This window comes from Pezoporus wallicus, unplaced genomic scaffold (assembly GCF_028554395.1).
Source record: "Pezoporus wallicus isolate ANWC-B61680 ecotype Strahan unplaced genomic scaffold, APGP_CSIRO_Pwel_v1 contig_2132, whole genome shotgun sequence".
NCBI classification, from domain to species: Eukaryota; Metazoa; Chordata; class Aves; order Psittaciformes; family Psittacidae; genus Pezoporus; species Pezoporus wallicus.
The window spans coordinates 164,638-236,726 of NW_026637551.1; positions in this window are offsets into that span (position 1 = coordinate 164,638).

The following is a 72,089-nucleotide window of genomic DNA, read 5'->3' on the forward strand; positions in this document are numbered from 1 at the left end:
ATGAACTGTCTAAGGTAACAATTTAGAAGATCAGTGTGATGATTAATGCTTTCCTAACATGTATTTAACTGGCTAAATGAAAAAGAAAAAAGATCTTAATTTTTCATATTGAGAACTTCCATAGATCTTGACAGCAACAGTCAAGCTATCTGGCACCATTAATTCTATAATGTTCTCTGTGTCACTAGTACTGAATTCAGATATTATCAGTATAGGGAAAAAAAGGCATGGCTAGACTTTGTGTAGCAGATGAGACCATATTTTGACATACCATTGTGAAAGTGCTGGAACAGTTCAGTAACACCCAATGATATGGTCATTCTGAATTGGTGTCCCCTATAGTACACTGACAAATGACATTGGTCCTCACAGTGATGTCTTGTAGTAGTTGCTTATACCTGTTTCTAAAGCTTCATAAAATGAACAAGTATAGATTTTTATCTGAATCTGACAGATGAAGTTCTCTTTAATGTTAACTGTGTACAACCTGCCACCAGGTGATGGATTAGCTGAGGTTCAGAAGCAGTATGCCATATCAAAGTTCCCAGTGCAGTGCAGTGTGAGATGACCTCTTGTAGAATTAAAGTATGTAATAGTGAATGGTAAATTACAGTCTTTCTTTTCTCCTGTCCTTCCTGTTTAAGAAGCCCTGAATAGAAACAGATATTAAAGTATATTTGCAAATCTTATACAATAATTAGAAAAAAAAAATATCACATTGGGTTTGCATTTCTTTTTTATACCCTTCTAAAGCTCTTCAGCATTTCTCAAAAGATTATATGAATCATAGTATAAATAAAAAGCTGACTTTAAGTATTTCAGGTTAACTCTTCTTTCATAAGGAACCCCAAAATTAATGCCAATGTCATAAAATGAGACAAAAAAAGAAGGAAAATAATTGAGAAGCGTGTTTTGAACTGTTGTAAGGCAGATTCCTGCCAAATAACTCACTAGTATAAGGGGGAGGGAGAAAGGAATAGGTTGCTAATGCTGTGCTACTCATCCATTGGCTTTTCTCTGAGATGGTGACTGCAGAGATTCACCTCTGGAAATTAAGAAAAGCTTTACAATCAGAAAAATTCTTTGTGTTATCCTCTTCTTTCTCTGGCCAAAATTGCTGTCAAATTATTAATTTTTCTCTGCCATATTATCTTTTACAATACTCAAATTTCCCTGAGCTCCTCACAGCAAATGAAGGAGTCAAAGCTATGTCATAAATTTCATTTGTAATCTAATTATGGGATTTATTTCTTGGGATTTGACAATCTGAGGACATATTTCGATAGCTTGGTTCAGATTTGAGATGCTCTTTTCAGTGTCTAAAAGTCCCTTAGAGAGACCTGAATTTAACTACTATTTAACTTTGAATAGCCAGGGCCTCAAAAAAGGTATTAGATTGTTTCGTGAAACTGAGTTATCCTGGAATATCTTATTCTAAGATTTGATTATCTTTTTTTCCCTGAGAATCAAAACAAAGCAAAACAGAACAGAATACTATGATATCTTAAATGAAGACCAAAGGAAATCAAACAAGCAGAACCGCCAGCTGTTTGCCTGTGTTGAGTGTGGGAAGTCAGTTCATAGGAAAGAAGAGTATAGCATTTTAGTGAAGTTTGTGTCTCCAAAACTAGCAGTATGGCAAACCACTATTGCACTAGTACAATGTCCTTTTAATTTTCTTCCTGTTAACTGGAGTATGGATTTTGAAAAGAGCAGCCAGAGATGTTCTTTTCTTGCTTTCTGTTTCCAGGAGCTAATAATCCATTCTATGTGGATACCACCAATCCCCTTACTCTCATTTGATGGCACTTTTTGTCTGCTATCTGTATAACATTAGAACTCTTAAGAAATAGTTTATATGAAATAGTTGATATTTTTCTTCCACAACAAAAATATCACTAACCTACGTATCCTTTGTGGTGGCTAAGTACTTTATGTTTCTGTGTGTTTCTCAGCTGTCAGCAAGATTCATAACCTTGGTAAACTTCGTCTAAAATCTTCTTCTAGCTTCCTTCAACATAAAAGCAAAAAGCCTGTAGAAAAGCAGTCATTTGATGAGATGATAGTCAGCTAATCATATAAAAAGATATCAGTTTGGAGGTATTTCTTTGGGTTTAATTTTTTTGGAATGGGGCTCCCATTTTCATGAAGAGGAAAGTATTTATGTCTAAATACATAACTTGAGGTGTGCTGCTCTGAAAATTTGGGGCTCCATGTGTTTAACTTTTCTCATCAATTTAGTGCTGTTGCACATTTCATATAGCACCTCTATACCTGAGAAGAGATCACATGTATAGACACACAAGCATACATGCACAGTCACACAGTGTATTTTGTATAGGTCCCTAGCAACTATTAGAAAACAGAAATTAGCTCAAAGTTTGACTGAAGCAGACTGGAACATGAAGAGTGGGATTATTACCTCCAAGCACTGTAGCAATGTAAATGAATTGGATGCATCTAATTCACAAGAAATGATGTCGCAAAGATCTCAGGCCTTTGGAAATCCAGTAATTAAGCTGGATTGGCTTGATTTAGTTACCCAAAGAGAGACTCCTAGAAAGTCACAATAGATTGTAGTGCATGATTCTTGTTGTGGAATGATTCCCTCTGATTCAGCCATCTTCTGGCACTTGGGTTAATGCACTGTTCATGATAAAATTGTTCACTTTATGCAAAGAAGCCACGAATATTTTCAATAATAAAAGCAGATCTATTTATCAGGTACATTAATCACAAGCACTCGACTAAACGTGACAACTGTACAGAGAGATCTGTACAGGCCGGATGAACAGACTGAGGCCACTTTTATGAGCTTCAACCAGGCTCAGTGCCAGGCCCTGCACTTGGGCCACAATAGCCCCATGCAACACTACAGTCCTGGGGATGAGTGGCTGGAAAGCTGCTTGGCAGAAAAGGACCTGTGGGTGCTGATTGACAGCCACTGACATGATCTGTTTTGTGCCCAGGCAGCCAAGAAGCCAGCAGCATCCTGGCCTGTATCAGCAATAGTGTGACTAGCAGAGTCAGGTCAGTGATTGTCCCCCTGTACTTGGCCCTGGTAAGGCCCTATCTCACCAGACAGTATAACTTGGAAGTCTGAACACCTAATACTACCAAATAAATTTTGAATAAGGCACGGTATTAATTTCTGATAGTCCTAAAGTACTTTAATATGCCTATACATCAGTATGTGAGGAAATAAACTTGATTTATAAATAGGAGTCAAACATTTGAAGCCAAAAAAGGTCTGTAAAATCTTATACATTGCTGAATATCCTAAAGTCAGCTTTACTGAATTTTCTTCATTGTCAAATGGATACATTTTACCTACTACCATTAGGTGTAATCAAACATTCCATTTTATCAAATAAGCAGTTCTTCTCACACTTCTTGCCAGAAATTGCTTTGTTTTAGTAACTGATTAAGTGATCTGTGTACATTTGTAATGGACTTTGGGTGCTTTAAACTGAAGTGTGATTCAAAATATATTATTTATACAATATAAGAAAATGGAGTCCCTTTCACCTTATTCTTGTACCTACTGAAGTGTTTAACACTTTATTTTCAGGCTATTACTCATATATCCTGTACTTCACCATGATTTGTCATGTCTATCTTTTTTTTTTGTTTGTTTGATTCAGAATACCACCATTTGCCATTTGAGAGGATTAAAAATTATTACAGTTTATGTAGAACATAGTCCACTCCATTCTTTTAAAGTCAGGTATTATAAGCACTGTTTTTGTATAAATGCAATACTTGTTTAATAAATGTGATTGCTACATTTGATAATTGGGTACTACCCCTTTCTTCAGTTTATATAATTGGGAAAAAATAATCCATTTCTGGTGTGTTACCTGATTTGTTCCTGCTATTTTTCACTTTATTGGGAAATCAAAAAATCTCTCTGAGGCCAGACAAGTTGTCACTTCCAGTTACTGTGGGTGAGTATGATATGGCATACAAAATTGCACATCATGTTGTTACAGCCAGAAAAATAATGGGTGTCACCACTGTAATTGCTGATTGCCAGAGTCCTTTATACAAAGAAGTTAATATAGCCTACTGATCCACAGTCATTCAACATATATAAAGAAAGATGAATCTTCAATAAAATATATTATACAATCACAGTATGTACTTCTGTGTTTCAATCCATATGATGACTTTTAAGGAGTGAAAATGGTATTTTAAATTCATAGTAAATATTAAAGCTAAAAAGTGCCTTTCTTAAGTATGTAGTGAATACATATTGCAATGATAACTTCAGTCATTACAATAGGAAAATATTGTTGCTTGTAAAAATGGAAATAAGCGGGAAAATGAGTGTGAGAGAGAAAATATTGAAAACCCTGAAGAAAAAAAAATTATTTTTGATTTTAAAAATCCAGAAGGTCATAATCAGAACAAATTCCTGACTGAGAAAGTTGAAGGGAAAATTGAAAAGAAAGGAATAATCTATAGGGGCCATTTAGCTGTGAGAAGAGAAGAAAGATACTAACCTAAGAATGACAGTACATTTAGGGCAGCACAGAGCTCTGTGTGGGAAGCTGAGTGAAATGGCACAAAACTGTTATAGCAGATGAGATCACAAGGATGTTTTTTATTTATGTCTTAGTCTTCTTTTGGGCCAAACCCTGAAAAGCTGGCTCAAGATGGAACCTGTATATGATAGAAATAGTGAAGAAATAATCATATAGTGAACAGCAATCAGCAAGGGCACAGATCTGGTATGACTAAATTGACAAATTTATTTTTATGATTGTGAAAAGGTAGGGTACAAGGAGAAGAAAAGTGGCGTTTATTTGGTCCTTCTGAAGCAAGTGCTGAACTTCTTTTTGAGCCAAAGAGAAAAAAGTAATCAGTCAATCAAAGTGAGTGGCACAGTCTCCATTGTCTAGCAAACTTCTGTACATGGCATGGAGATGGGGAAAAGAAAAGACAGAGATTTCTGAGGTTGCTCCCTGGAAAGTTTGGTCATATCATCCCGTACTGGGGGGGGGGGGGGGGGTGGGTGGAAGTCCCAGTTTTGGGGTCTAGAGCCAGATCCCTAAATTTCCATTATGTAAGCTGAGTGGTCTATTCAAGAGGTTGTAATGACAGTCCTTGACAATTTTCTGCCTTACTCCATGCTCTTGAGGCTGTCTGTCTGACACAGACTGCTTAACCCTGAATTACAATGGAGCATTAAATGGAAAATAAACACCTGCCTCACCGCTGTGGATGCTTCCATATGGAGGCAGTGCTGGAGTTTAGCAGACTTCACCTCACACAAGATTTTTTATGGCTAGCGACTCTCCTGCAAACAAACTTTTTAGCATTTATTGAGATTACCACTCTGATTTACAGAGTCACCTATTGATAAAACATTCTTAGCCACTTCAAAAGCATTTAATTTCTTTCATCCACTATTCTTCAAAATGCTTGTAGTAGACAAAGTCAAGATGTTAGATTAAGCTGACTAAAAGGTTTTAATCTGTGGATTTTATTCACTATCCTTGCTCTAATTCTATTTAGTGTTTTGGGTTTTTTTTTCACCAAAGCCATTGTAAAAGATTTTGAATATGTGCAGACCGAGTTACCAGCTTCTTTTGAAATAAGTGCAATGGCAAATAGGAATGAAAACCAGACAATTCTTCATACATATCTGGTCACAATGTAAATAAACAACAGTATCTGAAAATAAAGCCTAGACACAGAATACACAGAGAAATTAAGAAATGCAAATCACAACTATTGTATGAGAGAACATATTATGACAGAATATTGAAAAGTGCTTCATATTATAACAGAATATTGAAAAATGCTTATTTGAAGTTACAGGCTAAATTTAACTTAAGTGTACCTCACAAATCTTGAATACTTTCTGATCTTTTCATACTTTGGAATTATTAGGTAAATAAAACTAGAATACTTGCAGATGAAGAACCTCTTTAATTCCCTTTTTTTTAACCTGACAAACCATCAGGTAATGTCAGTTTTCCAGTACAGTTTTCTTCTTGACAATCATGCTTTCACTGTATTTGAAGGTAACTAGCAATGTTTCCTTTTGCTTTTCATTTGGAAAAACTTATTTTATGATTACAAAAATTTACAAAATGGAATAACATACAAATGTCTACTTTACATCACGTAAACCAACCAACAAACAAACAAAACCAAGTAAACAAGAAAAAAAATCCAATTTGGAGGTCATTATGTTTCTTTTCTGGCACTGTCATGCTATAGGTGCTAGGGAAAGAAAGACTAATAAATCACTGGTGCCTATATATCTTACACATATAAAGACTTAGCCAGTCATCAGTACAGTAGGGAATCTCAGCTGAATTGACCTATTTCTTGCCTAGTGTAAAATTCCTGTCTCCTTCTGCACTAATTATACCTTTAGAGACTATTCATGTTTGCTAAATATATATATGTCTGTGTGCATTTATTTCATCCACTTTTTTTCTTTTTTTTATAACGTTGTTACCAGCAATGTACTTTTTTATTTTCTATATCTTTCTTTGTTTCTTAAAGAAAGGTCTTTAGGCATCATTCAGAAAATTCAGGATTCTGTAAAAAAGAAAAAAGCGTTTTGTGCCCCAGTAGTTTAATACTTGTTAAATATGACATTTTTATTTCAGTTCATAATAAAAGGATGTGTGGTTTTAGTACAGTTCAGAGCAGGAAGAAGAGCTAATATGGAACTACCAGATTTTGAGATTAGAAATTAGATTCTTTTGCTATAATCTTAGTTTTTTTTCACTGACTTCAGTCTTACAACTGTTCATCCATACTGCTGTAGCTCAGAAGGGTAGAATAAATTCGTTTTTTTTAAAATGCTTTGTGAAGCATTCACAGCCTAGCCCAGAATGAAAAGTCTTTAATGGTTATTTTAGCTTCAGAATAGCTGCATTTGAACACAATGCACCACAGAGGTGAAATGGAGGAGAAAGAGAATGAGCAGGAAATATGGTATGTTCTATAAAAGTATGTGTTCTCAGGTCACAGTATCTCAATTTTTGTACAGAAGCATTCCTTTCTTTTTTTTTCTTGTCCCATTTTAGAGGTAAAATCTGTGTGGGACACAGTGAAGAAAGAAGGGAAGCAATTTTTTTTTTTTTTTTTTTTTGAGAACAGTATTTTCATACCTGGTTCTGTAAAGAGGACGTGGGTGTAGGTTCAAACAGGCCCAAATTCAATTTTAAATAGGATCTAGGGCAATGATATTCTCCACACTCCCCCTGGTCTAAAAGTCATCCTTTTTGTCAGAAGTTGTCTTTCTAAAGAAGACAGATGGCATGAGGTGAACTGCGTGGAAAAAGTGTTTGTGCTTTCTCACCACACCTAGAAGCATTGCACCTAAGTGCAATGCTGCTGTAATTTCTGAGGAGGCAGAGCCTAAAGTAACCTCCTAAAGATGGCCATAATTCTGCTTACGTGGCATGACAAATACCAACTGAAATTTCTACTGCAGCTCTTCTGCTTCTGCATGCTAGTGAAGAAACTTGTATAAGTGATTTTATAACTATCTCTCAACCCCTCTGGTGGTTTTTAAGTTCCTCAGAAGTCTACAAGAAACTCATCTAAGTTCAACTGAAAGGGGACATTCACAGGACTTCCTGTACATAATGACTTCCACCAGACTTAATGGAAAGAACACAGGAACCCAGACCACACACACAAAAAATGTTTTATTGTCTTTAATTCTCCCTCCAGCAGTGCCTTTATTTACTGAACAGGTAGGGAAACTTAGCATCTGCCTAGGTACCAGCACTGGTACCGTGGTTGACACAAAGTGAATTCTTATGATTTCTGTGACAGAAACAGAATATGACATTTGTTTGCATTTTACTGTCTGTAGAGTACATGATGGGTTTGGAAAAATGCTTTTGCCCTAGAACTAGCTGCTGCTTACTGAGTCAGGTGGAAATTTCTACCAGGAAGCAAAGACTCAGTCTTTTCATGTAGAAGAGTGAGGCAGACAGAAAGCGGAGCAAGGGAAAGTGGGAAGGAGCCTTAGGCATGAAGACAGTGAAACCCACTATGCACCCAGGATGACAGAAGAGCATTTTCCTGAGGACTTTGCTTCAGCCCATGAAGTTATTAAAAGCTCTTTGACTGGAAAGCATGACTAAAGGGAAAGACCAACAGCAGACAGATTTGGCAAGGGCAGATTTTTATTATCTCCTTTTATATTTCCATTTATGTCAGCCAGAAAATCTTGTTTTCTTTGCTTGAAATGTTATCCTGTTCTTGGTTTTCCCTAATAATACATATCTAAAAGCTACGTTTGTGTTTTTTTTCATTTCAGGAAAAGGTACAAACAAATGTGCTTCTCTCCCTGTTTAGGGTCCCACCGGCACTTGAAGCTACGCATTGCCCCTCAAAGATTTCTAAGAATATATACTTTTACCTTCTTCTCTAAGCTGAGAACTTTCCTGCATTAGTGACCTACATAAGCAGTATCAATAACACTGTCAAATAAAATTGCAAATTTAACTCCACTGCCAAGCTTGATTATTTTTGTTCACACAGTAAAGCCTTCTGCACCGTATGTTACTTCTGTAAAATTACAGTTGAGAAACAATGATTAGGTACTTCAAGGAGAACAGCAAAATTAATTCTGCTTACAAAAATATGTGATGTTCTCATAGAAAAACATATGCTGAAATAATACAATGAATTCTCTTCTTCCTCATTCCAATTTTACTGGGTATAATTCAACTTAGAGCAAAATTACTTTAAAGCTAGAGGAATTTGGTTAACCTACTTTATTAGATTAATAGCATCTCAGATTTTTCTGCCTCTCCAAAAAGAATTAGAAAGAAGACCAGAAAAAACACCCTCATTGTGGTTACAACAGTGGCAGCAAGATCACAAGGTCTGATGGAAGATTGTGCCTCATGAAAATGCCTACGTGCTTTGGCTCATCATGGATTTTCCGTTAAAATGAGAAAGTATGATTTGAAGTGATTCATATATGAACTTGGGCCCTTAGTTTATTTAATCTGAGTATTTTGACTTGGACCTTTAGCACCAGCACACTGAGACTTCTCCAGGCCTGACTAAGCACTTTGGCCTGTTGTAATAGTAAGTAATTTGCATGCTTAAAATACAGAGAAGGTTGTCTAGAACACAGTGTCTTTTCATCTCTAAAGAAACAGTCTTAATAAGAAGTACATTCCATTTGCCAATATTTTAACGTTTATTTTGCTTAATGCAAAATCCATACTTTAACATAAGCTAATTACTCTCAGCATTAAGTTACCAAATGTACTTCTCTATTGGCCTGGAAACAAAAGAAAACTGAAGACAAAGCAGCTTTTTACTAACATATATTTATCCCATTTCCTCCCCGCTCCAAGTGAAAAAAACCTTTAAAATTGTTTGTATGAGACTCTTTTAGGAAAGAAGAATAATCAAATAGTTCTCATAATAACTGTTAGAACTTGTGTAAAATCTGTCATCTAATATGGTAAAACAAATCCATCTCTCTGGTTCGACTTCACGAATACATGTCATTTTATTTTTGTCCAATGACCATTAGGATATCTCAATCATTCCTATTGTTATAGGTGAGCTTCAAAAAATTCACATTGCTTTAAATCTACAGTCACGTGTTCCTACCTCACCTATGAGATGTATGCACATATTATTTTGCATGCTACTAAAATAAAAAAAAATATAAAGTAGAAACTTTTTCATAATAAATGAAGTAAGATTAATTGCACACAATGCTAAATTTATGTTTAGTTTAAACCATATTAAGAGACTTCATGAGTTTACTTCTGAATATCTAATTTTTGGTTTAATTTAGCATAGACTACCCAGATAAAATTACAAGAGAAACTATGTGCAGGTAATAAAAATATCCCTTTTCTGAACCAGTGGATAGTGAAAAAATATTTTTATTTTAAATACCAAATGGAAAGCTCTTACAAATGAAGACAGAAATATTTTCTGTAGCTGCCTCTATCTTATTTCATTCTGCTAAACAATATTAATAGCATGCCCTTTACTGGTCACTGTTAGAACAATTGCAACAAGGAAGCTAAAGAACACTGCCAAATGAAAAACTTGTCATATTCAGATAATGAGATAGTATTTTATTTTTAATTTGTGCTGCAGCACAGCTTACAATCTCCAACCAAGATGGAAACTGATTGTGCTAGAAATGTACAAACACAAAGAAGATGCAGTCACTGCCTTAGAAAGCCTAGCAGTCTAAGCAGAGAAGTCAAAGACAGAAAATCTACGTACTCAGATGTTTCTTTGTGTGCTCTCATCACTCCCCCCCCTCCTGATTCTTTTTTAAACAGAAACAAGACTGATGCTGACAGTGTGCCTTTCAAATACAGCAGTGTGATGAAACAGTGAGCCACTCATAACAGTGTGAAATGAAAGACAGAATTGCCACTTACCATGGCAATAAGCAGTCAGTGTTACTGCAAAATAATATTTCTTGACTTCCATACAGCATTTTTTATTTGGTTATATGAAAATCAGTATGCACATATGTTCAAAGGCTAATAGCGCAGATTTTAGTTAGTGTAGCAGAAAAGATGATCCTCCTCCCTTAAGAAATTTCTCCCACCTGCAAATACAGTTTCACCTCTGTATATTGCTTTCCTCCCTCATGTTGAAGTCCAAGCACTCCTGAAGAAAACAAACCTGACAGTACTCTCTGATTTTTTTTTTGTTGTTGTTTGTTTGTTCGGTTTGTTGTTTTTCTGCCATATGGATTATTTCAAAGCTGAGACATCCATCTCCCTGGTAGCTTCTGCTTCATTACAGAAATTGTATATGTCTTTCTTATGTGTTTTTTCAGGAAAGACTGAGAATATCGACCCCTCCATTCCACTGGTGAGCTGTTAATCACAGGAATACTCCTGAATGCATGACTGAGTGCCTACTAATGGGAATAAAGGATGCACTACCTGGCTCTGTAAAAGTAGTATTACTATATATTACTAGAATGCATGGGAGCAGAGTTGTTCATAAATCTTTTATGAAATATTTATAACTGAAGAAATTTTCAATTAGTATATTTTGTGTGAGACCCTGGTCAGGAGCTACAGGAGCACAGAGTCAAATCCTTACCTCCTACAGTGGTGCCAATCAAGAGTAAGTGTCACCAGATTCTAGGCAAAATCAACATATCAAAGAGCAAAATGAGGCCACATTATTACTAATGCACCCTATAAAATGATTCTATGAAATGCACATGCAGAGTGTGTATTTGTTGTGAAACAAAAATGCAAGGGATATGTGTGCCTGTTGTGGCTAACATCACAGGGCTGAGCACTGAGAACTATTCTTGTGATTTCGATCACAGTAAATACACTCTCAGAAATATCAAGCTTAAATTATAAAAGGTGCCTAGCTGAACTGATGAAATGTGTTTTATATCCCTACAAAAGCTGGGGAATTTAAATCAATCACTAGGAAAAGCAAATAGATCAAGTGAACACCTTCCCATTAGCTCTGCAATGCTTGACAGAAATAGGACAGCAGAGAACAGTTTTTGCTTGGTATACATGGAGTTCTGTGATGTCATCTGAATTTTATTCTGCACTGCTTATGCACTGTTGCCTGGAGGAGTCCTGAAGTCTTGAGGTAAATAGAGTAACTTAAAGCTTTACCACCAAACATATTCCTGCCAGTCTATTATCAAGATAATGGGCTCTTTTTCAGGCAGTGAAGTTCTATCCTGTTACTACCACAAATTAACTGACTAAATGAAGGATAGGCAATGGAACTGTTGAGTCCACCCAACACAGAATCATAGAATCATAGGACATCTTGGGTTAGAAGGGGCCCATGAGGACAGCCAAATCCAACTCCCTGCTTTTTGCAGGACTACCTAAAGATAATGATATGACTAAGAGCATCATCCAGACCCTCCTTGAAATCTGACAGGCTTGGTGCCTTGACCACTTTGCTGGGTAGCCTATTCCAGTGACCAGCCACCTTCTCAGTGAAGAACCTTTTCCTAATGTCCACTCTGAACTTTCCCTGACACAGCTTCATTCCACTTCCTCCTGTCTTGTCACTGGTCACCAGAGAGAGGATATCAGCACCTCCCTCTCTGCTGCCCCCTGTGAGGCATGTGTAGACTGCCATGAGGACACCCCTAAGCCTTCTCCAAGATGAGGCACTGGAATAGGTTGCCCAGGGAGGCTGTTAAAGCTCCATCCCTGGCAGTGTTCAAGACCAGGTTGGACAAGGCTTTGGCTGATACGGTTTAGTGTGACGTGTCCCTGCCTATGACAGGGGGTTGGAACTAGATGATCTTAAGGTCCTTTCCAACCCTGACTATTCTATGATTCTATGAACAAATCAAACAACCTTGGCAGGTCCTCCTGAGTGTTACTCTTGAGGCCTTCACCATCTCGGTCACCATCCTCTGGACACCCTTCCTGAGAAGCTATCAGATCTCCTCATCTCACATGTCTTTCCTAAATTATGTTGAACACAATACTACCCTTTTATAGTAGTTTATTCTACCTATTGATCTTGTGATGCATTTCTTGCTTTAGTGAACTTTTGTCTCAGTCCCTGATAGCCTTCACTCTCCATGAATCATTCCCTTTGGCCTTGCCTTTGCTGATGACACTAAACTGTGTGGTTCAGTTGATACGCTGAAGGGAAGGAATGCCATCCAGAGGGACCCTGACACACTTGTGAGGGGGCTGATGCCAACCTCATGAAATTTAACCATGACAAGTGCAAGGTCCTACACCTGGGTCAAAGCAATCCCAGGCACAGCTACAGGTTTGGCAGAGAAGAGATTCAGAGCAGCCCTGCGGAGAAGGACTTGGGGGTATTGGTCAATGAGAAAATGAACATGAGCCACCTTCAGTGTGCGCTTGCAGCCCAGAAAGCCAACCGTATCCTGGGCTGCATCAAAAGGAGTGTGACCGGCAGGTCGAAGGAGGTGATCCTGCCCCTCTACTCTGCTCTCACGAGACCTCACTTGGAGAATTGTTCTGGTGTCCTCAACATAAGATGGACATGGAACTATTGGAACAAGTCCAGAGAAGGGCCACGGGGATGATCAGGGGACTGGAGCACCTCCTGTATGAAGACAGGCTGAGAAAGTTGGGGCTGTTCAGCCTGGAGAAGAGAAGGCTGCGTGGAGACCTCATAGCAGCCTTCCAGTGTCTGAAGGGGGCCTATAGGGGTACTGGGGAGGAACTCTTCATTAGGGACTGTAGTGACAGGACAAGGGATAATGGGTTAAAACTTAAACAGGGGAAGTTTAGATTGGATATAAGGAGGAAATTCTTTCCTGTTAGGGTGGTGAGGCACTGGAATGGGTTGCCCAGGGAGGTTGTGAATGCTCCATCCCTGGCAGTGTTCAAGACCAGGTTGGATGAGGCCTTGGGTGATATGGTTTGGTGTGAGGTGTCCCTGCCCAAGACAGGTGGGTTGGAACTAGATGATCTTAAGGTCCTTTCCAACCCTAACTACTCTATGATTCTACGATTTTATTCTATACCTTCCTTACTACTAGCTATCCTCATTTGGAAAGTATACCCTGTAATACCTTTCTGGCTGTGTGTAGGCAACTATGCTACAGAATGTTTAGATTTATTTTTTTTTTAATACCAAATGTTCCTAAGGGATCTAGAATTTGTTCACAGGAACTGATTCTCTAACCACTTTTTTTTTAAAATGTCAGTGTCACTGCCACTTTTTCTGGGTTTCTGTGCCTTATTCAGCTGCCTTGTACCAAGCCCAATTCCCCTTCTCTTTAAATGATTTGAAGAGTATGTGGCTGAAATGAGAATAGTGTAAAAAAACCTGTGTTTTATTTTGCTATATTTGATAAAGTGAGAAGCAGTTTTATTTTTTACCTGTGATATGATTATGAAGAAGAAATAGAAAGCCTTAGCAGCCAAACAGAGAGCACTTGATGAGTTTAGTCTGTAGTTCCTTCAGCATGGTAAAATTCAATTATTCAGTAACCAAATGAATTCATAAAGAACATTTTTAGCCAAAAACTCATGTAAATGTTTCATCAGCCTCTACTTCAAAGTCATGCCTGACACAGTAATAAAGCAGTGCCTCTTTTGAATCTTAGGAATCAGATCTTTCTTCAGAATTATAACCAAATAAAAATTGCCTGTTTGGCCAAAGAAGATGGAAGCTTTCCACTATAATTTATTTATTTCATGAAGAATGATTGGTAAAAAAATAAGGACAGTGTACAAATCTTCAATTGTCTAAATGGTGACAAGCCAAACAATAATTAAGTTACCTTGATTAAAGGTCCACATCTTTCCAAGACTTTTCCAGAAAGCTCCCTGGCTCTGAACTTTCTTCAGAATTGCATTCTCCTGCCTGTTTGGGATGTGCTTTTGTACTTCCTCTGTCTTTCTCTCACACACACACACCCTACTGAGAAAAGAAAAAAAAAAAATACAACTGAACCAAAACAAAGAACAACAAAAATCCAAAAGCCTCGCAAAGTGTTATCACCCACATATAATTCTAGTTTTAACAGAGACCTGTGCCTGTGGTTTCAGTAATGGCTGCTACTTTTTGTAGAGGAATCAGTTAAGTGGCTTGTTACATCTGTTTTCAAGGAAGGGTAACAATCATTCTTCCCTACCACAGTGACATTTTTTCAGTCTCAAATTAGAGGTCTAGCTTTCATGTATGAATGTCTGTAACTTCACATAAATCTAATATTCATCAATATACTGTGCCTTCTCCTATTTGTTTGTTTGTGTGTGTGATTTTCCTTGTTTTCCTGACTAATACTGCCACAGGCATCATTAGAATGGTTTTCTGGAGGTTTTTGAGTTTGGTTGGTTGGTCATTTTTTGTTGTTGTTGTTTTTGGGGGGGGGGGTGTCGTGTTTTTTTATTTTTTGGGGGGAGGGGTTTGTGGTTTGGTGTGTTTATTTTAATATGTATGTATACTTTAACTGTTTCTACTCAAGAAAATTATGATATAACATATTTGCCTTATTAGATTTATACAAGAAATAGAACAGGTAACACCTACAAGCTTTCCAGATAAAATTTGAAAAATTGACACTAGAATGCCCTAGGTAAATATTAGTGACAGGCACATAGAGTTATCTATTAAGTAAAATACACACTAACACAATACAGCTAAGAAAAATGAAGGTGTTGAAAAAAATACAACTTTTTCTATCTGCACATTTACAAACAAAATACAGAGGACACAAATTTTTATATACAAAGCAAACAGCTAGTCAAGTAATATCTCCTTTCACAGATTTACTAAGAAAGAGACTTATGTACTTGGGTTTAAAATATAGGCCCTATTCTTTAAGGATTTTTGTTTTGTTTTGTTTGTTGTTTTTCTTTTCAGGAGCATGCAACTACAATAACTAAGGTTCCCACTGCCATGAATACTAAACATAAGTAAACATTCTCTGCTGTGATACATTTATAGCATCAGGCAAATCTTTCTCTGTCCTGATGAGTTTAGGATGTAAATGAGCAGGGAACTCAAATGTTGTAGGCAACAGAAGCATTATTCAAACTTTATAGTCAGTAAACCAGAGCAGAAAGATTTGCCAACATTTTTCTACTCTGCATTCAGATGATTCTGCCTTTGGCATGGGGATTCAGCATGAAAAATCTCATAATAAAGTAAGAAAGCTTGTTTCCCAGCCTACAGCCAGGGCTTGAAATAGAGCATCCATTTAGTTGACTAGGCTTCTATTGGATGTTAATAACAAGGATTTTGTAACACAGATGCTCTGTGAAACAGAACAAGAACAAAAACTACAGAATTTTCTTCATACACTCTTTCTAACTGCCATCAAAGAGCAGTGATTCAAACCCTGCCAGCCATGACTGCACTTGAACTAATGACTTAGAAGTGAAAAGACTCTACAGTCTATTACTAATCTCCTGAGTCATCTGGGCTTTCAACCCTTTTTTAAAGCTATATTTACTGGGATCAGAACAGTTGCCCTTCTTAGAATAGATTTTATGCTGCAGCCCATAGTCCAGAGTTCAAGAATCTTTCATTTATAAAAGAATAAGTCATAGTGTCCCTGTACAGTCACCTTCTGACAGCAGGGAAAACTTGCCTGTCCAAATAATAAGATATAATTAAAAAATTCATCCTCCTGTGTTAGGTATCTCAGCTTTCTATGAACGCATCCATAAAGACTTCCTTCTCTTTCATCTTTTATCTCTTTTTCTTTTTCTTCTACTGTTTTTTTATCTGTATAAATAGCTTAGCAAAATAATAATTTTAAAAGTCTAATTTTATATATCTGTGTTAGCTACTGAAAAAAAAATTAACTTATGAGAGAAAAATATACAAGACAGGAAAAGACTATTTACATCAATACATTCTGTTCATTAGTTACCACCCATTTTAGAAAGCTAGAGCCAATTTATTTCACAGGGAAAAGGGAATATGATTTTCCACTTTCTGTCGTCTGCAGTTCAGGGCTGCCGTTTATTCTCTCTGAAGTATTTGAAATTGAGAATAACAGTTACAACCAGATTTAAAGGATCTTCTTATATCATGGCTTTTATATCAGTTTTGAAAGGCATGCTGCACTTTTTCAAGTGCACTAATACGTGCTTGTGCAGTGCAAATGCAGGTGAGCAATCACACATCAGCACATTTCTGAATTCTGATGCTGAAATCCAACACTGAACTCAGGGTGGAATGGAAGACAGGTGCAGGAGTCACTTGCATATGTTCATACAGCTTTCCTGTAGCAAAGAAGCAGTGAACAGAAGTAGTTCTGCTGCACTGTGCTTTGCACAGCATATGCCAGATTCAGATTGTAATGCTAATGCAGAGAAAGGAGTGCGTTCCAGTCTCTAATTGTTATAATGGAGAATATGTTGTCATGATGAAAAGCTCTATGAAGAGGAAAAATAACATTGCCTACTTGCAGTGTGAACAGTACACTTGTCATGAGCCTGCCCCTGCTTTTAGAAATACCAAATTCTTACTAGGCAGAGAGTAGACTCTGTAACCTTAGCTAAGGCTACAGAAGTCTTATATCATGCTAACATGCTGTGACGTGATTTGTATGGTCGTTTCCATGGTCATAATTGATATTTATCCTTACATAATTTTGGCAAACACCTAGTAAAAAGCAGTACAGTTGCCAAGTGCTATCATGGCAATTGCTCTCCTCTTCCACTACTTACACTAACATATTGTGCTGGAGCAATGGTCCTTTGAGGGTTGGAGAAAGATGTTAAAATCCAGAAAGTGCAAAGAAGGACAGAGAAAAAAGTTTCTTTGTGTTTGTGTTTCCCAGTGTTCCCAACTTTCATAGTATCACCACACTGGTATTCTGTGTATTTTGGATTGTCACCCAAGTCTGAGAACTCACATTCTTATAATAGTGTGAATATTTTTTGGTGGGGAGAAGGGAGCAGAGGTGGGGAATGAAAGGAGAGAGGCATTATTGAGCTACTGTTTATTTCTGTGTCTGGACGGGTACAGCAGGCATGAGTCTTTTTATTGGGAAGGTCTAGAGTCTTCCCCAGTTTTCTATGAGAGATTTTTGTCTCTTCTTCATGGAGAATAATGTAAGAGGAAATGGAGAAAATTCAGTATGCATGTTACTTTACTTGTATCTTCTCCATGCTGTTTCATCCCAAGTCTGAATGGAGCCTACGTTCCAACCTAGGTCTTCATCTTAGTAAACCAAATAAGATTTAAAGCACTTTTAAATCCTTCTCACAGCTTCTTTGTTTGTATAAAAAGGGGTAATATATAAATAAGAGCCTAGAATTAACTCTGCAGTAGAGAGATATACTCTCTAGGAAAATTTTCAGAAAGTGACTTATTGTGTTAACTGAACCCCTAAGTGGCTTAAAATAATGTATTTTCTATAAATATTTGTTAGTATAAAAAAAGATTACGCTATCTTTTTTCCGTTTTTTTTTTTTCCTCAGGATATTTTAGTCATTTGTAAAGCAGATTAGAGCTCTAGCTTTTATGTATGAATGCATATTCAGCTGGAAAGGAATCTATTTGCAACTGCAGTTTCTCCAACAGCCACAACAATAAGTTCCAGTGCATAAGCATCATTACATCAGGAGTATAGCAACTCTCCAGCAATTAGAATTTTCTTAGAGGTGCAATATTCCTGGGAAAATTAAAATTCCATTTAATGGAGTTGAGGGAAGGAAGAGCAAATTATGGCACAACCTAGTATTGTGCAAATCACATGAAAACCTATCTATGACCTAACTGCTGTAGGGTTATTATTTTAAGACCTTTGTATTTGTAGACTGAATGGTAGCTTCCGTTTCTTGAAAAATGCATGTATGAGAACTGCTTTCATTTTAAAAGATCTGTACTTGAAAACCATTTAGATGTAAAGACTAGAAATTCTCCAAATACACTTAAAAGACTGAATACAGATCTAATACTCCATCCCACAATGTTGACCTCTTCTGGGATCTCACAATCATGCTATGCTGCATGAACACAGCACAATATACAAAACTCACTGTGGAAAAAAGCCTTCAACAAACTGTTTCTAGGACTATATAGAGCAGGCAGTCTATACATAACTGTAACGAGACAAAGAGGCATAAATGCATTCAGAGACACATCTACACTGGCTAAATCCTCTTTATTTCAAGCTACATTTTAAACATTCTTATTTATTTACACAATTACTCTGAGTCTAAGCCTGGAATACAATAATAAAAGAGAGAACATGGACAGATATAATTTACCGAGTCAGTTCTCAAGGTGTCTTGGAAGCCTGGAGCCTCATTCCAGTCAACTTTTTACCAATCTCACCTGCTATTTAATGTAGTTTCATTTTAGGCAGCCAATTTTAAGTTACTTTTTAAGGCTGATTTTGTACAACTTTGATATTTTGTGGATCTGCAATTTTGTGAGAGCCATAAATGCCATAAACGACAGATAGGAAAGTACTGCTGGTAAAACTTCTGATACTGGATATTGAAACATTTTCATACTTCTGTTTCTCCTTAAATTACACCAAGTTTCTTAACACTTTGATTAGATTAATAAAACATTATTCAGAGTTTTCAAAACCATATGCTGTGATTATTTAAATAGCCTTGTACTCTTTTCTTGACCAGTCTTATGTATATGCTGCACAGCATTTCTGGTGATTTGTCAGCTAAACTAAAGCAAATAAATCTTTACAAAGACTCAAGACAGGCCTACAGGTCTTCTTTAAAAGACACTAATAATGAAAACAGCAGGGAATGAAAAAGGACAGAGAAAGAAGATGCATCGTTCTGCCCAAATACCAAAAGAGGCTCTTTCAAATAAACTCTTCCATTTTGATGTTTGAAAATAAATTAGAAACTCTACCTACACAAAGAAAGAGAATAAAACAAAGATTCAAGAGTTTAAAAGTGGTATGTGTGAATTTGTGACATGCTTCTGACAACTGACACTGTGCAAAACAACACAAAAAACCCCACCATCAGACAATCCTTTGGGAAAGACTAATTTCTGTCTCAATTCCTGACAAAATTGGATTGGTTCTTTTTACTACCCTCTTTAGCCATAAAAAATTTAAATATATAATAAATAAAAAATAAACCTTAATAACATAAAATAAGAATCTTCTCATGGTATCTTTTCTTAGAGTAACTTTCAAAACAACCTTTAAAGACACTACTGTTGATCTCTGAGTATTGCATATTTTCAGCAGAAATCATGGGTATTATGGATGTGGCATCCAATGGAGATCTGTTTTGTTCCAGAGTTTGGGGCAAGTTATGTCTTGCTTTGATGTTTATATAATTTTTGAGGTAAATTGTTTTTCACGCTGTCCGACTTTCCTGAATTATCTCAGCAGCATTTTATTCTTGCTGACTTCAACATACTGAATTCTCAAAACAAAATGTACCTCCCATATACTTCACCAAATCCAGGGGGTTTTATAATGTTGTATATGGTACACAGCCAGGAAGAAGGACATATACTGTCTAGGCAAACAGGCAAGAGAAATGAAGAAGCATTAATGAATCACCAACTATTATACATTACATGAAATCTATACACTCATATTCAACTAATTTACACAGATCTTCTAGGCAGATCATTTGCCTTTAGTAATAATATTCATTATAAATTAATTCCTACTGACTTTTTCAAATGAGCTAATATTTAATTAAATGTAAATGTTTGCATTCTATCTTACCATTGAGATTCATCCCCTAGAACTAGCCTGGCCTCATTTGTGCTCTTGGCTTCATCTATCATTGTGATTGTACTGTACAGCATGCTCAACAAGCAGTGCCACCTTTCTTAATATAGGTGTCTAGTGCACCAAGTTGACCACTCATTTTGTTGTCTTGGTAATTGTAATGAAATTTTGGGATCTGTGCTCTCAAAGTAACATTGCAAGAATCTCATTTTGAAACTTAAATATATAACAGATCCTCATTGTTTTTAATTGGGGCATACTGCAATAAGTAACTGAAAACGTAAACATGAGTGGAGAGCTGCATACTCCAAAGATATTTGCTCAGCAGAAAAGGGATATAAGCACTTTACTTGAACATTGATGATGCAATTTGCAACAGTTAGCAATGTGTCAATAAACAACAAAGTGTCAATATTGTCAATAAAGTTACTATCACCAGGTTTCAGAAATAACTTTATTTAAATGAATGTCTGAAGAGTCAATACAACAAATATGTATGCATGTAGAGCTAGCATGTAGGGATTCTGAAACCAGAGCTTGATGGAAATGTGGCTTATGTTGCACAAGCAAATTGTCAGATTTGTGGGGGAAAAAAAAAAAAAGGTTTTCTGCCTGCAAAATATTTTGTAACTCAGTTCTTTCAAAACATGTCTGACATCAAACGCTTCCTTCTATAACTAGGCTTATATATTCCATTTATTTTTGTTATTCGTGCAGGAAGATCTCATAAAGAACTAAAATGGAGAATATTAAATGGAAATTTTGGTCTAAAATAGGATTTTTACAAATGCATAACACAGCAGGATTTAAACAAATGTTTGAGCAAAATACTGCTCCGAGGACTACATGGTATATAAATGGCTCTTTAGAATTAACATTTTGAGCCACATTTATTTAATGGAATAAACTGGGGACATGACAGAATAATATGTGTTAAGTTTTTTGTGTATGATGTCTTAAGGATCTCATGTACTTCATCCCCTTCCTGTAATGAATTTTGACTAACCATCTATTTACAGTCTGAATATAGTTTCATCAGCCTTCACAGTCAGCCTGTCCAGTGTTTCTCTATCTGTTGCACTGAATAGCTTTCCTAATATCTGATGGAAACCTACCTCATTGCTTTTTAAGATCATTACTTCCTGTTATTTGTTTTTACACGGATGTGAAAAGATTGTGTTCTTATTGTATAAATTTGTAAGACTTCTATACATGAAGACTTTTGTCTCTGTCTCTGCTTGTCCTCCTTTAGACTAAAGCATTAGTTATTCCCACAGATCATGTGTTCTTTCTGCTGCTTTTTTCTGTACTCTCTCGAATTACTTTCTTGAAGTGGGAAAAAAATACTGCCTCTAATGCCTTACCAAGACTCAGTACAATAGTGTTTTACAGGCTGTTCTTCCTGGTTTTGGTTTGCGTTTTTTTTTGGTAACAACATCTTTTCACTCAAATCATTATTCTATGACTGTTAGTATACTACTATCATATCAATATTACAGAGAATAAACTTTCAAATATTTTGCCCAGATTCAGTGATATTCAGGAATTCAGGGCTGGGAAAGGCCTATGGGAAATTTCATATAAAACTCACAAAACCCCCTTGAACCCAAGACCTTAAACTGGTACAGTAAAATTCACTGAGGCTCTATTAATGTTAACATAAATATAGAGAGTTTGTACTTGTCAGGCAGCCTGTGTTCAAATAAACCCAGAATTGGAGTACTGGAAAATGACAGTATAGTACATTAAAAGATTTTAAATTATTTTAGGGTTGTTTTTTTTTCAACCAAGTATATTTTAGTGAAAGAAAACCAATTTTCCCATATTTTTAAGCTAATTAAAAAATCTATATAGTACGATGCAATTTCTGTGACTGAATTCCATTCAGAAAATACTCAGCAAATGTTGTTAGTCTTAAATAAACTCTGGCATGTTGATGGAAGAAATGAAACTGTGTTGTATCCATGGCTCTGAGCAATGAAACTACCTGTTGCTTAATCTGAACTATGTGATTTGGCTTCATTGAATTAATTTACTTTACTCCAGAGAGCTGCGCACTTGTATGACAATATTGAGCAGTTTCAGCCCTCTGACTCATTCGTACTCTGCCACTATTTAATCTTATTGCAGTATCTGAGAGAAATTCAGTGTCTTTTTTCTTTTTTCCTTTTTTTTTTTTCCTTTTTCCTTTTTCCTTTTTCCTTTTTTCTCTTTTCCTTGCTCTTCCCTTCTTTTCCCCCTTCATTCCCCTTGAGGAGATTTCTCCCCTTTTTCTTGTTACAATTACCATGAAGATGCCCTGGGTGTTATGTTTTACTATAAAATCAGTTCCATGCACTCATCTAGTGCTGAGCGAAAACCTCTTGCTTCTACAAGGTATGTGTGTTAACAATTTGCAGCATCCTTCTGTTTACAAACTGCTTTTTGAAAGCTAAGAGAAATGAGCAAGAAATAAGTGATAGAAAAGTCAATAAGTTTATACCGATGGAAAATACTAATTGCACAGATTATGATTGTAGTACCTGTGGAAACTGTGTTGCTAGAAATTAAAGTCTTTTCAGTGCTTTCATCCTGCAGTCAAGCAAAGGGGAGAACAAAGTTCTACACCAACAAATGGTATTCTGTAACTGATGAATGAAAACACACGGTCCTATAAAATATTCTGAAATTTGGATTCTCTCTTAGTGTCTCATTAGGCACTGAAGTAGAAAACATAGACGTGCATAATCTGAACACAACTGAAAAGCAAAACCAAAACAAACAAACAAAAAAAAACCACAAAAAAAACCACAAAAAAACAAAAAAACCCAAGCATCAAACAACAAGAAAGGGTTTGAGTCACTGCCCGGAGTTCTGCAGTAGCAGCCATTTTACTCCTTCTTAGTAGCTGGTGCAGTGCTGTGGGTTTCACTTTCAGCCTGGGAACAACTCTGATAACACCATTGTTTTAGTTGTTGCTCAGTAATGTTTACTCTGACCAAGGACTTTGTCAGTCTCATGCTCTGCCAGGGAGGAGGGGAAGCCAGGAGAAAGCAGAGACAGGACACCTGATGCAAACTAAACAAAGGGGTATTCCATACCACAGAATGTCATGCCCAGGATGTAGAACTGGGGGCAGTTACCCGGAAGGGCTCGGTCACTGCTCAGGTTGGGCTGGGTATCAGTCAGTGTGTGGTGCGTGGTTGTATTCTCTTCCCTTGTTATTTCCCTTAATCATTATTATTATTGGTGGCAGCAGCAGTGGTTTGTGTTATACCTTAGTTACTGGACTGTTTTTATCTCAACCTGTGGGAGTTACATTCTTTCGATTCTCCTCCCCATCTGTCCGGGAGTGGGGGTACGAAGTGGGGGAAGTGAGTGGGCAGCTGCATCGTTCTGGGTTGCTGGCTGGGCTTAAACCAGGACAGTTCTATTTTGGCACCCAGCGTGGGGCACAAAGGGTTGAGATAACGACAGACCTGACCAGAGTGTGTCTAATCATATTTGTGATAAGCATTCGTTGTTTAGGATTAATATTATTAATATTTATCACAATGCTGATTTATTGGCTCTCAAGTTTTTGCTCTTCATCTCGGAGTTTCAGCATGTCGTGCCTTACTTACAGCCAGTATTTGATGTGTTAGTGTTTATTGTGTGGGGGGTCTTGGGCTAAGGTTTTTGTTCTGCAGCCATCCAGCTGGCTTTGGACATTGCTGAACGAGAAAAGTGGCCAGTACTTTATTTCTATACTGACTCATGGATGGTGGCAAATACCCTGTGGGTGTGGTTGCAACAACAGAAGCAGAGCAACTGGCAACACAGAGGTAAACCCACCTGGGCTGCTGCACTGTGGCAAGATATCGCTACCCAGGTGTAGAACCTGGTGGTGAAGGTACGCCATGTAGATTCTCATGTATCCAAGAGTCGGGCCACTGAGGAACACCAGAACAACCAACAAGTGGATGAAGCTGCTAAGATTGAAGTGGCTCAGAGGGACTTAGATTGCCAACATAAGGGTGAATTATTTTTGGCCCGGTAGGCCAAAATGTTTTGGGTTGTTGCCTGGGCTTAAACCACAACAGTTGTTTTTCATGCCACATGTTGGGTGCCACAAAGAACTGTCATGGTTTAAGCCCAGCCAGCAACCCAGAACCACACAGCGACTCACTAACTCCCCCCCACTTCGTCCCCCCACTCCCGGACAGATGGGGAGGAGAATCACAGTATCACACAGTATCACAGTATGTTAGAGATTGGAAGGGACCTCGAAAGATCATGTAGTCCAATCCCCCTGCCGGAGCAGGAACACCTAGATAATGTTACACAGGAATCGAAAGAATGTAACTCCCATAGGTTGAGATAAGAACAGTCCAGTAACTAAGGTATAACACAAAACCACTGCTGCTACCACCAATAATGATAATGATAAGGGAAATAACAAGGGAAGAGAATACAACCGCTCACCACACGCCGACCAATACCCAGCCCGACCGAGCAGTGATCTAGCCCTTCCAGGTAACTGCCCCCAGTTCTACATCCCGAGTATGACATTCTGTGGCATGGAATACCTCTTTGATTAGTTTGTGTCAGGTGTTATGTCTCTGCTTCCTCTGTGCTTCCCCTCCTCCTTGGCAGAGCATGAAACTGACAAAGTCCTTGGTCAGAGTAAATATTACTGAGCAACAACTAAAACCATCTGTGTTATCAGCACTGTTCCCAGGCTGAAAGTGAAAACCACAGCACTGCACCAGCTACTAAGAAGGAGAAAAATGACTGCTACTGCTGAACACAGGACAGTCACAGTAATGTGAAGACCAAGTCACAAAGATGTTAGGCTTTTTTGTAAAACATGCTTGTAGATAGATATATGTTCACACATAAGTTTATACAAATATATGTACATATACGTATGCGTGTACATATACATTACTGTATATGTGTATATACAGATAGCCATATAGATATATGTGTACAATTCTGAATTCTCCTGCTAGCAGGTATGAGCACTACTGAAAAAAACCATAAGACTGATAACAGTTTTGTCTATATGTGTGTACATGCAAGAGAGTGAAAATGTGTGGTTTATATTTGCATCTTGGAGAAATACAATAGAACTCATCACAATCATATCAGGGATGATGAATCATACACATTTTCATCTGATATATAATGCAATTCAATCTTTATTACCATTGTCAGTATAATCAATACATACCAACTGCAAGTGGCATATAGAGAGACAGCATTAGTATAATGAAACAAATTTTGATCAGGAAAGCCACAGCAAGTCTGTCCCCAAGCAGTGAAACTTTATAAATGTATCCAAGCAAAAAGCAAAAACATAACACCCAGGCAGTCAAATGGACAGATAGTCCATTCCAAGATATAACTTCCTCTCCCCTACTTTGTTCATTTTCTCCTGGACTTCATAGTAACCTTGAGAAATCAGCCATGTTATGCTGTGAAAGCCCAGTTCTGTTGCCTTGTATCACCTGTGAAATGCTGGTTTTAGCGCAAAATGATGATATTTTCATGTTTTTATAGAAATTAGTCCCTGCTTCAAAATATATTTGTCTAATATGTTTGTGTAATAATACTGATTTTTTGGTAATAGATTCCCAGTATTAAAAAGCAACTGATAATCTTATAAAAATATTTAACAGAATAATTAATAATAATTAATAATAATTGTACTATTAAGTAAAGCCTACTCAGGTGACAAACAATTAACCAAGAATTGTGTAATTACAAAATGGTAGAGATTCAGCTTTTCCAAGAGCTGTCAGAGTGGACACCGAGACCTTGAGTGAAACCCTGATTTGTAGGGGTTTTGCTGCATCTGCTCCAAGCTATTTGATATGATTCAGCTGTGCAGTTAGTTTTGCTTTTTAAAGTACTGTGTGGTACCCAAAGGTTGTCACTGCTGCTTCTGGTCCACATTCTTTTCTGGAGCAGGACACTTTTGAAAAAGTCAATAAATCTTATGCAGCCTTTTTCATTTGCAGACCTTAAAGTATTTTATGAGGAGAGCGATCCTTGTTATTTTCCCTTCTTCATCTGGGCGAATAAGGACAGATTAAATTACTTACTCAAGGACAAAACCTGAACAAGTGGAAGAGAACATTTTCTTCCAAGTCCTTCTTCATGTCTATTAATATCTGTGGCATGTAGTGAGAGTTTGAGTACATTTCAGAGCACCAGTAATAGTCTTTCATATTCTGCATCCTTCCATAACGTTCAAAAGGAAAAGACTTCCTACAATGACCCTTCAGGTCTGCATAATATCTTTGGTGTCATACACAAATGCTGGTTATTTGGTCCATTTAAAGCTGGAAAGAAAGAACACTAACAGCAAATCAAGTTTCCTCTCTAAAAGTCTTTATCAGTTACAGTTATTAACAAAGTCAAGAGTATACCATCAGGAGGCTATGATATCCTTTGTGAATATTGTGAAGGAGGATTTTAGGAAGACCTACACAAGAGTCAACCAGACCAAAAATACACTTTCTTGTCTCTAAAACTCTGCTTTGAAGGCAAAAGCAATCAATTCACCAGAAAGAATTCCTCAGAATAAAATAATATCTAAGCTGTACTTTCATTACTGATTTAATACTTTTAAGTTCAGGGAATAGATAGCTTTAAATATTAAGTGCAATTAGGTTGCTATGCAGTTCAATTGCCTGCATATGTCAATCACTTGTCTTAGGGTAAAAATGACTCGGATAAAAAATGCCTTACTTGGGTTTTTTACCTTCTCAGTATTTTTCATTATTACGAACATTTTCTTCAACTATATATTAGCAGTAGGATTAACTTCCCAAGCTCTGTTAGGAATTTTGTGTCTCTCCTTTTATTGTTATTTGAATTTCTTTTCTATAACTTCAAATGCAGAAATGCGTAGCTAGATGACATTCTTGGCCATGTGGTTTGGTCCTGTGAGGAACAGTGAGTTACACTCAGTGATCCTTGTGGTTCCATTTCCACTCCAGATATTCCGTGATTCGATGATATACAATAAAGCAATCTTTAAGCTGCTAAATCAGACACTCAGAAGTTAGAGATCCTGGTTTCAGATTTGCCTTTGTAGCTCTTCTGCACATGCATATTTAATGAGATTTTCTAACTATAATATACCCTTTTCACCAGAGGACTCTTGTCTTCAGTATCTAAGGCAGAGAGTGCTCATTACCAAGCAGCTATTTGTATATTTACTCTGTGTTTATTGTTTAGCCCCATGCCTTGCCTACTGAACTCTATTCAGACTATGTTCTAAAATGCAGAATTATTTATATGCTTTTTGACTGAGCTGTGAGTTCAACACAGTCAACGATTAGATTTTTTTAAAGCATTCTGTGGATCTGCTCTGTGGAGAGGATCTGGCTGCAGGCATACCAGTCTAAAAGGCTACTCAGGATGCTAAGGAATGTGGTTTTTTTGGGCTTTAGTTTTGTTTTTTGTTTTTTTTTTTTCCCCTGGCCTCTTATTTCTCTCTCCTCCACACTCCCAATTTCTTAGATAACCATCTGTCAGTAGGAAATTTCTTACTCTACAGCAATAACAATCTTATTAGCTAATTCCCTTGTAAGGAGGGAAAACATAGGTTTAGGAAAATGAGAACAGCGAAGGGATTGGACTGCTTGAAGGTACCTAACAATTCAATGTGAAATCCTTCAGAGGGATATTTACCCCTTTAAAGCCTTGCATTTAGTTTTCATTTAGAACTCTTTTATTGTTTAATCTGCTGATTAAAGTGAGTACATGATTAACCCTTTATTGCAGATGGAGACTACAGGCACAGAAAAAATAAAAAACATCACTAACTAAATTTCCCATCCATGACATGGGCAAGTGGAGAGGTTGGGGGTAGGATGAGAATTCTTAGGTCTGTGCTAAACTGCCTCATCTCTTTAGCTTTGCAATTTGTTTATATAAGATTACATATATTTAAAATTTAAAATATTAGAAACTTACAGGAAATGAGAACTGGAAAGCATGACAAAGGCAGAATCCAAGTTCAGTAAAAGATGTCAAACAGTAATATTTTTGTAGGGGTGGTCATTAACACGATTAAGTGCAGTATCATTACAGTATATACTGAGTTGGTCCTCACAATGCCTATCTATCTCATTTATTCTTCATTAATATACTAATTAGATATTTTGGAAATTTTGGGGCACTCAGGGTAGGTAATAGATGCTTTTGAAATTCTAAGTCCCAAGTTAGATTTGCCGCTCCAGGAGAAACAAATCTTTAAATGTGGGTATACATGAAGAGTGATCTATTTTATGAGTAAAGCAGACATTTTTATGGTGTTACCCCTGATAATCAACTGTGCCAAATTTGAACTAAATGCAAACTGAAGTTATTGAGACACAAGCTTATGAAAAGCAATGCTGTGTTCAGTCTTATCACAGAGTACTGTCACATTATAATGTGATACAGATGATCCTTGATTGAGTAGAACCATGTAATTCAATTGAAGAGTTCTGCTGACACAAGAGCAGTCTTCAGGTGATTTATGAATGGAAGCAGAGCACCTCACCTGAATTACAATCTTTCTCTTCAGCTTGGAATGGGTTTGCAATATGGATCATTATCTTTGCTCTGGGATGGGGAAAGGGGGGAAGTTGGGGAAATAGAGAAAACAGAGGATAAAATCTGTGAAGTGGAAATGTACACAAGGAAATATTTTAATCTCATATTTTAAAAACATTGCTTATAATATTAATTTTGTTCTTCATATAATTTTGAAATTTGAAATGTTTGTATATATTTTTATGTTTCCACAAACCAAAACATCATGGAACTTTTGCCTGTTTCACAACATGTATCACGATTAACTGACAAGTGTTTTCCATAGAAAAAGTGGTTAATTAAAGTTTTCCTTATCAACTCTAAGAGTACTGAACCAACAAAATGATGTTTTCTTGCAGATTCACTGGCAATAAAAAAAAGGCAGCTGTTCCTATGTAGGACTTTGGAGACTATAAGGTGGAAAAAAACAACACTAATGAAACAAAATATTTTCTTTCGCATAAGGTGATGGCAACATGTATATATTCATGTGGCTGGTGCTCAGGAGAGGGAGAATGCTATAAGGTTGCATTTTGCTTCCCCTCTGTGTTTTTACTTATGCCCTCTATACAGGGTTCAAGGCTTCTGACTCAGTTAGATCCCATCTCATCTATATGCACAGATTCCCCAGTAGGTAAGGGCTTCTGGAAGTGTCCATGCAGGTGGTTCTGAGTCTTACTGCAGTATAAATCAGAACACATTCAGCCCATTCATAAGTATCCAAGAGGTCAGACTGGCTTTTGAATCTAAAAATCTAGTGTTAGCCCTGGAGTACTGATGTATTGCAGACATTGTGTAACCCCTTCTGGAGCTTAAAACACAGGAATTATTTAGCCCTGAATTATTCAGTTGTACACAACTATCACTAAATATTTGATATATTCAATCATCAATGTGGCTTACCAAGTTCTTCTCATGTATTATGAATATTGCATAAGAGATGAACAGGTAATGACAGAGTCATTATGAATAGCCAAGAAACAACAAGCTGAGGCAAGAATGCTTTTCTTACAGGGAAGCAGTCAGGTACATGCTCCTCACACGGGTGTTCTGTAAGAAAGTTCAGACTTAAAAGAGAAACAAGTTAGGAGTGCTGCTAGAAGCAACTGTTCAAGACAAGTTGTTCTAATTCGCTAAGACCAACTCCTTCTTGGTTTCTTTTGGCACTGAAAGCATGACTAGTATATATGATACCAAGTAATTACTTCTCCAGTCGCAAGAGTGGTGAGCCAACAAATCAATGGTGATTTGCAAAGTCAAAGTTTAGCCTAATGCCTACAAGTTCTCTGACTACATGCTATAAATTGAGCAAATCAATGAGCTTTGCTACCTGTTTCGTCTCTAACAGTTCACATTTTTAGATAGCAGTTTGTGACACTGAGCAAGTGAGGGAACAATCTTGAGAACTACTATTATTTTATCACTAATGTATACTGCATCACGAGTACCATTCCAACTTTTTATCTTATCTCTACAGGAAATACAAAAAGTTACATTAAATTGTTAAGACAGAGCATATTACATAGAAGGTTTGAAATTAGAGTGAAGAAGGCTGTACCATGGGAGCAAAAGGAAATTTGCAGTTACAAATTCAGTGCCTGCTGTCACTATTTCAACAAATCTCATTGGCTTCATGAAATAAATAGAGTTCAGCTGACCTTGGAACAGCAATGAGAGAATCAGATAAAAAGAAGCAACAAACAAGAAAATTACCGATCCCAGGGTGTAGACCATCATGAAACAAAGAAATAAACAAACAAAAAAAATCCTACACTCAAATGTTTAAAGATGTTTTTTATTAAAAACTATCAACAATAGACCAGCAAGAGCTGATCATCAGCTATATTAGCAGGCAGATTTTAAATCACTGGCTTCGTAGTGAATATGATGAGGCTCACATAACTTTACCAACATTTTCACACTAAAAAAAAGAGAAAAAAAAAAAAGGAGTGGGATATAATAATAAAAAGAGGAAGTTCTTGAAGTGCTGGTATGTACTGAGTATATTACCAAAGAATTTGCTGCAGAAATCACAAAACCATGGACTGGCTGAAGCTGGACAGCACCCCTGGAGTTCTTTCAGTCCCACACCTTCTCAGAGATGGGTTAGCAACAGCAGGTTACTCAGGACTTTGTTCAGGTGCATGTAAGTATCTCTAGAGACAGACTCCCCAGCCTCTCTGGGTAGCTTGTGCCAGTGTTTAAAAACCTTCGAACCCACACTAAAAAAGGTTGAGGTTTTAGGGTGATTTTTTGTTGTTGTTTTGTTTGTTTTATTCTGAAGTTTAAACATAATTTCCTTTATTTTGTTTTCTGTAAATTGCATCTTGTCCTTTCACTGGAAACCTCTGAGGAGTTTGAATCTCCCTTCTTCATCCCTTCACATCAAGTATTTATACACATGGGTATGATTTCTCTTCTCTTTTTCCCTTGCCTTGTCTTGCCTCACAATCCCTGGCCTCACCTTGCCACATCTTGCCTCTCCTTGCCTATTTGGTTCCATGTGCTGCATGTATTAGTGGCGTACAGGTGTTTCAGATTGACACCCAGTTTCAATAATTTCCCTGAAAATGAGCTTGCCAGGTACACCACTTCTACCTGCACTTCCTTATTAGTGTGTATATACTCGGCTGCACTTCAGCCCCATTTCACTGATTATAAGGCTATTCTTGTCCACACCACCTTGCTCCCTTTGCTTGCAAACCCTGACCACCACTTCCTCACTCAATCATAGGTCTTCACTTTCCTTCTTCCTTCCCCATCATTCCTAGTCTAAGCCTTCCCTTGGCAAGTTGATTAACCTGTTGGCAAGGATGCTTTTGCCCCACACGGTCAGTGGATTTCATGACATAGCAGTTCTTTAAATTTAGAGAAAGTCCCATTGTTGTAAAGGCTGAGACCCTATGTTAACATCAGCTGCATAGCAACTTGGTTTTGCTGATGGGATTCCTAGACTCCTTCAGTCCTTCCCCTTCATGAGTAGGACAAAACATACACCACCTGGTTACCAGGCACTAGCCAACACCCTCTGAGAGCTGTAGTTGTGTTTGATACGCTCCTGGCCTCCCTTGGCTGTATTTGTGGTATCCATATAGAGGAGCAGCTGAGTATAACAATCTGAGGAAGAGACTACTACCAGCCTCAGTAACAGACAGGTATTCAGGAGCCATGCTCCTGACAAACAACAAACCTTGCTGGTTGAGGGGGCAGAGGTGCCTCTGTCCCAGCAACAGGGAGTTTCCCACCACTGTTCCTTGTCCCACCCTGCCCACACTGCCACAGGATGCAGGAATAGCCAGTTTGGAGGCTTCATTGGACAGAGCTCACTGTCTTTGCCTACTGCCAGGGCTCAGAACCTGCTCTGTAGATCAGAGCTGCAAGAGGAGCAGGAACAATCTTCATAGTGCTAGAGCTTGCAAGCTCACAGTCTTTGCCTGACAAGCTAAGGGTCTGCCTCTTCAGTTCAGTAGGCATTCAGGTTCCTGTAGCTGCAGGGTCAGGAGATGATCTCTCTGCAGAGATGCCATCTCCCTCAGGAGCTTGGGACTCTGATGTTACAGAGACATGGACAGTATCTGCTTAGTCTCATCTTTCACTAACATCTTTGGCTGAAGACAGACATGAGCTTTAATTTTGGGTTGAGGTAAACCCATATGATTGTGACAAAACCATAAAAAATTATACAATGAAGCATTTAATGCATAAGCTAAAGCGCATATCTTAAGACTTGTCTATATTGTATGCAGGACCATGGAATTGAAAATAAGAGGACAAAAGGAGCTTTCTCCCAGTAAAATCTGTGGAAAACGCTGTTTGAGAAAGCTGATGTTTTTCATGTGGATGTGAAAGAAGGGATAATCTAACTGTACAAAATTTACCTCACACAGAGGAGAGAACTTACTTTTACCTTTAATCCCATATTTATACCTGCTTAGTGCTAGAGGTATCTGCTAATTCAAAATGGGGATGAAATATAACTCCAAGTATGTCCTTTTTGGCACATTAGGGATCTGTCCATCAGAACACCAGTCTGCCCTGCCACAAAGGCCTCTATCTGCAGCTGAAGAAAAAAGGAGAAATAAGCCTCCAATAAAGAATGAAGCTCTGCAGTTTGGGGCTGGTTTTCTGGAGTTTTGTTTTTATTGTTTGGTTTCTTGGTTTGGGGTTCTTTTTTTTTATTATTTTTATTTTTATTTAGTAGTAGATGCAGAGTTAAAGGAACCTGCCAATATGAAATTCAAAAATGCTATTGATTTTTTAAAGGGCTTGAATGGATCAGTTTGGGTACATCCAGTCAGATTTATGATGTGGAAATGGAGAGAGATCAAGTAATCAGCAAGGTCATCTTTTGAGCCCACAGTGGATAATTAGACTGATGTGCATTTCATCTTACCTGAGTTACATGTGAGTAAATATCTGATCTCATCTTTCTAACCTCGTTAAATTCAACACTATAAAATAAAATGAAGAAGCTGGTAATCACATTTTCCAAAGTATACCGGGAAGCCACAGACTCATACGGATTTCCTCATTTCTTGTTACTTGCAATAAAATGGGACATGGAGCTTTAAATCCCAGCAGGACTGCCACGTACTTTAAGGGAAGAAACGTATTCTGAGAGAAATGGGATAATAAGATTCTGTTTTCCTGACTCTTTTTCCAGTATTCTTTACAAAAGGGGATATTCTTAGAAGCTCTCTGAAGAATAAAAATTGAATATCTAAAGGACAAAACCAAAACAGCTAAACCTGTGAAATAGATTAAGATTCTGCTTACCTTTGCCTTAGGAGACATGAGTGGTGATACTCTAAGGACAAGGATGACAACCCTTTGATTGTCTGAGAGTTTTGTTTTTTTCCAAAAACCTCTAAAGTGAAGCTGCTAACAACAGCAGGGTTCTTAACACTACTATCTTCACTCTCTTCTATTTGTATTTATTATTTTGTGTTTGGAGCTTCAGCATGTAACCGCTTCCTCCACACTGCCTCTTAACCCTTATGTAATGCTGCTGCTAAACACTCTTGTTGCCATTGCACAGGGTTCCAGTTTGGGAGTTCAAAATGTCACCCACTGATGATGCAGAAGGTGATGTCACTTCTGATGTATGCTGTTTCTGATAACATATTGATCGAGTAAAAGTGTAGAGTCTAAAGAGCGTAATGCAGGACCTTGTTTTGATTCTTGCTTTATTAAAGTCCAGTATCTTACATTTTAGGACTAGTTTTCCTCCTGACATCTCTGACATCAATCTCCTCCTACTTAAAAATGGACAGACACAATTAATGTAAATCAAAAAGACTGGGCAAGTCTGAGGTTGCCAGCTTGTGTAAATGATTCTGCAGCTTTCCATGTATTTTAACAATGGTAAAACAGAAAAGATGTGGTTGAAGCAAATTAAATCAAGCAAAAATTTATAGAAATAACACTATCTGATCACCTGTGCCGCAGATGATTTTCCTAATTGTAATGATCATATCAAGAAGACAAGATTTACACTCTCGCTGACTCCTGAGTTGGAAACAGCCCCTAAAACTTTTCCAATTATGACTGTAATGAGAATAAAATTTGCAGATGGGCAAGGGGCAGACAGTCATCTAGAGATCTGCTAGGGGATTATGTCCTAAGGATTATTCCTTCCCTATGAATTATTCTAAATTACTTTTTCCCAGCCAACATTACTAATAAATAGTGTTTCCCCTACTCACAGTGGGAAGCAGTCCAAAATTAATCTTCAGTGATTTAGGATTTTAGTTTTTATGTCTAAGACAAACTATCACACCCCAACGTTTTACATTACTGTGCCCAGAAGTTACCTGATGTGTACTGAAACTGCAGAACCGTTTAACTGCTTTCTAAGCTAAAAAACACAGCAGTAGCTTACACCAGTCTACAAAAGCAAGGATAGGATACGTGAAAACAGATGATAAATTCTAAAAGAAAACATTCATATAATAATTTTTACTAATTAGAAAGACCTATCAGAAATCAAAAGAAGGTGAGCAGAAATAAATCTGGTAAAACTTTTATTTCCCCTGTTTATTTTTCCATTATAAGTACCATTTTGTTTTCACACTGCAAGTTAAATTGACTAAGGATTTGCATTCACAGTATGCTAGAGATTGGAAGGGACCTCGAAAGATCATCTAGTCCAATCCCCCTGCCAGAGCAGGAACACCTAGATAATGTTACACAGGAATGTGTCCAGGCGGGTTTTGAATGTCTCCAGGGAAGGAGACTCCACAACCTCCCTGGGCAGCCTGTTCCAGTATTCCATCACCCTCACTGAGAAGAAGTTTCTTCTCAAGTTTAAGTGGAACCTCTTGTGTTCCAGTTTGTACCCATTACCCCTTGTCCTATCATTGTTTGCCACTGAGTAGAGCCTGGCTCCATCCTCGTGACACTCCCCCTTTATATATTTATAGACACTTGTAAGGTCACCCCTCAGTCTCCTCCAAACTATAGAGACCCAGCTCCCTCAGTCTTTCCTCATAAGGGAGATGCTCCACTCCCTTAATTATCTTAGTTGCCCTGCGCTGGACTCTCTCCAGCAGCTCCCTGTCCTTCTTGAACTGAGGGGCCCAGAACTGGACACAATATTCCAGATGCGGTCTCACCAGGGCAGAGTAGAGGGGAAGGAGGACCTCCCTCGACCTACTAACCACCCCCTTCTAATACACCCCAGGATGCCATTGGCCTTCTTGGCCACAAGGGCACAGTGTTGGCTCATGGTCATCCTGTGGTCCACCAGGACCCCCAGGTCCCTCTCCCCTACACTGCTCTCTAACAGGTCGTTCCCCAACCTATACTGGAACCTGGGGTTGTTCCTGCCCAGATGCAGGACTCTACACTTTCCCTTGTTCTATTTCATCAAGTTACTCCCTGCCCAACTCTCCAGCCTGTCCAGGTCTCACTGGATGGCAGCACAGCCTTCTGGCGTGTCAGCCGCTCCTCCCAGCTTAGTGTCATCAGCAAACTTGTTGATAGTACACTTGATTCCCTCATCTAAATCGTTGATGAATATATTAAATAATACCGGTCCCAGTACTGACCCTTGAGGCACTCCACTAGTTACAGGCCTCCAACTAGACTCAGCCCCATAGACTACAACTCTCTGGCTTCTCTCCTTCAGCCAGTTCGCAGTCCACCTCACTACCTGATCATCCAGTCCACACTTCCTCATTTTACCCGTGAGGATGCTGTGGGAGACTGTGTCAAATGCTTTGCTGAAGTCAAGGTAGACCACATCCACCGCTCTGCCATCATCCATCCACCGTGTTATTTCCTCATAAAAGGCTAAGAGATTGGTCAAACATGATTTCCCCCTGGTGAAGCCATGTTGACTGCCCCTCATAACCCTCTTATCCTTGATATGCCTTAAGATGGCACCAAGGATAAGGTGTTCCATCACTTTCCCAGGGATGGAGGTGAGGCTGACCGGTCTATAGTTACCCGGGTCCTCCTCCTTGCCCTTTTTGAAGACTGGAGTGACATTTGCTTTCCTCCAGTCCTCAGGCACCTCTCCCGTTTCCCAAGACTTGGTAAAGATGATGGAGAGTGGTCTAGCAATGACTTCCGCCAGTTCCCTCAGCACCCGCGGGTGCATCCCATCTGGACCCATGGATTTATGGATGTCCAGATTGCTCAACTGGTCTCTAACCCATTCCTCATCGACTAAGGCAAACCGCTCCGTCGACCTGACTTCATCTAAGGTCTCAGGGGTACAGGGCTCTTCAGGACTGCCCGCAGCAGAGTAGACAGAGACAAAGAAGGCATTCAGTAACTCTGCCATCTCTTTATCTTCTGTCACCAGGGCACCCATCCCGTTCATCAGTGGGCCTACATTGCCTCTGGTGTGTCCTGGGTTCAGCAGTAGCAGTCATGTTTCTCTTCCTTGGTAGCTGGTGCAGTGCAGTGTTTTGACTTTCGGCTCGGGAACAGAGCTGATAGAGATGTTCGGTTTGGCCAAGGACTTTGTGAGCCTCATGCTCTGCCAGGGAGGAGGGGAAGCTGGGAGGAAGCAGAGACAGGACACCTGACCCAAACTGACCAAAGAGCTATTCCATACCACAGCACGTCATGCCCAGGATGTAACTGGGAGTTAGCCGGAAGGGCTGGGAGACGGCAGGGTTGGAGGAGGTATCAGTCGGAGCTTGGTCGGGCTTGGGGGGCGAGTTATCGGTCAGCTGGTGCTGAGGTGTTGTATTCTCTTCCCTTGTTATTTCCTTTATCATTATTATCATTGGTGGTAGCAGTAGTGATTTGTGTTATACCTTAGTTACTAAACTGTTCTTATCTCAACCCGTGGGAGTTGCATTCTTTTCGATTCTCCTCTCCGTCCCTCCGAGAGCAGGGGGAGGGCAAGAAAGGGGGGGAAGTGAGCGAACGAATTACCTGACTGCCATGTATTTGTTTTGTCTGCCATGTATTTGAAAAAGCTCTTTTTGCTGTCCTTGACCCTTCTTGCCAGGTTTAATTCTAAGGATGCCTTAGTCCTCCTAGCTGCCTTCCTACATCCTCTAGCAGCAGCCTTATATTCCTCCCAAGTGGCCAGCCCCTCCTTCCATGACCTGTAAACTCTCCTCTTCCACTTGAGCATACCCAGCAATTCCCTATTTAGCCACGCAGGTCTCTTGGCCCTCTTCCTTGACTTCCTACGTGTCGGGATGCTCCGATCTTGAGCACGGAAAAAGCAGTCCTTGAATGTCAACCAACTATCTTGGGCCCCTTTACCTTCAAGCAGCCTTGCCCATGGGATTTCCCCTAGCAATTGCTTGAAAAGGCCAAAGTTTCCTGCTAAAGTCCAGGGTTGCAATTCTACTTGGTATTCTACTAGTCCTACCACACAAGATCCTGAATTCCACCATCTCGTGGTTGCTGCAACCAAGGCAGCCCTCAACCCTTACTGCTTCGACCAGATCCTCCTTGTTAGTGAGGATGAGATCCAGCAGCGCTCCTCTCCTGGTCAGCTCATCCACCATTTGCAGGAGGAAGTTATCATCCATACACTGGAGGAACCTCCTGGACTGCGGCTGGGTTGCCGAGTGGTCCTTCCAGCAAACATCAGGGAAGTTAAAATCCCCCACGACGACCACGGCCTGTGACTGTGAGGCCGCTCTCAGCTGCCTGTAGAAGGCCTCGTCAACTTCCTCACCCTGATCCGGTGGTCTGTAACAGACACCTACAACAGTATCCCCCCTGCCAGCCTGCCCCTTAATTCTCACCCACAGACTCTCAACTCGCTCATCATCTGTCCCTGGACAGAACTCGGTGCATTGTAGTTCCTCCCGCACATAAAGAGCAACCCCACCACCCTTCCTGGCTGGCCTGTCTTTCCTGAAAAGGACATAGCCCTCCATGACTATATTCCAGTCATGTGAGCTGTCCCACCACATCTCTGTAATTGCCACCAGATCATAGTCTCCTGACTTAACACAGGTTTCCAACTTCTCCTGCTTATTTCCCATGCTGCGCGCATTGGTGTACAGGCATTTCAGGGAGCGAGCTGAGCACACCGATTTCACCCTAGGATTATAGGAGGCCTCCCAGTCTTCATTAATTCTGGAGTGCTGCCCCACTGGGGCAAGCCCAGCTACAACCCCATCCCCCTTCGAATCTAGTTTAAAGCTCTCCAAATGAACCCTGCTAATTCGTTCCCCAGCATTTCACCCTAGGATTATATCCCCCCAAGACCCTGTAGTCTTTCTTCATCCCCCTCAGACTGCGGGAAGCAGTTTCCTCCCCACCTGTCTGGAAGACCAGCAGCGGGTAGTAGTCTGTCGGGTGCACCAGGCTGGGGAGCTCCCTGGTGATATCCCTGATCCGGGCTCCCCGCAGACTACACACTTCCCTATGATGAGGGTCAACTCTGCATATCGGGCCCTCTGTTCCTCTCAGAAGGGAATCCCCTACTACAGTGACCCTTCTTTCTTTCTTAACAGAGGCAGTCTTGAGGTGCAAAGTCGGCTCCCTTTTCCTATGTGGCCTTGTGGGCTGGCCTTGCCCCACATTCTCACCTACCTCTCCTTCAAGATCCAGGGCCTCGAACCTATTACGGAGGGACACCTGGGGAAGCAGGGCAGGAAGGGGGGAGGGTTTCCCACGACGTCGAACTGGAACTCGCTTCCAACCCTCGTCGTCTTTTTGGTCCCCTACCTCTGCGCCACAGCTACAGGGCAGGGGCTGCCTCGGGCCATCCCCCTCTGTGTGAGAAGGCAGGGGGTCCTTCCCCTTTTGGGGGGTATCTCCCTGGAACCGTTTCGACTGGCACACCAGGGTGTTACTCCACCAGTCGATCTCCCTTTCACACTCCCTGATGGTCCTCAGCGTCTCAACCTCCTCCTTAAGTCTTGCCACCAGGCTAAGCAGATCTTCTACCTGCTCACACCTCACGCAGGTGGAATGCTGTCCTCCCTCCCCCGGCAGCAGCAGGCTCTGGCACTCCCTGCACCCAGAGACCTGAACAGCCACGGTCTGGAACGGGGTCTCTGTCGGAGTTGCTGCAGTCACCTTACTGCAAGCTCTCTTTCTGGAGGCAACCATATTGGTGCGCAGTCTGGGACACCAGCAACACGACCTGCTTGTTCCTCCCTGCGCCCGGTGGGCAGCAACGTCGCTGCCCTCTCAAAGGCTCTTTCAAGGCAAGCGGCAGGGGGGTGGTCACCGTCACCGTGGGAACGCCCCCCGCCACGTCAGCCTCTCTCTCGCAAGGGCTGCTGGGGCTTCGGGGATCGGGAGATGTCGGGGATCGGGAGATGTCGGGAGTCGCGATGTCTCTGCCCTATCCCCTCTGATTTTCCTAATCTCCGTTGACCCTCGCGGTCGCTGAAGCGTGCCGGCTGTGGCTCTAGCTAGGCTAGCTCCGATCAGCTGACTTGATATTGATAATTTATTTCATGTAGCAAATTTGGGAGGGGGTATGGAGCATAAATTCAATCTCAAAGGCATTGTGTAAAAATTATATAAAATTATTAAAATTATATATGTGTTTATAGAGATAGTATATATGTATTTTATATGTATAAATATATATGTTATTAGAATTATAGAATTGTTTTCTAGTTTATGGAGGTTAGATGCTGCCTTCATGTAAAACTATGGCAATAAACATATTAAAAAAGAATAGAAAAGAATTGTTTGCAGTGATTATATGGAGGCAGACTTATGAATATCCCTACTAGGTAATACTATGCCTTGTTTGCAATTGCTTCTCTGATTAAAAAAAACCAAACAAAACTACAACCCCTCCTTCCCCAGGAAAAAAAAACATCAAACCAAAACAAAACAAAAAAAAATAGGATAAAATATTTAAAACTATTTCAAAAGTAAAAGCTTAAATATCAATGTTAATTTAATATTTGATACCATCACCAGAACAGGGACGTTTTCAACACCTTTTCCATATAAGTCACTACTTTTTGTGCATAGGTCAAAATCTTCATGAGCATTCATAGACATTAAATAATTACTTCGAAATAGTTTGAACTTCTCGTGCGAGTGCCATGTGGAAAAGCCAGAGATGGATGCCAGAGAACAAATATTCATGTCAAAAATCTCAAAATCATGTCATAGTTTCTCAATGAACATTTTGTGCTTCTGAGTAGTTCCTTCAGATTGCCAGGAAAACACTTAGAAGAGCGTTATACTAACTTCATACACCACCCAGTGTTATAAAAAAAAGTATTAACCTCATGAAAGTTATTTCAGAAAATGGTATGCTGCAGGTCTCTTCAAGAAAAACAGGCTGGGAAGGAGGGAATGTCACCTTCTGTCTGTCAGTGATGGTTTGGAGTGTGCAGAGCTCCACCTGGGGATGGATGGGAAGCTGACTGAGATCTTATGGGTTAGGATTAAGGGGACACCATGGACATGGTACATTACAGTGACAGTCTGCTACAGGCCACCCAACCAGGTAGATTGAATGTATGAGGTACCTTATAGACAAATAGGTGCGGCCTCATGTTCATAAGCCCTGGTCCTTTCGCAGGACTTCAATCAACCCAATATCTGTTGTGGGGGAGCAACGCACCAGGGCACAAGCAATTCAGGAGGTTCCTGGATTGTGCTGGTGATAACTTCCTTCTTCAAATGATAGAGGAAAGAATGAGGAGAAGGGCTATGTTGAAGGGCTATGGGGCACGTGAAGCTGGAAGGCAGTCTTAGCTGCTGTGACCACGAAATGGTGGTGTTTGAGACACTTGGACCACTGAGGAGGGGGCAGTGCAAACTCACAACCTTGGATTTCAGGAGAGTGTACTTTGGCCTTCACAGGGGTATGTTTGGAGGAGTGCCATGGGATAAAGGCCTGAAGGGAAGAGGGGCCCAAGAAAGCTGGATAATATTTGAGGATCATATAATCCAAGTTCAGGAGCAGTGCATCCCAACAAAGACAAAGACAGGAAGGCCAGGAGGCCTTCATGGATGATCAAGGAGCTCCTGAACAAACTCCAGCATAAAAAGGAGGCCTACAAGGGGTGGAAACAAGAACAGGTATTCTGGGAGGAATATAAAGAAATTGTCAGAGCAGTCAGAAATAAGTTGAGGAAAGCTAAAGCCCTGACAGAACTGAACCTGGCCAAGGATATTAAGGGCAACAAGAAAGACTTCTGTAGGTACATTGGGGATAAAAGGAAGACAAGCAAAAATATGGGCTCCCTCCTGAAGGAAACAAGAGACCTAGTAACCTAGGATATGGAGAAGACTCGATGATTTTTTGCCTCGGTTTTCGCAGGCAAGATGGGGCCACAGCTCTGCTGGATAAGTGAAGAGCAACCGACATTCTGCCTGGACCTGTGCAAGGCATTTAACACTGTCCCACACGACATCCTTGTTTCTAAATTGGAGAAGCATGAATTTGACAAATGAACAATACAGTGGCTGGAGGTGGCTGGATTGCAAAGTGTTTGCACTCAGAGAATTGTGGTCAATGGCTCAATGTCCAAATGGAGACCAGTGATGAGTGATGCTTTTTAGAGGTCAGTACTGGGACCAGTGCTGTTCAACATCTTTGTCCATGACACTAAGAGTGGGATTGAGTGTGCCCTCAGCAAGTTCACTGATGACACTGAGCTGTGTGGTTTGGTTGATACACTGGAGGGAAGAGATGCCATCCAGAGGGACCTTGATACGCTTGTGAGGTGGGCCTGTGCAAACCATATGGAGTTCAGCAAGGTCAAGTGCAAGGTCTTGTATCTGGGTCAGGGCAATCCCAAGCACAGAGGAGAGATTCAGAGCAGCCCTGCAGAGAAGGACTTGGGGGTGTTGACTGACGATAAGCACAGCATGAGCTTGCAGTGTGTGATTGCGGCCCAGAAAGCCAACCATATTCTGGGCTGCATCAAAATGAGTTTGACCAGAATGTCAAGGGAGGCAATTCTCTCCCTCTGCTTCACTCTTATGAGACCCCACCTCAATAGTGCATCCAGCTCTGGGGCCTGAACACAAGAGGGACATGGAGCTGCTTGGGTAAGTCCAGAAGGCCACAAAAATTATCGGAGGGCTGGAACATCTCTGCTATGGAGACAGGCTGAGACAGCTGGGCCTGATCAGTCTGGCAAAGAGAAGGCTTAGGGGAGACCTCAGAGCAGCCTTCCAAGAAAGCTGGAAGAGGGACTACAAGTAAGCTGGAGAGGGACTTTTTACAAGGGCCTGTAGTGACAAAACAAGTGAGAATGAGTTTTAAACTGAAACAGGGGAGATTTAGGTTAGACATTAGGAAGAAGTTCTTCACCATGCAGGTGGTGAGGCACTGGAAGATATTGCTCAGGGAAGTTATGGATGCCCATCCATGGAAGTGCTTGAGCCCAGACTGGATGAGGCTTTGAGCAAACTGGTCTAGTGAAGATGTCCTTTGGAGTCTTAATGGACCCTGCATTGAACATGAGCCAACAATGTGTTCTTGTGACAAAGAAAGTATTCCTAGCTGCATGAAATTATTGCCAGCAGGTCAAAGGACATGATTCTTTCTCTACTGAGCACTGGCGAGAGTGCTGGAAGACTGTGTCTTGTTCTGCACTCAGTAGTACAAAAGAGATATGGAGCTACTGGAAAAAGACTAGCAAAGGACCATGAAGGTTACTAAAAGACTGCAGCATTTTACATGAGGAAAGACTGAGGGACCCTTTAGAACAGGTGGCTCAGAGGGAATCTCGTCAATGTGTACAAATATCTGAAGGGAGGGTGCAAGGAAGGCAGAGCCAGGCTGCCTTCAGTGGTGCCCATTGATAGGAAAAAAGGCAATGGGCACAGACTGAAACACAGGATGGTCTCTATGAAAATGAGCAAAAGCATTTTTTTAAGGTGAGGGTGACTGAGCCCTAGACCAGGTTGCCCAGAGAAGTTGTGGAGATTCCACCCTCGGAAGCATTCAAAAGCTGTCTACACACAGTCCTGTACAACTTTCAGGCAAGCTTATCTGAGCAGGATGGTTGGACAAGATGGCCTCCAAAGGTCCCTTCCAACCTCAACCAGTCTGTGATTCTGGGATTCTGACATTGGCGATCTTATTCCAAAGCTGATTTTTTGAGGAAAAGACAAAGTATCATTCACAGAGAATTTCTTACCCTCTCCAATATGCTTCAGGAGAGAATCTTTACTAACAATTAAGGTTTTAGAGTCATTTTTCCATTATTTGCCACTAAAGTTACACAGATCTTCCCATGCCTGCACCTGAGTCACTCAGCAAGAGTTAAAATGCCACTCAGCGGAAAAATGTCTTGAAATTTTGAAACTAAAAGTTTACCTATGTTAATAGTTTACCTGCTACATAAGAAAAATCTCTTCAAACTCTCATTGCATTATATTTTGTGTTTTAGCGCTCTGAAACTGGTCTACCATTCTCTCACTTCATTTTTTGAATCTTTTTGCAAGACCGTTCAAACCTACTTATGTTAAAGTAAAGAGAAGGGAAAATCTTCAGGATAAATTGAGATTTGTAGAGGATGCAAACAGTGAATTCATATTTAAATTGATTATGTTTCAGGCTGGTAGTTTTTTCCATTCCTGTTTCAAACTTTGACCTAAAAGATTTTAGTTTCCTGTTACCATTGTATACCTTCAGAATAAGTCACCAAGATTTTTAGTCCCTCTACATATCTTTCTAACTTCAGCCTTTTACTAGTTTGTACTTTGATTAGCAAACATTTAAATTCCATGCTCTACTGCACAGACAGCCTGTAAAGTGGACAAGGGTACAGGGACTGAACACTCTCAGGCAACTATGGATCTGAAGGTCAATGTGAAAAAGCATTTTAGTATTACATATTAAACACATGTGTTATTCAAATAATGACATCTTAGTCTCAAGTGAAAAAGTATAAATCAAAAAAATAAATTGCAGAGCATCAATTCATTCCTGTGGCCTAGATGGCAGTTATATGAAAAACTGGAGCACAGTTTAATGTTTTGTTATTTTTCTGTAGCTTCTGAGGACTCTGATTACTAGCAAGTTAGGCATAATATTAAGTGATATCAACAGTTGTTCTTGTCACTTGTTCCCACTCTCCTCTTCTCTAGGCTTTTGTTTGGGGGTTGTGTATTTTTTTTATTTCTTTCATTTACAACCATTTGCCTGAAATTAAACTGTAAGATTTTTGGAGAAAGTATGCATTATTCTGCTTTCAAAATCCATCACATCATGGGGCCCTGATTCTGCTTATGGCCTCTGAATATTGTCAGAGCACATACAGCTACTAAGCTATAGTGCAAAATTATTTATCACAACTAGATCAGGTCAAAATTGACCAACCCCTGAGAAGCCTCACACATGGTTATTTGCTTTCCTCTCAGGGAGACTATACATATCTGCAATAAATTTGAAAATCTAGTCAGGCTGGTCTCTGTCCTGTGGACCCAAAAGGCATAGTGTTACATTTCGGTCTCTGAGAAGATTCTAGTCCAGAAAAGTCAAATCAGCCAAACCAGAATGACTGCAACATGCAACACATGCTTATAGTTAAAAGATGACAAAAAAGTTATTCTTTCCTTTTCAAGCACTTAACTTTCTTTTCAGCTTCAACTGTCTGATTGTCTGATTTCATGAATGTACTTAGGACATAATTTCCTTCTTAGTCCTCTGCACTCAGAGAATGTGGTTTCTAGATACTTTATCAGCCTAACTCATCTCATGTACAAAATGTCCCTTTTAGACATGTCTAATGCTGTAATTAGAGCTAGTTCTTCAGATTTCAAAAGCTGCAGTCCCTTCCACTCCTGGTAGTTTTGTTCTCTTGCAACTGCATATTATGCTTCCCATTCTTTCAGTGTACCTCTCCTTCAGAATGATGGGAGGGTGGCCAGCTGCTCAGTAACAGATCATTAACCTTAGTGGCAGGTTTTGTGCTAACTGGTTTTCCTATCACAGCATTCTCCCTTCTTTGTGTGGCTATGCCTGTCTTGTAAATAGTAGGATGCTTGTTGGTTATACAGTTTTCACTGAGGTGTAGGGCAGCCACGCACACCATTACAAGGTTAGCAAGGTACATAGAAGCCTAACTATGAGGTGAAATGATGAAACCTATGTTTGATGAAAAAAAGGAATACAATATTAACAAAATTATTTCTAAGTGCAGAGCGAGTAAGATTTATATGGAGGTAGCTGATTCACTTTATCTTCTCTTTATCTCCACAATCTTTCATTCTCCTCCTAAGACAACTTATAACAACAGTCTCCCCAAAGACATATATGTAAAGGGAAAGACATCTCCAGTTATCTGGCAAAAAATATTTTACTTAATAAAAAAAAATTTTTGTTAAAATTATATTTTGTATCTTTAATTTAATTTGTACAGACTTTAGTTACTGCAGAAGATGATGAGGTAATAATCCTGAGCACACCACAAAGAAATGTATAGGCTCAAGTACTGTTCACAATAAACAAATCACTTACATCATTGCTCCTGAGGCATGCTACCTCTGAAGCACGAGCTTTTCAACTACACTGATTTTCTTGTCTCTCTGAAGTATGCAGAATTCAAGTAGGCACTGTTCTAAATACTATTTCTTCTTTATGATGTTCTATAAGTATACTCCTGACTGTCCAATCAGCAAAAAGCTTGCAGATTCCTAAAGGAATTTCAGTGGAAAGACCTTAAAAAGCCAAGCTTACAATTAAATAATAAGGTGATGACTTTATCTAATTAGAGGTTTTGTTTGCGCATATGTTTTCTGTTTTGTTAGGGTTTTTATGTCTTAGTCTCGCCTTTCATTGAGTTTTGCTTCTATATGCTGCTAACTTCTTAGAGTTGTTTCCCTATTAAGAAAATTGGTTGGTTAAGTATATATTTTAGGAATATGTATTTACCTGTATTTCTCCATTCTACACAGTAAGCACATACTCTGAACAGTAGATTGCATAGATTACACCATTCAGGAAGAAAAAAAAAAAAAAGAAAAGAAAGCAAAGTCTTTCACTGGTAGAAATTATATTCTTCAGTTAAATCTATCCAGTGCCTCAAATCAGTTACAGAAGTTAACTGACAACTGAACCAGTTACACTTTCTCATTAGCAATTATGTTGCAAATAAACAAACTATATGCTGCTGCCCCTGCTAAGATTAGATATGCAACTTCATTTACAAGGAAAGCTTTGGGGAGCAGCGGGTGTGTTTTTCTTTTGGTGGAGGGGGTTTTGTTTTCTTTCTGTTTTGATTTTTAAGTACTTATTACTGGACAATGAAAATATCCCTTCTGACAGTTTCACTTTCTATGAATTCTTCCTTATTAACTATGTCTATTGATTCTGCATGTTGGAAGTACAGATGTATGTAATGACCATCTCAGCATTATCTTCAAAACTGTTGGTTGGTTGATTGAAGGTTCCTAAATTGCTTTTTTATTAATATTCTAATCCCCCTATGCTAATATGTCTAATACTAAAATTCTGAGGGTTACAAAATTTATAAGGGAGTTTCTAGATCTAGTGTACTTTGGTTATTTCAAACCTCAGCATTTAATATAAATTATTTCTCTGTCTGACATGCCTGAGCTAGGCGGCATCTGTAGCACAATTGACCTACTTGGAAGCATAGCTGAGAAAGCATCAACAAACCCTTTAACTTTCAGAAAGTTTATAAATCCCTCTGTTTCGCATCAGAATGTGGTAATCACCATTTTTACACCACTGTGGCACAGACATTCATCACCACCAATTAGATGAAACTTTTCAGTGAACAATATATTCACAGAACCATTAAGACCAAGATTATGCCATTAAACATTCTGTAGAAGAAATGAGGATAGAGACCAATGGACCATTCTCTAATTGAATTAATCTTTCCTATTTATTGGAGTGCTATCTGAAACATAATCACCTGTTTAAATGAATTAGTTATGCATGTGGTTGTCCACATCTTTAGTTCTAGCTTCTTAGGGGTGCTTAAAATCATAGAATCATAGAACAGTTAGGGTTGGAAAGGACCTTAAGATCACACCAAATCCCTGCCATGAGCAGGGACACCTCCCACTAAACCATGTCACCCAAGGCTCTATCCAACCTGGCCTTGAACACTGGCCAGGGTTGGAGCATTCACAACTTCCCAGGGCAAACCATTCCAGCGCCTTGCCACCATTACAGTAAAGAACTTCTTCCTCCTTATATCCAATCTAAACTTCCTCTGTTTAAGTTTGAACACATTACCCCTTGTCCTATCACTATAGTCCCTAATGAAGAGTCCCTCCCCAGCATCCCTGTAGGCCCTCTTCAGATACTGGAAGGCTGCTAGGTGGTCTCCACGCAGCCTTCTCTTCTCCAGGCTGAACAGCCGCAACTTTCTCAGCCTGTCTTCATACAGGAGGTGCTTTAGTCCCCTGATCATCCTCGTGGCCCTTCTCTGGACTTTTTCCGATAGTTCCATGTCCATCTTATGTTGAGGACACCAGAACTGCACACAATACTCCAGGTGAGGTCTCACAAGAGCAAAGTAGTGGGGCAGGATCACCTCCTTCAACCTGGTGGTCACACTCGTTTTGATGCAGCCCAGGATACGGTTGGCTTTCTGGGCTGCAAGTGCACACTGAAGGCGGCTCATGCTCATTTTCTCATTAACCAACGCCCCTAAGTCCTTCTCCGCAGGGCTGCTCTGAATCTCTTCTCTGCCCAGCCTGTATCTGTGCCTGGGATTGCTCCAATCCAGGTGTAGGATCTTGCACTTGGCATGATTAAACTTCATGAGGTTGGCATCAGCCCACCTCACAAGTGTGTTGACGTCCCTCTGGATGGTGTTCCTTCCCTCCAGCGTATCAACCAAACCACTCAGCTTGGTGTCATTGGCAAACTTGCTGAGGGCACACTCAATCCCACTGTCCATGTCAGCAATGAAGATGTTGAACAAGACCAATCCCAACACCAGTCCCTGAAGTACAGAGCTCGTTACTGGTCTCCAGCCAGACATTGAGCCATTGACCACAACTCTTTACATGCGGCTATCCAGCCAGTTCTTTATCCACCGAGTGGTCCATCCATCAAATTGATGTCTCTCCAATTTAGAGACAAGGATGTTGTGTGGGACAGTGTCAAACGCTTTAGACAAGTCCAGGTAGATGACATCAACTGCTCTACCCCTGTCCATCAGTTCTGTAGCCCTGTCATAGAAGGCCACCAAATTGGTCAGGCAGGATTTCCCCTTAGTGAAGCCATGCTGGCTGTCACCAACCACCTTGTTGTTTTTCATGTGCCTTAGCATGTCTTCCAGGAGAATCTGCTCCAAGATTTTGCCAGGCAGAGAGGTGAGACTGACTGGTCTGTAATTCCCTGGGTCATCCATTTTCTCCTTCTTGAAAATGGGGGTTATATTTCCCTTTTTCCAGTCGTCAGGAACTTCACCTGACTGCCATCATTTCTCAAATATGATGGCCAGTAGCTTAGCAACTTCATTTGCCAGCTCCTTCAGGACCCGTGAGTGGATTTCATCAGGTCCCATGGACTTGTGCACATTCAGGTTCTTAAGATGGTTTCAAACCAGATCCTCTCCTGCAGTGGGCCTATGGTCTTCATTCTGACAGTCCCTGCATCTGCCTTCCAAGACTTGGGGGGTGTGGTGAGAGCATTTGCCAGTGAAGACTGAGGCAAAGAAGTCATTAAGAGCCTCAGCTTTCTCAAAATCCAGGGTAGCCAGTTCTCCCAATAGCTTCTGGAGACGGCCCTCATTGTCCCTAGTCTGTCTTTTATTTGCAATTTAACATAGAATCCCTTCCTGTTATCTTTCACATGCCTAGCCAAGTTTAATCCTAACTGGGCCTTAGCTTTCCTAACCTGGTCCCTAGCTTCCCAGACAACATGCCTGTATTCTTCCTAGGCCACCTGTTCTTGTTTCCACCTTTTTTAAGTCTGTTTTTTTCCCTCGAGATTTCCTCAGGAGCTCCTTATCCATCCAAGGAGGTCTCCTGGCCTTCCTGCTGCACTTCCTTCTAGTTGGGATGCAATACTCCTGAGCTCGTAGCAGGTGACCCTTGAATATCAACCAGCAGTCTTGGGCCCACCTGCCTTCTAGGGCTATATCCTATGGAACCTTACTAAGCTTTAAGGTCATTATAACACACAGGAAGTATTTACATACCATTTCTAGGATAAATGTGTTTATTTTTTAAATCTTTATATTTCTTAAATAGTTCTTTATCTCTCAGTTCATAAGAATTCTCTACTACTGAAAGCAAAAGTAGAAAAAGAAGTACTAGAAAAAGAAGTAGCAAGAGAGTAAATAAGACCTTCAGAGCAATGTGGTTAGGGCACACCACTTTCTGTAACCATCAGCATTGAAGAAAATATCAGATTGAGCTGCTTTATGCTTATTACTCCAAATGGATGTTGCTGGCTAAATCAGAGAACAGCCTTTAGCTTAAATTCAGTTCAGAGTTTACATTCATTGTCCCAGAATCACAGCTTCAGATAAGCACCAGCCATTATGGTTAGACCTTCTTTCCAGTAGAGATCAAAACCTAATGGCTAACAAGGGTAACCAGCAGAAAAGGTGTATAACAGTGCCTGAACCATTTTGCTTTCTATCTGTAGTGCACAGATACACTTTGTGCACTACAGATAGAAGCACTTTACAATACAGGTACAACACACTGTTGTGTACAGCTTGAGCATTACTGGAGCATAGCTGATTTCTCTTGCGCTGGAAGTGGGTCCCAGGACAGCACTCCAGAGAAGGAAAACTTATTTCAGGTCAAAGCAATAGTAAGTTGCTAGAACAGAGAATATGGGAGAGAATTTTTCTAGAGGAAATACCCTAACATTATGTTGTGGTTTAAACAGCGTGCACCAGCTACTAAGGAGAAAAAATGACTGCTACTGCTAAACCCAGGACACATTACCATAAAATACCTGTTTAAGGCTGATTTTTCCCTTGCATAAAATTATTCAAAGCAGCTTTGGTCCTTCAATATCTCTCAGATATCTTTTTGCTCCCCTACCAATAATGACATTTTTTGGGTGGCCACTGAGAACACTTAATATTTTTCCATTTCAGAGGGTCTATTAGAGACCCATTGTGTCTCATCCTCCCCCACCCTTATGCTTCTAGTCTTCAAATTTCCAAATCAGCCAACTCAGACTTCTTTTCCACCCCTCACATTAGCTTCTCTTACACCATACAGAACCACTTAGACCATTCATGAAAATCCTTCACTGAACAATTAAAACTAGTGTCTAAGGGTGGCTATCACTGAACAAATATGAGCAACACTCACCAGCATGACCTGTACCTTGGAAACAGCCTAGATAGTAACCACCATCGTAGGAAACATCTCTGATGGCATCCTTTCCCCCTGATTTCAGCATTCTCTGAGACCCAGCTATTTGTTCCCAGTTGTCTGAAATATTATGTTTCACCTTCACATGTATGTCCCATGTGAATATATACTAAAGAATGCACTGCTTAAAGCTATGATATTATCTAATGGTAAATATTTCAGTGACTTTCTCTTTTATTTTTTTTTTTAAATAGAATCTTTTTTAGGCAATTTATTTCACAACTCTAAACTGGGGTGAGGGGGGAGAGTTTATAAATGAAAAGGGGAAAAAAAAAGAAATGTTATGCTCAATTAAGACATACTCTAAATGGAATCTTTACTGTGACTATTCTGCTTTATGTGCCTAAATGGTTTATAAAACCCAAGTGAATTGAAACCTTATAATTAAACAGATCTAGACTAGCCAAAGGCAAAGAAAAAACATGGAGTTAAGCAATCCCTTATGTTGTGACTATTTTATAAGCATAAATGCTGGGCATTAACAGTATATATATACGTGTTAGAAGCTATACAGGGAACTAATATTTAATCAGCTTATGCATTAAATATTAAAATTGAATCTGATATCACATAATATGCTCTAACCAATACTCCAAAAACCCAATGGATAGTAGCTTTTCAGATTGTAATGGGGTCCTCATTTAAACTATATTTGAAACAGGTATCTGAATCAATATAAGATTTGTCCATTTTTTATTAGATACCATAAGGATATAAAGAATATGAGAAGGTTAGAGCTCATGACTTTATATTCCAGATAAAACCATTACAATTTGCTCAGCCTCCGTAGTGGAAAAGGATGATAATGCAGATGATGACAGCAAAATGAATGAGAAGCGAAGCTGAATGAGTTTGGTTAGGGCACTTAATACTGCCTGGTGAAAAGTTAGCATAACATTTGAAACTTTTATTTAAGTGTATAGCAGTATTCTTTTTGCTAGGGAATAAATTTCAAGATAAATGGCCAGTGAATCAATAAATCCTCCAATATGTGGCCTGAGAGTTCATTTATCATGAACCATTTATCTCCTCACATACTCTCCCATAAAAAAAACAGCTTAATTAAATTTCTTGTAGACTCCTTAGCTTGTGGTATTATCAGCGTGTACTAACAAATCACAACACTGATGGAAAAGCATATCTGTAATTTCACTTAAAACTAGTCAGAAAGGAATCATTATTTTATTGTGCCTAAACTAACCTTGAGAAATAAACAGAATTAGTAATGTATTAATAGACTGCCGTATAAGCAATATATATTGAGGAATTGTATCAGAAAATACTCTTACTTAATAACATTTAAGCAGTGAATATTGCCCCAGTTGTATGACTATTCAGGAGTGTTTGTACTGCAATCAACACAATGTTCATTTAGGAGACATTACTTATGAGATTTAAGAAGTTGGCTTTCCATTTATGCCATCTAAAACATAAAAAGGTATTTTCAGAAATTATTGGTGTTGCTCTTCTCTAAATCATCACCAAATAAAGAAAATAGCATCTTAATCAGCTAAGAAGAATGTCCCATCTGTATGTCTTTCAAAAGTGTTCGAAACTCTGAAGTAAAATGGCTGAGAGCCTGTAAAAAATGCTTTCAGAAATTCAAAATTAGCAGACACAAAATTTTCATTATCTGTCTATACAGCATTAGAGAACTGAGATGAAGGACTTCTATAGTAAGACTTTTTGTCTTCAAATTAGCAATCATTAATGAGGTGATCAGTACGCATGATTATTAAAATATTTTATTTGTATAGTAGTTCAAAACTATTTTGTGTCAGCCTTCATTGTTGTTGGTTTTAACGCAAAAATTGCATTTCAGCTTGATGATGGGGTAAGATTTGAAAAATTAGTATAAACCTCAGAAAAGGTGTTTCCTTGCCCACCTATTTATTCAGTGATAAATGCTCTTAGCAAACATGGAAAACTCAGGGTCAGTTCATTCTTCTCTTCCTAAAGAGATATTATTAATGACAACTACCTCCTAGAAATGTGCTTTGTGTTGCAGAAAATGTGATGGTCTGGAATATGTATTCATTCTCACTTCCATACATGCCTCCTCAGTATTTTTATTTTTTTTTGGTAAGCCAAATTCACCAATTTCTTTCTTTCTTTTTTTTCCTTAAAAAAAAAAAACAAAACATATAAACATTAATTTTTTGCAGTTTTCAAAGAACTAAACTTTCTGATAAAACTTCCACAGCAATAAATACAGTGCTAATTTTCATCTGAGGTCATGACGTATTTTATTTAATCTTCTAGTGCTTTTATGATTATGAAATTTAAGTAGCTACATGTATTTGTTAATACATTTTTGTGGATCCCAGTGTTATCGATATTGTAGCCAATTTTGGTTTAGAGTATAAATTTTATTAAACTGAGTAAGCGACAGCAGATAAAACAGCACTGGGTGTGCTGGGGAGTCCTCTGCTCCGCCCAAGACGCGCACACGCGGTCCCTGGGAGGCGGTCCTTTATCTTTTTCAGTTCAAGGTCCCAGCCAATCCTGTCGCCCCTCCTCACTCGGATGTTGACATGGATCGTCCCGATTGGTTCCCTTTGTTGCAGGGGTCTCATTACCGAGAAGTTTCGGGAAGTTTCGAGAAGCTGCCAGAGGCTTCGAGAAGCCTCCACTGCCAGCCTCCTCACCATCGCAGCCCCCTCCCCTCAAGCGTTGCAACAAGACACCACTTCTGAGCCACCCAGCCCCCCTTTTCTCTCTCACAATCCTGTGCAACAATACAACTGACCTCCCCCCATTACCTACAGAGTACAACAGTTACAGAGTCAAAAGGAGTATTGTTTCACATAACACAGCCACAGAGAGCCTCCCTCCCCCCAAACTTCTTGATGAACAAACCCCACACATTACACTAGCATTTTGTAACATGAAGGGCTGAGTGGCCTGTTTAAGATGCTGTTTGTGAGAGTCCCTTGGGAAATATTGTTGAAGGGCAAAGGGGTCCAGGAATCCCTTGGATTGGAAGAAACCAGCCTGGCTGAAGAGGGAGATAGTGCTGGAACTCAGGAAAAAAGAATTTATCACCTGTGGAAGAAGGGACTGTCACCCCATGAGGAGTACAAGGATGTTGTTAGATTACATAGAGAGAAAGTTAGAAAGGTGAAGGCACAGCTGGAACTAAATCTGGTCACTACCATAAAAGAAAATAGAAAGTTCTTTTACAAATATATTAGCTATAAAAGGAAGGCCAAAGAGAGCCTCCATCTTCTACTGGGGGCTAGGGGAAACCTAGTGACTGAGGATGAGGGAAAGCTGAGGTACTTAATGCCACCTTTGCCTCAGTCTTTAACAGTTATACCATCCATCCTCAGGGTATCAGTTACTTGATTTGGAAGGCAGAGATGGGGAGCTGATGAAGTCCCCATAATTCAGGAAGAAATGGTTAGTGACCTCTTGCTCCACTTGGATGTACACAAGTCTATGGGGCTGGATGGGTTACACCCTAGAGCTGAAGGAGCTGGCAGACGATCTTGCTAAGCCATTTGCTATCACCTACGAGCAGTCCTGGTACAGTGGTCAGGTCCCAGAAAACAGGAGGTTGGCCAATGTGACACCTATCTACAAAAAGGGTAGGAAGGAAGACCCTGGGAGCTACAGGATTGTCAGCCTGACCTCAGTGTCAGGGAAAGTCATGGAGCAGGTGATCCTAAGTGAGATCATAAAGCACAAGTGGGAAAATGGAGTGCCCAGTCAGCATGGGGTCATGAAGGGCAGGTCCTTCTTCACCATCCTGATCTCCTTCTACAATCAGCTGACCTGACTGGCTGATGAGGGAAAAGCTGTGGACATTGTCTGTTTGGACCTTAGCATCCAGGCGTGTATCAGAAATAGTGTGGCAAGCAGGGCCAGGGCAGTAGTCATCCCCCTGTACTCGGCACTTGTGAGGCCGCACCTCGAATCTTGTGTTCAGTTCTGAGCCCCTTACTAAGACAGAGACTGCTAGAGCAGGTCCTGAGAAGGGCAATGAAGCTAGTGAAGGGCACAAGTCTGATGAGGAACAGCTGAGGGAACTGGAGTTGTTTAGCCTGGAGAAGAGAAGAATTAGGGGCATCTTATCACTCTCTACAACTACCTGAAAGGAGGATGGGGCAAGGAGGTGACTGGTCTATTCTCACGCATAATAAGCATAGGACAAGAAGTAGCAGCCTCAAGCTGTGCAGGGGGGTTTAGACAGGATATTAGGAAAAATTTCTCCACTGAAGAAGGGCAGTCAGACATTGAAATGGGCTTCCCAGGGTAGTGGTGGAATCACTGTTCCTGGAAGTGTTCAGAGTACGTGTAGATAAGGCACTTAGAGATGTAGTTTAGCGGTAGGCTTGCAGTCCTTGAGTAACAGTTGGACTTGATAATTGTATAGGTCTTTTTCAAACTATGATTTAATTCTATGAAACTGATTTTAATTGATATCATTGACTTAATGACTGCAAGTTGATTCATTTCCTACAGATGTCATAGAACTTATATGGTTTACAAATGATGGTTTGAAGATTATAGTGATCTTTCTTTAATTTCCTTTACAGAGCTGCAGTACACAAAAGCATTTCAGTGCCACACATTTTTCTTCTCAAAGGATAGGTCTTTTGTGAAAACTTTCATTACATTATGTCAAGAAGTAGGACAAAGTTTCCTAGGGAGAAACATTCTCTCCAAAGAAATGTTGATTTCTCATAAAAAGTAAGGGAAATTGCAAGAAGCCTCAGAGGATCTCTAGAAAGAGTTGCCAAGACAAAAGCCAATGCTACGTGATTTTAGTTACCCTTATGTAGGGTAGAAAGGAAATTTGACTTTTAAGTGATTTCACTGGTACCTTTGAACTACTCTGAGGTGATGTCAAACACATTGCATAGAAACAGTCTTACAGGTTTTTTTTTTTGGTTTGAGAGGTAAACAATTTACAATGCTAACAGGTGCTATTCCTGAAAAACTGATTGGTTTATTGAAGTTTTAAATCAGTTCCTCAGATTTAACTCTATTTAAGGTCCTTGAAATATTTACTTAATATGAAAAAAAAAAAACAAAACAAACAAACCAACAAATTCTAACACAGTGTTTCAAATAAGAGAGGCGTTTATTTCTCAAATAGATTTTTTTTTTTTGTTGTTTTAGGCAGCGTATGTGTTTACCCAGAGTCTCACCCATTTTCACAGTTTCAATGGTACAGCCCTACTTAGCATGTTGTGAGATATTTTCTAAGAGAAGTGTGGCTTTCTCATTGAAAATGCATTAAGGCAGCCACTTGGCCTGAAGCTTTGGAAGCACAGAATTCATGTACATTATACAGAACCAAGAAGCAGGTTTTCTTAGCATAAAAGGGGTGATGCACTAAGGTAGGTATGTACTTTTGGTGTCTCAGCTATCACACTGGCCATCTCTGTCCAATTTGTGTTGTGCCAGGAGACATACCCAGAGACAATTGCACTGCATTATTGACAAACATCTTGATCAGTCATTTAAATAGTGAAATTTCATATATCTAAAAATGAGTTTTCAATTTAATTTACTGGTTTCTTACAATTATCTTCCACCTGTCACTATATCACACTAGACTTCATCTAAGGTCTCAGGGGTACAGGGCTCTTCAGGACTGCCCGCAGCAGAGTAGACAGAGACAAAGAAGGCATTCAGTAACTCTGCCATCTCTTTATCTTCTGTCACCAGGGCACCCATCCCGTTCATCAGTGGGCCTACATTGCCTCTGGTGTTAGTTTTGTCTGCCATGTATTTGAAAAAGCTCTTTTTGCTGTCCTTGACCCTTCTTGCCAGGTTTAATTCTAAGGATGCCTTAGTCCTCCTAGCTGCCTTCCTACATCCTCTAGCAGCAGCCTTATATTCCTCCCAAGTGGCCAGCCCCTCCTTCCATGACCTGTAAACGCTCCTCTTCCACTTGAGCATACCCAGCAATTCCCTATTTAGCCACGCAGGTCTCTTGGCCCTCTTCCTTGACTTCCTACGTGTCGGGATGCTCCGATCTTGAGCACGGAAAAAGCAGTCCTTGAATGTCAACCAACTATCTTGGGCCCCTTTACCTTCAAGCAGCCTTGCCCATGGGATTTCCCCTAGCAATTGCTTGAAAAGGCCAAAGTTTCCTGCTAAAGTCCAGGGTTGCAATTCTACTTGGTATTCTACTAGTCCTACCACACAAGATCCTGAATTCCACCATCTCGTGGTTGCTGCAACCAAGGCAGCCCTCAACCCTTACTGCTTCGACCAGATCCTCCTTGTTAGTGAGGATGAGATCCAGCAGCGCTCCTCTCCTGGTCAGCTCATCCACCATTTGCAGGAGGAAGTTATCATCCATACACTGGAGGAACCTCCTGGACTGCAGCTGGGTTGCCGAGTGGTCCTTCCAGCAAACATCAGGGAAGTTAAAATCCCCCACGACGACCACGGCCTGTGACTGTGAGGCCGCTCTCAGCTGCCTGTAGAAGGCCTCGTCAACTTCCTCACCCTGATCCGGTGGTCTGTAACAGACACCTACAACAGTATCCCCCCTGCCAGCCTGCCCCTTAATTCTCACCCACAGACTCTCAACTCGCTCATCATCTGTCCCTGGACAGAACTCGGTGCATTGTAGTTCCTCCCGCACATAAAGAGCAACCCCACCACCCTTCCTGGCTGGCCTGTCTTTCCTGAAAAGGACATAGCCCTCCATGACTATATTCCAGTCATGTGAGCTGTCCCACCACGTCTCTGTAACTGCCACCAGATCATAGTCTCCTGACTTAACACAGGTTTCCAACTTCTCCTGCTTATTTCCCATGCTGCGCGCATTGGTGTACAGGCATTTCAGGGAGCGAGCTGAGCACACCGATTTCACCCTAGGATTATAGGAGGCCTCCCAGTCTTCATTAATTCTGGAGTGCTGCCCCACTGGGGCAAGCCCAGCTACAACCCCATCCCCCTTCGAATCTAGTTTAAAGCTCTCCAAATGAGCCCTGCTAATTCGTTCCCCAGCATCCTTTTGCCTCTGTGAGACAAACCTTTCTCACTTGTCATTGTCCAGACTGGTGCCCTATAAAACCAGCTGTTATCAAAGAATCCAAAGCCCTGCCTGTAGCACCAGTCTCGAAGCCAATTGTTCATGAACTGAATCTTCCCATTCCTTCCCACATCATCAGTGGAAGATGGAAGGAGTGAGGAGAAGATCACTCGAGCCCCAGACTCTTTCACCATCCGCCCCAAGGCCCTGTAGTCTTTCTTCATCCCCCTCAGACTGCGGGAAGCAGCTTCCTCCCCACCTGTCTGGAAGACCAGCAGCGGGTAGTAGTCTGTCGGGTGCACCAGGCTGGGGAGTGCCCTGGTGATATCCCTGATCCGGGCTCCAGGCAGACTACACACTTCCCTATGATGAGGGTCAACTCTGCATATCAGGCCCTCTGTTCCTATCAGAAGGGAATCCCCTACTACAGTGACCCTTCTTTCTTTCTTAACAGAGGCAGTCTTGAGGTGCAAAGTCGGCTCCCTTTTCCTATGTGGCCTTGTGGGCTGGCCTTGCCCCACATTCTCACCTACCTCTCCTTCAAGATCCAGGGCCTCGAACCTATTACGGAGGGACACCTGGGGAAGCAGGGCAGGAAGGGGGAGGGTTTCCCACGACGTCGAACTGGAACTCGCTTCCAACCCTCGTCGTCTTTGGTCCCCTATCTCTGCGCAACAGCTACAGGGCAGGGGCTGCCTCGGGCCATCCCCCTCTGTGTGAGAAGGCAGGGGGTCCTTCCCCTTTTGGGGGGTATCTCCCTGGAACCGTTTCGACTGGCACGCCAGGGAGTTACTCCACCAGTCGATCTCCCTTTCACACTCCCTGATGGTCCTCAGCGTCTCAACCTCCTCCTTAAGTCTTGCCACCAGGCTAAGCAGATCTTCTACCTGCTCACACCTCACGCAGGTGGAATGCTGTCCTCCCTCCCCCGGCAGCAGCAGGCTCTGGCACTCCCTGCACCCAGAGACCTGAATAGCCACGGTCTGGGACGGGGTCTCTGTCTGAGTTGCTGCAGTCACCTTACTGCAAGCTCTCTTTCTGGAGGCAACCATATTGGTGCGCAGTCTGGGACACCAGCAACACGACCTGCTTGTTCCTCCCTGCGCCCGGTGGGCAGCAACCCGCTGCCCTCTCAAAGGCTTTTTCAAGGCAAGGGGCAGGGGGGTGGTCGCTGTCACCGTGGGAACGCCCCCCGCCACGTCAGCCTCTCTCTCGCAAGGGCTGCTGGGGCTTCGGGGATCGGGAGATGTCGGGAATCGCGATGTCTCTGCGCTATCCCCTCTGATTTTCCTAATCTCCGTTGACCCTCGCGGTCACTGAAGCGTGCCAGCTGTGGCTCTAGCTAGGGTAGCTCCGATCAGCTGACTGAATATATACCAGCAAGCAAAAATAAATCCATTTTTGAAGTTGCAGTATGAAATCCTAGCAGCAGCAGGTATGTCTGGATTTTTGCAAGAACACTTTTGTCATGGATGGTGCAGAGATTACCGGAAATTTCAGCATAATTCTCTATTGTTATTAAACAGTGTCCTCTGACAAGAAGACTATTTGTTTTACTTTCCTGTTTTTTTTATTTCCTTTCATCCATCAGAATTTGTGGCAGTCACTGCCATAAATACATCTAGTATGCATGATTCTTGCTGAAAGAAAAAAAAAAAAGAAAAAAGGAAGAAAAAAGATTATGTGAAAGCAAGGGCATTTTAAACCACATTTAACCTTTTTTTAAACAATGCCTTAAAAAAAAAAAGTCTGAATGAAGACATGGGACTCCTCAAACTAAACAGCTCAAGCTCTGACCAAGCTCTGAGAAAAAATATTGCTTTCTATTCATGAGTTGTTCCAAAGCACAACATCATTGAAAAGAAGATTGGAAATCTAATGAAATGGCATACAGATTTCTATTACTAGATCTAAATACAAAACATTTTGCAACAAGAGACTGCTGTTTTAGACAACTCATTACATATTTGTACTGTGCATTGTCATTTGCTAGGTATATTACAATGTGCTGGATACTTCAGCCTGCAGCTGTGAAGCACTTACATGGTTATCCTGGCCTCCTTTAAGAATTTTACATACAAATCATGGATTAAACTTATAGAAAGACACAGTGTTAGGCGGTAGACACGTGTCATTGTTTGAAGGTATAGACAGGAGGAAATGGAAGAAAGTAAAAAAAATAAATAAAATAACAAATACAAACCCCACTTTAAAATTCTGGATGTAACATCAACTGTAGACCCTGTAGGCTGCCTTATAAAACCTCTGAGAAAATATTACGCAAGGTGGATGAGATGAAAAAAAAGATAAGAAGGGTCAGGAAAATGAGCATGTTACACTGTATCACTGTTGCCTGGCAAAAGTGAGATGTTGAAGAACTTCTGTATCTCATACATATGTTTCCACTATATTTTGTATGGGGAATCTTAAACATAGTCCCGCAGTTGTGAAAGGAGCAAAATCCGCACTGACTTTAAGGTCTGCTGCAGTGTTCCCTGTAATTAGTAATTAATTGTGTACTCAAAATCACTTTAAAAAGTCTTAGTTTATTTAGCAAATATTAGAGAAAAAGGATTTGGCCCATAGAGGGGTTGAACTTGCAACATACAGAGAGGCAATATCAATAATTTTGTCCATAAACAAAAGCGTATTATGCTAATAGATAAGAGTATCAGAGATAAGTCACCTGGTTTCAACACTGTTGCAAAATGCAAGGAAACTTTTCAGTGAATGGAAAAACAATGTTATTTTTAAAGATTTAAGACATAGTAAGCATAAGAGCAGAAAGTTTAGCTAAAAGCCCAGTTAACAGAGTTCATTGATGCTTAAAGGCTTTAACTGACCTTTAGTTAACCCTGAACCTTGCTAACCTGAGTTCTGTGTAATTGGGGTTGCTGAACACCAAGAGAAAACTCAGACTCAAGAACTAAGTGACTGAACTAACAAAGATCTTTTCTTCTTCTTTTCCCTACAATGCACTGCATAGAGATTGTCACTGTATCTTTATTACACCCAGATATATTCTGCTTTCAGAACTAAAGATTTCCAGATGAGGACTGTGTATCCATCCATATGCACTGAATTAGAAAGGTGAATAAAATGAAGTATCTACAGGAGAAAAATTTTCTTTGTAACAGAAGTGTAAATATTTCCCAGCCTACTCCCACCTCAGTAATTATTTCAAGTTGAAAAAATCTTACTAAACATGTATTGAGAACCACATTTTTTGTTAGTAAAGAGGGAAGAGATGAAACTGAACTAACAGTGAACTCAGCAACTGTGTGATTTGCAGTTTCTTTGACTTCAGAGCTTCTTAGTGTTGATGAATAGGGGACATTCCAGTTGCTCCTGGTCACGTGTAGCTGGCTTCTCTGGTGATGTAACTATACATCTTGCATTTTTTGATATTTCTAGTTTGTTTTCTCTCAGCTTTTGAAAAAATAGGACCAGTACATTATTTTTGGTGTCTGTGCAAGACCAAAGGAAGTGCTTCTCAGAGCTGATAAAGTGCTTTTTTTTTTTTTTCCAGTATGTAATAAAATGTAACACCATAATGTATGTTCTCCTTGTAAACCTGATTTAAAAAATGCTATTAATTTTTAAAAATCTTGGATTTCATGTTCTATGAGTATATAGATGAACAATGAAAAGTGTTTTAAGTGTTAGGTTTTATAGCCATAGAACATTAAGAGTCTGCATACTTTTCACAGGAAGGTTTAATCACACCAAGCAGGGTTAGTTTATCACAGTACCATTTCTTCATCTATTTTTATGTCAGGATATGCAATGCATATATTTGTACCCAGTGCTGTTTTATGTATCTAGACTCTGAAACAGATGCTATCTACTGGAGTGTAACTAAGTACTAGGCCAAAGAAGTCATGATTTTGTGTTCAGCATCTCATACCCTAGGCCTGCAGATGCCTACCTTGCTCTGCTGTGGCTTTCATCCCGAGCATTTAAAATTCCCAGTGTGCCATTTACTTGACCTTTTCTTGATAACTTCATCTTAGCTTTACACTTAAACCTCTAGATTTCCCTGGAGTCCTTATCATATCATCAGGGACCTATGGGTAGAGATGAATAAACCACATGCATGCAGGCCATGCCTTAATTCTTCTGGGTTTTCTCAAACAAGGTTTCTTCCTGACCCTCAAAGTTCCATGCATCAGGCTGCACAGTAAGTATCTGACTTCCAGATGTGATGTTAGGTGTTAGAGCAATTAAGTACACTGGGAGTCATCTTCTGAAAATACTGTACTGAGCGATCGATTTGTATGTAATTTAACAGTTTTGAATGTCTACTCTCTGTAGGCTGTTTTACGTAAATCCATACTCCTTCACCCCGGCAAATATTTTGTGAATTTCTACAAACTCTGCATTTTTGTTGACACATGTGCCTACTGTGAGTGAAATCTTCCTTGACAGCACTCACTTCAGAAAAGGAGACAGACAACATTCACAAACTAAAATTCACCAGGCAAGGAGGAAACCTATTATCACTGAGGGAATAAGGCACTTCTCTTGTTAAGAGAGAACCAGCAATATATTTTACTGATATGAAACAGTGAGTTAACGAAGTTCAATGATAAATGTGACAGTAGTTTCATATGATTCAGTGGCAAAGTGCAATTGATTATTTACTGCATAGATGACAGGGCCAGACAAAACTGTCAGGGAGACCCTCCTGTTGAGTCGTGAGGTTCAGAGATGACACCCTTCTATTCTAAACTCTTTCTCAGAGAGAAGTTTAGGTGCAGCTGGATCCAGACTTAGTCTCAGATTTGGTTGGCAGTTTATGTTTAAAGGATTATATGTGCACAATCAATCCTTTATATCACTCAGATATGATTTCAAATTTTCAGCACACTTCTTCCTAATTTACTTATCAAGTATCTGACTCAATAAGGATTCTCTCAGCCTTCACAAGTAACCTTGATATTCATTTCTACTCAAGGGAAGATCATACAGTCATACAATGGTTACGGTTGGAAGAGATCACCTAGTTCCACTCCCCTGACATGGTCAGGGGTACCTTCCACTAGACTAGGTTGATCCAATTTCCATCCAACCTGTTTTGCAGCCCACTGCCATGCAGGAAAACTCAATAGGCCCTGGGCCGTCTACTATTTATGGAATAAGATAATTGACTCATAGTCATATTTGCACACCTACTACAGATGTTAGTTTATTTGGAACATGGCTTGAGTCAGACCTTAACCAGCACTATGGTTAGGTGGACTTGATGCTCAGATTAGCCCTTTGCTATTCTGTTGTTATCTGTTTCCCCTGAATCCACACTGAGCTGGATGCAGCCATCATGACCAGATGCATCTGTGATGACAGCCACCGGTGGTTATCATATGAGCAAGGTTATGAGAAATAAAGGTCAAGTTGGAGGCAGAGGGAAGATACATCATGACACCCATATTTAGGTAGGTAATTATTGTATAAGAGGACCTCTTTACAAAAGTGGTGATCACCGAAATAGTAGATGTTCTACCGTCCTAAAATTAGGTTGATTTTGAAAAATCTTAGCAGGAACACAACTGCTTAACTTTGTAATTTTTTTTCTTTTACTACATCTTGGCAAAACTTAACATTTGGATTTTTAGCTTCTGTACAAATATTTTATTCAGGTTTACCCATGTAGATTTGTACTGTCCTCCTCAATTTTTGCGTAGAGTTTCAGGTTCAAACAAATCTAGACTGTCAAAGCAAACTTGCTGAGTATCACCTGATTTAATGTTGAAATCTTGAAAATCTGCGTATTTTACAATATGCAAAATCATGCTGTGAGCCACTTTCAATACAATTAATTAACCAAAAGGAAAATTTATATTTTTTCCCCTTATGAAGACTGTGCAGAAACACATTCTCAATTAATTGTCTCATGAATGTCTAGGACATCCTCTTTTCTGGACATCCTAATATTTTTCGGCATGCAGTTAGCCTTCCTTGTTTTCAGTAAGGGTCTTTCTCTTTCTATCCAATAATTTCAGGGTACAGTAGCTGAACAGTGGAAATGCTGTGGACGTCATTATCTCTTTTTGACAAGCCTCATTGATTTCAATGCTACATGGCCATTAATTGCTGGTAACATCTCCTAATCCAGGTGTAATTGATTAGTAGTTAGAGCTATTTTTCTGTTTGGCTTAAGAAACTACCCATCCTCATCAGAAAGCTGTAATATCATTAATTCTGCTCTGCTGCTTTAAAGGAAATTTATAATTTTCCTTTTGCTCTCCTTAATTTATACTGTAATAAGAACAAAACAGTCTATTTAGAATGGCAGGAAAATTATGTGATAAACCAGATTCTTAAGCATTAACTGGAATCTTCTCATTCGTGTCATTGAATTTAAAAAATCCCCAAGAAGTAAGGATCACTGCACTTTAAATCAACAGTAGAATCAATTATGCAGGATACTGCAAGTGCCTTCCTCATTCCCAGCACACCTTAGTAACAATTTTATCGATCCTAGAGGCACATCTATAAACAAAATGCTTTTGGGATAATTATGTTCACTTTTGACCTTTGGCTGTCTGATACTAAAGATAAGTCTTCCCAATTGCCAGCAATATCTAGCACAAAAACACGTCTTCAAACTCAATACCTTAATGATGTAATGGTCTTTAACAAAACTGATTTCAGTGCCAGCATTTGGGCTGGAAGCGATACAATATAAAGACCAGAACAGCTTTTCAAGAAAAGAATGGCATCATTTTACCACTGTGTCAGTCTCATGTCTGCAAGATATCAAGGAGACTAGTAGTAATCTGATGTTTATTATCTGAAGTGCTTATCCACTAATAGCTGAGTGCTGATGAAAAAAATGAGGTCTTAACCTACATTACATACTGTAATCTTTGTGAATAATGATTTCTTCCTCTACCCGCCCCCACCCCCTTGATACTTTACTGATGCCTTGTATCTATGCCAAGTCCTGCAGATCGTCCAAGGAACTAGCATTTCTATGCCTGTTTTGATAGGAATGGAGTTTACACAAGGGTCTGTAATCAGCAAACCTCGGTGTTAATTAGTAAATCATATTGTTAGTACCATAAGGCTGGCCATGGAGTGGAAAACTGCATATCATGCTGCCCCCTGCTGGAAGCTAACGCTCTGCTGTTCGTATCTAGCAGTAACTGGAAGGACACCAATTACACGTGAAAAACACAAACCGTGGTACGTATGAATTTACAATTCTATTTTTTTTCCGTGAGTTGTGCATTCTATAATGTTTTATTAATACTTAACTTCTTAATCGCAGTTGGTTGGTGCAAAGTACAACCTGGTTTCTGTAGCTGCATAATGAAGGGTAATACTGAAATCCAGATTTTAACACTGAAACCATTTTCTTATTTTATTTTGTTCAGTGAAATGAGAAAAAAAAAAAAATCCTTTTTTTTTTTTTCCCACAGAAAGCAGGATAGTTTTCACTAGAGAAAAAAATCAGCAGTTACTCAGTGTTACTCAAAACAATGAATACCTAGTATGGGATTCTATACATAGCATATATAAAAGTGAATCATATACTGAAGATAGTTATTGTGCTATTGATTTTCTGAAGGCATAGGTACCACGTGATACTGGATAGCAATAGTGATCTAAAATAAATTGCTGACTAAAAATTGACTTATTACTCACACATTGAGTATTCCCAAATAAAGATTATTCCTGGAAGAAAGGGTTTGTATTGCAAGAAAATGCTAGCATATTTACTTTGTTATTTCTTTTAATGTCTTTAATTTCTTCTTTCTTCAACTTCTGTTTTAATAACAATCTGAAAATAAAACATGTAATAATTATGATTTAAATTTCCCACACCACTCACCAGTGTGTTCAGTCACAAGTTTAATATACAGTTGGTGTAAATTTCTGCCCTTCTAACCTGAAAGCAGACTTTATGTCCATTTTAGAACCAAGAAGGGTAGTGAAATAGGAAGGCAATTATTAGTTGGAACAGGCTGCGGTTTATCTCAATTTCTAAATGCAGCCAAAACCATCTTAAAAATGGCTGGAGTTAAACAATAGTACAATATCTCCTGAGACAAGAGTATAGAAGACAAATAAATGAGCAGAGACCAGAAGTCTGAACAGCTGTTAGAAATTATACTTCCTAGCAGTCTGATGTCAAGGTGGGTAGAGAAGGACTTGAGGCCTGTATGTGGCCCTCTTCTACGCAGTTTTCCTGGCCACTTAAGGTCTCTTCGGCATGGCTTACTCAGTCAGTGCTAGTCTGTGACCATAGTCTCTGGAAACACAGTGTGGAACAGCAGCTACCCCTTTGCATTCAGTTAATACTCTTTTGTTCAGAGCTGGCACACCTCGAAATATGTTAGATCTTAAGAAGCAGCACATTGATTCCAGCTCACAGTTCCAGCTTCCTAAAGGCTCACCACTTTGATATACACCAAAGCGTGACTTAGCTGCCTTTGTCTTCCGGGTGGACTATGCCAGCCCTTTGTGACTTTTTTTTAACTTGTGCCCATCTGCTTCCCTCCACTCTGCTTAGTGGAGGGGAACATATGGCCCTAAATGCCTAACTCTGATTTCTTGCCACACCTTCAATTACATTACCATATGTCCTAGTATCATACTGTAATTGCTGATAGTTAGTGCTAGAAATACAAAAGGGACATTTCACAAGCCAACAAGTTTACGTTTGGTTTTTTTTTTTTTTTTTTCAGATGTCACTATACCATCCTCATATAATCTTTTGACTTGCTCTGCACACAATGCTTTCATAATTTTATGTATTTAAAATTATGCAATCATTCCTTCTTCATTATTTCTTTCTTCATGACTTTAAAACAAGCAAAAAGAAAGCCTATTCTCATGTTGTTCTGTTACTTCAGATTATCTCTATACCCCACTATTCTCCATGGGAACCTCTCTGGGTCTGTGTTACTAGGGAGAACATACATCAGAGACATTAGAGAGGATTTTATCTTCTGGGGAATGCTTTGCTGATTTAACTACATTACATTGATGCTAACTGAGAAAAGCTAAAACCCACTGGGTTTGATGTAATAAGTAGGACAGTACTCCCTGTGATATTTTTGCATTGCAAGCATATGGTTGCAGTTTAGAAAATCTACTGGAAGAACATTTGTGCAATGTACAAGCACTCTGGATTTCTATTATTCATGGTGACAGTATAAAAGCTTCCACTCATCTTTAGTGCTGTCTGGCTTTTATTTTTTGTTTCTTTTTTTTTCTGTTTCTTTTTTTTTCCTTACTTTTTATTATGAATTTGCAAGAGTTACTTAGTTAAACATGGAAAATGAAGATGTCTTAAAAATGAAACTATAATCCTAGGGAAAACTCTGTGTGTGGAGACCAGAGCACAAGCTCAGTTACTAGATTAAAGCAAGCACGCAGAACAGGTGACAATCCAAAAACGTGTCACTTGGGGCACAAGTTAAGCAAAATGAAACCTGCAGCACATCAATTTATTTTAAAATGGTGGTTCACTCAAAAGGAGGCTTTCCACAGGAACACATATGCCAGTTTCAGAAGTAATCTCTTTTACATCCAAGTTGGAAACTAGTATAAAGGAAAATATAATCTGCTTCACAACAGGCATTGCTTTCTAGAGTCCTATTTATTTGTGCATTTATATGTATACTTTGTATGTCTTCCTGAAAGACAAATGTGACATGATCAAGTTATTTTGTACTCACTAATTTTTCAGTCAGTCCTGTTTTCAAGATGGCATTATTATAAAGCTACGTATTTCACTGTCCTAATGTGTAATTCACTATTATGGAGCTTTAAGTGTTTTCTTTTGCCACTACTTTATAAGGCTCTTTGCTGGTTCTAGTCCAGAACTAGTCACTGGATGAAGCATGCTGTCATCTAAATTAGGAAATGGACTGCTTACTCATTTGACTCTTTCAAGTTGTTACCCTCTGCTGCTTTTTCTTCAAAAGTTTAAGCAAATTGCCCTTTACTTTGGAAAGATGATGCTATTTCTTCATCTCACCCAGCTCTTGCATAGGCTACAAGGGTTGTATGATATCTGGGACAGTATATTATAATAGGCTTACACACCAAGTAGGAATGTCTTCCATATTTTCTTGCCCACATGGTTGAATTCCTTATTGTTCCTGCTAGTGGTTTTGCTTAATGAACGCTTTGTGAGTAGTAATAAATACATAATGTCTCAAGATTTTTTTTTAATAAAAGTAAAGGAAATAAAGTAAAAATAAAAATAAAATGCTTTGATTAATTCAGCTCAGAGCAACTTCATCTCCTGTTTTCATCCTCAGAGAATAACCTCTTTGTAGTTTTGTGTTTGCTTCTATTTCTTCCAGATGCTTAATGCAAAAAGACACTGATCTTTGTACTGTCTGTACACTGTAAAAATATCTGTGAATTTATAGTGAATACAAGACTGTCAGTTTTCTGCTCCATCAGTTAAAGAAAATGCAGTGGTGTGATACAGCATCTGGTAAATCTATTCAGTATTAGACAAAAGATCATTTATTATTGCACCAACATTTTAAAATATCTAGGGCAAATTTAGCATAATTGTGATTGTTTGAAGTCATGTCCTTTTAAAAATTCTATTAAGATAAATATGTTATCTAGAAATATACATTATTGTGACCTCAAGGTAAGATGATAAAATCATTTAACATAACTTTCAGTGATTACACAAATCATCTTTAGGTTTTACAAAATCAGTAGCTAGATACATTATTTAGACTAGATGTGTTTCATTCTATTTCGCCATTTTTAGTGAATTGGTTGATAAACCTTCTGTTTCATAAGACAGAGTCTTACTGTAACCATTTAACCTAATTTGCAGCAGCTCTCTGGTAACTTGTGAATTCAGCTTCTATATTTCCCATATGCTTATGTGTGGAGTCTGAAGCTCATGCCACTTGTTTTTTATTTATTTCTTTTTTGCATGAATTTCAGTGCAAGTTTTGTACAAGTAAAGTAAAGAGACTTGAGCCTTTTAACCTGAAGTACTAAAGTCAGTGGTTCTTAGCTGCAGAATTAATTTCCTTTAGGGATTCAAAGTATAGTGCATTCTACAGTCTTGAAAATTAAACTGAGTCTTATTTAATTAGTTGCACTTTCAATTAACTTCTATTCTTTCCTATGATATTAGATTTGTTGGAGGATTTCAGAGAATAGTACTGCTTATAGTGCTATGAAGTACATGTACTGAGGAAATACTTAAAGCTATGATTTACTATCATTTATCTACTAAATTTGACAACATGTCAAGAAAACAGTAGAAGAGACAGAGGAAGGGGAAATGCATTAAAGAACACCAAAAGAATCATGTTGAAAAAAAATACTGGAGATAGGCATATTCTCTGCTGCACAGAACCATGCTTTAGACAAAAGATTTGCCTTATTTTCCCAGATGAAAATTGGAATATTGAAAGAAACTGCAAGAGTGACAGTAAATCTGTGACCACATTAGTCATTCTGTCAAGAATGGAAAAATCTAGAAAGAAAAATAGTAATTGTCAAAGAAAACAAACTCAGGCCTCAGCAGTTATAAATTGGAAGTGCTGTTTACTCCATGAGCTCTACTCAACATCTGCCAGCTGTGCACATGTCATTCAACTGTCAGACTCTGTCTATGCAGACTTTTCTTACTGAGACACCTACCTAATCAGTTTGTGGAAGCACAGTACTCCATTTGTTCAATTTGCCTGCATACGGCAAGACATGACAGATGTTTTTGAAGTAATGCTAAAAACTACCGTCAATAGGGAAGATACCAATCTCATCTAAAAAGTGAGTATTGTGAGAAATTCTAATGCAGCAGTAGCACAAAACCATTCACATTTATATCCTGCTGTTTAATGGTGACATATATCAAGGCTTCATCTACAAGAAGCTCATACAGTCACTTGGAAGTCAGATGATAGAAGAGAGTGTGCGATAAGGAGCAGAGCTCTAATCAATTGTTGTAGTTTGTATGTAGTTTTTAAAAAATTCAGATAGCTCTCTGTGGCCTTCCTACTATGTTTTGATTATGTGTTACAGAGGAATTTTATTTACATTTATCCTGTACTGATAATGATGTGACATGATAAATTTATAACATAAAACAGTTACTGAAAAAGAGCTGTGATTTAATTTAGTGTAATGAAGTGTAATCTGCAAAGCATCTTTACAATTCAGCAACAGTAATTGTTCCATACGTATGAGCAGTGAAAAGGAAGTTTATTTGACAAAGTCTCCATGACCTTCATCTTTTTTGTTTCTCATTTCTCTTGTAGAATCCAAATTTATGTGAGTTATCCAGGCACTTCTTTTCAGAGAAGACTATATTTTAAATGGAATAGATTGATCCTTTTATAAGGAAACACAGAAAATGCATGGAAAAATACAGTATTTGCTTGGTACAGTCCTGCCCAGAGAAAACAAAAACTATACCAACAGTCCAGTATTTCCTGAATAAACAATTTGCTGTGAATACACACAGGGACATATCAAGGGGAAATTTGCTATTGAAAGTAAAACAATCATATAGTTTAGATCAGTGGGAAATACTTAGTAGAGGCTTGCTTTCATAAAAGCAATTTATTCCATACATAATCACATGTATTTTTAATCAGAACTTGATATTTGAAATGTATTGATTTTAGTCGTAACTGAAAATACATGTACATTAACAGCATAAGATGTTTTACAAAAATTAGATTAATAACAATAAAGAACAGCAGGTTACTATTCATGGTCACTCAAAGTCTTATATCATAAGTACTTGAAATTGGTTAATTGAAGTGAAAAAATAAGAGATGAACTTTCTTTGGGAAAGGCAAGGACATGAAAAGGAAAGATCTTGCTTTTGCAAGCTCCTGCTGAGCATTGAGTTTGCTACAACCCGTAAGCCAGAGGCCACATTCTCACAGAGATGACACCAATCATTCAATCCACCCATTTTTGACAAGTTTTTGCCAAGTTGCATTGGAATTCTGTATGTGATTTCTCTTCCCACAACACAGCAAGATGTTGACATTCAGAAGTAAGAAATGGAGAGAAAAAAAAAAGAATCCTTCCTAACTTACAGTGTACTTCTTGTTTACCCACTCACACCACCACCACATATGGAGAATTTACTGGCTGAAGTCCCCTTTGAACTCTGGCTTTTGTGTGCCTTGTGCTGGTGCAGGCTTTTCATTGAGATTCAGCACAGGTTCAAACCAGCATTAATCATCAGACAACAGAGTCAGACCAGCAAATGAGAACATTATGTTACCCTTGGGCTCCAGGAAGACAGTGCTGGCTTCACAGCAGGTAGCACCCACTGGGTCAGTGTCAGCATCGAACTTTCTTGCCCCTAGGAAGCTTCAGGAATCATCCTGGAGCACAGAGGCACATGTTGTGTCCTTGGACTCCTACGAGGAAAGGGACTGTCTGTGACTGCACTAGTGGGTACAACGTTTTCCCATAGTCATGGCATCCTTTCACACACACTCATAGTATTCTAGGCATCAGCACTGGTACAGAGAAAAAAATGTGTTTTCTGAACCTAAATTCTGCCTGGCCTGATTTTTTTCACTGGTGACCCAACAGAAGGTTAATTCCAGTTATTTTTCTGGTGCTTTGGATGACAGAGTCTCAGGTTTTTTGACTTATATGGTGCACTTGGCAGTTCTAGGCTCAGGGTTGGACTAGATGATGTTAAAGAACTTTTCCAATCCAAATTATTTTATGATTATCAATTAATTGATATTTCAAAAATAGTTATAGATTGTTTTCTTTAACAACGTTTTAAAGCATACTGTTGTCATACCTGTAGCCACCTACTCACCATTGTTCTTGCACCTATAACATGCTTATATTTATATACTATTATATATTATATATTAATATTATATTCATTATGTATTATATATTAATATACTATTATAAAATACTTTAAAAAAAAAAAGACAATATTTCTTTTTCATGTGGGCATCAAACCATTGCTTCTACCTTTGTGGACACCCTATGACAGAGAAACATATACTCTGATGGCTTCCTCTGATGTACTCTGGGACTGGCTATATGTGACTTTAAAGGGGATTCTTAGGCCTCAATACAGAGTCTTAGCTAACCTTGTATTTGTTTCCTTCTCTAAATGAAATTTTTAACATGTTTGCGTTTTGGTTCTCTTTTATTTCTTCATAGAGGAAGATTGCTTAACAAATTGCTTCACATCCTCTGCAGGGGACTAACAGTAAAATTGAGATGAGACTAGGGGACAAATAATTAAAAAAAAAAGAACAAAGTAGAAACCTGCTTTCTGAAATATAAGCTTATGTGTTAGTAAATGAGCTACATGTATAACCATAAGTACAACAGGCTTGTTACAGCAATAAAACACAATTTATCTGTGAAAAACAAAGCATACAAAAATGGAAGAACTTTCAAAAGATGTTTGCTTATCACAAACTTTTGTAATAGTAAATGACTTCAAAAATTATTTTACCTAGTTCTTGAATAGAGGTTAGTGTCAAAAGCAATGATTCCTTCCTCCTCTCCAACCTCCATACTACAAGAGTGGAGATATGTATTTCATTGGTCCGTGTAAAAGGTATTACTAGAAATTTGACGCCTTAATATAATGAATTGTCAAAAATGGCCCAAAGTTTCATGATTTTTTTT